Raw genomic sequence first — 72,089 nt, forward strand, 5'->3', positions numbered from 1 at the left:
TGTTGTCTAATTTACTTGACCGATTATTTTACATTTTAAAGAAACTTTGAAAGATGTTTAATGTCTTATTTTCTCTGCTTATCAGTTCCATCAAAATGTAAAATAATTGTCGAATCATTTTTCATTTTAATACCCTCATTTGTACAGAAAAAATACTTTTACATTTTAGTGAAACTTCTTATCCAGCTTAACGGCTTCTTTTATTTAACACTAGAACGACTGATATTTTTTTGACCGAGAAAGACTGAAGGGGCTAATGTGGCCCCTACCTATATTTGGGGTGAATTCTTTTAAAAATTCTTCCTGAGTGAGTCCACATGCCCAATGCACCTTCTTTCGTGACTAAATAAAAACTTAGTACGTAATTATTTTTAGTTTTTTTCCCTATACTGGCCAAAAGATTGAATTACTTTTTCTTTACAAGAGCAACGGCTACCATTAGGCTGGTAAGCAGTCGGTACTGTTTATATCATTTGCATATCCAACCGGCTGCATAAAGAGGAAGTTGTAAGTTAAATAAGAGTGAATGGCATTTTTTAAATCTACAACAATTAGAAAAAAGGAAAAAAATAATGCTTTTAATTCTAAAACAGCTTAGGGGCCACTGTGGGCCCTTCCGTCTTTCTAGATATAAGGATCAATTATTATGAGGCAAATGATAAAATGATGAAACCCGCATTCAAATCGAGTCATATAATTAAAAGTCAGATAGTTCCATTGAGTTCCGTTAGATATTATCCGAGTTATTAAACAACAAACTACACGAGGGGCCTCACAGGACCCTCCGTCTTTCTAGCGTTAATTGCCGTATTTGTGACGAGTTTTTACTTCACTGCTTTTTACTATGCATTTTCCGAACGAGTTCATTACATGGTAACGCTGACAATAACATCGAAAAATAAGCAGTTAGTATGCGACATTGAGTAAATACAGGATGGGCCAAATAAGACCTACTTGCTAATACATTTTTTTCTTTTGGAGGTTTAAATTGAATTCATGGAAATGTATAATGGAATCATACAGTACACAGCAAGGCATTAAAATCTATTGTGACGGCAAAATAAATCTATACATGTAGGTGTCAATTAATAACCTGACATGCAAACTTCTTGTCATGATTTTACTTAGCATGCTGACCCTAATGATGTGAGACGACTGGAGCTCAGTGTAACTGATCAGTTGTCTCACATCACTAGATGAGCATGTCAAGTAAAATCATGACGAATTTTGCATGTCAGGTTTGTAATTGCCAGTCACATGTACATTTTTTTGAGCAATCACGATTGCTTATTCTTCTCACTTGACTTTTTTTTAACGTCCTATTAATTTATTCTCCCCCCGCCTCCCTCTGCAGCACCGCTGTCGACCGGCCTCACGATGCTGCTCCTATAGCGAAAACCGTCTCCAGGTTGCGTCCATATCCTACACGCATACACACACATGCCTACACACACACTCACATAAACATACAGACACAAACACACACCTACACACACACACTCACACACATACCCACACACACACATGCCTGCACACACGCAAAAAAACACGTGATTGCGAAAAACATAATTTGAATTCAAGATTTCAAAATTCAAATTTTTTTTTTTTTTTTTTGCCGGAATTGTATTCTTGTTAAAGATCAATCCTTAGGACGCAGCAAAAATATCATCAACATTTTAATTCAAGATCAGCTCTTACAGCCTTTATGATTAGGAGTTTGGTCCGTCGTTTTAAGGAAAAAGGAAACATTCGCACTGAAGACGACGTAGAAGCTGTGCAGAGTGTTGCAGATGATGCATCATAATAACTGATCATTGACAAGAAGTCTATAATTTTGACACGTTGTTGTGCATGGTATGATTCCATTATAAATTTTTAGGTATTCAATTACAACCTGCTGAAAGAAAAAAAAATACATTAGAAAATAAAAAAGTTTTTTTTTTATTATTAAACTGGTAGGTCTTATTTGAGCCACCCTGAAGATCTCTTTAGATATAGTGTCCCAAATTCAGCAATTACCTCCCCCCACCAAAAAAGCATAAAATAGACATAATAATATATGGTCTTGCCATATAAATAGTATAACGCTAACCAAACATGGCCAGAAATACAAGATTTCTCATACGGAGTAGAATATCACAAAACCGAAAAATCGTTAGTTTTAACCAGTAAACAGCAAAAAAAAAAAAAAAAAAACATTATATCGGAAACGTATCGCCTGATTCCCTTTCTATTATTAAGGCAAACCTAGCCTGCAAGCATTGTGAAGTCTACGCAGACTCAAATCACAGCGTTACGACGTTACTAGGTTCGGTTTGCCCGAATTGGTGTTTTTTAACAATCGAGTTTTTTACAGTAAGAAATTAATACAGAAAAAGAAAGAGTTCATTTTTATCATGTTTATGATTAATTACTTTTTTATCATATTTATCATTTCTTTGATTAGTTGATTATTTTTTATAGCAACAACATTTTTATATCATCAACATAAAAAACATTGTTCTCATAGATTTCGAAAATACTGACGCATATCTTTTTGACTTCGAATTTCTGTACAATTAATTTAAGATTTTAAGCACACATAAAAACTTTTAACTATAAGTTGTGTATATCGGGACTACGATTGTACTTGACGGAAGTTTTAAATAAATCAAGACAATACATCTGAAAAATCTTTATTGCTTTTAAAGTTAACATTTATTTGATTAAATTTGCTACGAACAAATGTTTCCTTAAAATTAAATCTTTGTAACATTCTTTTAAACGTATAAAATGATTTAAACTTCTCCGTTTAAGTATTTACATTGTTTTAAACATTTTTCCCATTTTTATGGAGAATTTGAAACAGAATAATTTTGTTTAAAGGAATAAAATTAATTTTGTTATTATTACATTTAACTACTGGTCACATAAATCATTTTCCTTTCATTCTTTTGTATTTCCTATTTAAATAAAGGGCAATATTTTACTGTAGATGCTATTTACTAGCATTTTAAGGTTTGAAAGCATCGAAGTCTTGGGAATTGATAGTGAATATGCAAAGTATTCATCTCAGGTGATTTTGTTTCGTGTAGTTATGGTTGTAAAACTATTTTCATGTATTACAGTTATTTCGGTTTCCATGTTGGTTGTCTCGACATCACTTGACCTATTTCATAAAACTCTTCCTTCACACGAAAAAAAGAAGAAAAGATTGATGGATCAACTGTATCGATATGCATTTAAAAACAAACTAAAAAACACATACATTAAATAAATAACAAAACATCTACATACAGAAAAGTTTGTTACGAAACTTTTTTTTTCTGATGTCCTCCAATTTATCATTTAACAAGTAAACATTTGGCAAACATCCAAGTTTAATCCTATTATCTGCATTAAAAGAAAGGAAGACATTGGTGAAAAGTATGGAAAACAAAAGTGTTTTAATATAATGATAACGACATAGCAATTATCATTACGCTAACATTTTTTGCCATTAAACAACACATAAATATTTTTTATCGCTTTATTTCATACTTCCTTTTGTTATTTTGTGTCTCTTCGTCTTTAATGAAATAGTGGCATTCCTAATCTGTTTTTAATTCTTTTGCCTTTTGCGTGATATTCCTCTTAAGTAGACGTGTAATTTTAACTTAATAAAACGTCTTTTTTACGTCGTCAAGTAAATTATGGTTCTGATGAAGTTGCTAATTTTTTTTTTGTTTTTTAAATTGTGTCTAGCATCATATTAAATGACTATATTCATAATTTTATCTGAGGTTTTATTACAGGATGTGATCCATTTTGAAATAAACGTTCTAAGCCATTTTTTTAAATGATTGTGTAAGATCAGTAGTGGGTCAAGTTAAAGTCACTAGGTCGTTTTCATGCATTTTATTTTACTCTTAATTCTGTATTAACCTGCCGCAAAAAATCAACGTCACCGTAATTTAATATGTGACAGTTAATACATTATCAGCGAAGGTTCGTCTGGTATTGTCAGCAAAACCTTTTGCACAATTTCATTCTTATCTTGAAACAGAAGTTATCTTTAGTTTTTTGACTATATGTGCTGTAGATAGATTAATTATTACTTTCTTCTATATCTAATATATAGAAGAAAGTATTGGATTCGTGCAAATTTTCGAATTTCGAATTTTGACGGATTCGAACGTTTTGAGGTGTGCTGAGTCCATTTCGACTATTTTTGGAAAATGTCTGTCTGTCTGTGTGTGTGTGTGTGTGTGTGTGTATGTGTGTCACGTCTGTGTGTGACCAGTTTTTTGTGGCTGCTCTACAGCGAACTACCGCGTGAAATCGAACGAAATTTGGTACACATATGTGCCCCTATGTGAACTTGTGCCCATTGGTTTTTGGCGCGAATTCATCCAAGGGGGGTGGAGCAATGGGACGTTTTTTGAGTTACGCGTGATTGCTATTCCTCAGGAAGTAACTGGCGGAATCAAACAAAATTTGGTCCATATGTTGCCAGTAACAGGAACAGGTGCTGATTCAATTTTGGTGTCAATAACTCAAACGGGGGTTGAGCTATAGAACGTTTTTTGTCGTCAATTGTGACTGCTGTATCTCAAGAAATAATGAACGGAATGAAAGAAAAATTTATCGGCAAGTAGCCCTTATGGGTATAAAAGCTGATTTTATTTTGGTGTCAACAGCTAAAAAGGGGGTAGTGCAATCGCCCGTTCTTTTTTTCCATTGTGAGTGCCCTATCTCAAGAAGTAATGCTACGTTCTGGTTGAAATTTGGAATATATGTGAATCCATATGTAAACAGGCTTTGGTTCAACTTTGGCGCCAAGAGGTGCTGATTTATTTTTATTATCATTATTTTTTTAGCGAATAAAAATAGCTTTATTAATGCAACAATAAGAAAGATAAATCGTAATAGATTGTCGTCTGCGTATTTCTCGAGATTTTAATTGTATGGAAATGATCGGAAGTATTATCTCAATGATTTAAAATTTTTAACTGTTGCCAACTTATGTTTGTTAACAAATAAAATATTTGTAATTAATTCAAGCAAGGCTTTTAAAATAACTTTCAATTTTCGCTCTTTGCATTGCTTTTGCAATAATTCAGACATTGGGATGGTCGTCAAGTTTTTGCATGTGTAATTTTGTTTTTGTTGGGAATATTGCTTCCTCGTCAAGCATGGGGAGGGATCAGAAAAAGGAAAAATATAGAAGAAAGTTTCGTGATGGCCACAACATACTAGTTATATTTATAGTTTGGATGAAAAAGTTTTTGATTATGTTCCTTTTAAAGTAGGAGAAATAATAGTTAAAAAGAAAAGATGTTAAACAGCGTACACATTGCTTAAATAAATAAGCAATTTAATAAAGAAAATAACACTGTATAAGGAACTACTAATCCATGTACGTATTAATATTCTTGCGTACTTAATTGCAACAAAATAATAAAATGCTTAATAAAAATGAAGGAACATTTGTAGTTCTCTAGCAATGTTGAGATAACTGTAACTTATTGTCGTAAATGAAACTTTTGAAAGGAAATTATATTTAAAAATCTTCTGCTAAAATATTGATGTGGAGCTTTTTTTTTATTTTAAAAATTGTAAGGCATTAGAACTAATGCTTCAATGTATTTAAGAAAATATCTCGATCACTGTACTAAGCTCTCAACCGTCTCATATACATTATCAACTAATCCTGTTTAATAAATGGCCGAATTTTTATTGAAATCGATAACTTAACCTTAAGAACTGTGAATTTAAAATATGCTCATCTTGTAATATCTCTTTTAAATTGCTTTTTTCTTTCTTTTTGTGAAATATGATGCTTTTTAAGAGTGTGTTTGCTTGCATTACAACCTGAAAAAACCTAATATTTCAAAAATGCGAAGCAATACTCGTCTTTATAATATTAGATACATTTTTGCTGTTCAAATAAATTGCATTATACCTAACTTTAATTTAAAAAATTGAGACATTAAAGTTTTAATTAAAATTTTGGTACCTATTTTATTGCTTCTTTCCAATTATAGATTTCATAGAGAAAAAATGAAGCATTGTAAGAAATATCAGATTAATAATGAGTGTATGCTTTTTAAGTTTAAGCTTATCGACAAGATATACTAGACGAAGTTTATTAAATTCATGTCATTTGTACCATTGCTTCCCCCCATCCTATCTGAACAGCACTGTTTATCAGTGCTGTGGAGTCGGAGTCGGACTGATTTTGGGGTAAAGGAGTTGGAGTCGGAGTCGTTAGAAAGCATGCCGACTCCGACTCCGGGCTTCTTTTTTTTTTCCTTTTCACTGACTCTCCTTGTATTTTTTAAAAACTGACTACCAATTGGTTCGATTACATGTATAAAAAGATACTAATGAGAAAATAACTGCCATTATGGCAATCAGCCAGCTTGAGTACTTACCGAACTTTCTGTAGCCGTCCCCTATTTTGCTTGCTTTTTAACGTAACTAATAGCAATTGTCAGCAAACGGTTTTGTTGCCTAACATTTTCAAGTAATCACTTTCAAATAAAAATAGAAATATAGTGTTTTGTTCGATCTCGATTATAAAATAGTAAAAGAAACGTAACAAATTAGTAAGTCGAGGCCCGTAGCTAAGATTGAAACGTTAGGGTGATCGGCAAATTCAAAGAAGTTCTATTTCGAAAGCACGAATCCAAAAGATTCGATGAAATAATCTAATGTTGTTTTCTTTATTAAGACTATTTCTATAAGCTTGGTTCTCACTAAAAAGTATGGAACAAAATAAGTGTAAATGATTTCTTGATTACAACACTCAATAATTGCAGTTAATCTTAAAATCTTCTTATTAAGGTTAATTCTAAAGCAGCCAATAGAATTTAAATTAAAAATTTATCGAAGAAGAAATATAAGTATAGTAAAAGCTATTCGTACAAATTTGTATACCGCCGCATTTTGTGTAAAATTAGCTCCTGACGTATATGTGCCCTATTTTCGTTGAAATTTTATTGATAAAATATAATTTAAAACATATTCACGAAAATTTTCAGAATTAAAATGTTTATATTTTTTTATAAACTCTGAAATTAATTTTGGGTGTAATCTACCAGATGGGTGTCACCCGGGGCAAACCACCCCCTCTCAAGAACTTGAATTTAGAAAAAAAGCTTTTTTTCTCTCAAACTACAGTTTTCAAAAATTGAAAGCACACGATTTGATAAATATCTATTTGTTAAACATTAAAGGGGGGCAAATTACAGATAATCCTTTTCAAATTTTTTAAAGGGATTTTTAAGTCAGCTTACTTTTTAACTCGTAACTATTGGAAAATGTGATTTTTAAATTGAAATTCTAACGTTGTATGCGTCTTGGGTTTACAATAAAAAACAAAAAAATTTTATGAAGAGGAATTAATATTTCACTCTCTGCTTAGAGGTTTTCCCCCTTCCCCTGAAGGGGGGGGGGAGTTGAAAAAATACAATTAAAATTTTTTTAAAAAAATCCGGAGTCAGAGTCGGAGTCGGACGTTTCAAAATCCAGGGGTCGGAGTCGGCCATTTCCCTTCCGACTCCGCAGCCCTGCTGTTTATATCATATTTTCTTCGCTGGACATCAGTTTATATCATGTTTTCTTTCTTTTTTTTTTCTTTTTCCTTTTTTTTTTTTCGCGATGCTACATTGTTTATGTCATGATTTTTTCTCCACTGGACAGCACCGTTAAAAATAGTGCTTTTTTTATAGATATCATCACTTACATCATGCTTTTTATTTATTTATTAATTTATTCTTCCTATACGACTCTGTTTATATCATGTTTTCCCCCGCTGGACTACACCGGTGATATCAGTTTTATTTGCAGCAAGCAACAAACATACAGAAGTACTTAGCTTTTGTCGGATGTTTTTTCGTTCATAAGCTCATTATTTTTTGCATTGAAAAAGGCGTTCCTTATAACGCCGAAACGCGTGTCTGCAGTAATCCGTAATTTGTGCTTCTTGACGTTGTTATTTCTTACTTGACTTTTTAACAAATAGGTAATTTTTCTTATGCCAATGGATGTCAACAACTATGCAATTTCAAAAACTATCATTCAGCTACGCGTTGTGATATTATATTGCTAATCAAATTGCAGTTTTTCTGAAGCTTGCAGTATAGCTTTACTGAAAATTTATTCTCAAAGAAAAATTCAGCATGAATATTACGGAGTGGGGGGTGCATTAAGTAAACAATGAAACTTCCTTCTTAGAGACTCTAAGAAGCATCAATCCATTACTACTTATTTTGTTTACTATCTCTAATTAATAGATAATTAGATTTTTTTCTTCTTCATAGTTACAGAAATAAATCAAATCATTAAATTTTGAAGCACATTTTATTATTTTTAACTAAGTGTTTTAATTAAAGTTTACTGGTAAATGAAGATTTAAACGATGTATGTGAGCAATCAATGTGTATTTAATCTTCCTATAAATCATTAAAAATCTTTCTTTTGTTTACATTAAAATAGTTAGAATGTAGGCTGCATTTAACAAAAGTTTGTGATTCCTCTTTTTGATGATTAGGTTACACATTAACAATTAGTGATTGTATCTGAAGTACTTAAATCGTTGTGCATTTCACTTTTATAATTAGAGACTTGTTTAGAATTTCTGTTTCCTTGTAACCATTTTTAGATGAATTTTTTTATGTAATGTAAGAATTAGTTCGTCCGCAAATGGTAACTAATTCAAGCCAAATACAACAGTAAAAAGAAAAAATAAAGCAAGTTTTCTTTTTTTGTAGAGTAGTAATATTTTATATACTTTAACTATTCATTTAAATTTATTAGGGGGAGGGGGGCAGACAGACTGACGGACCGACAGATATTTTTTTCCATGCCAAGGGGGCCTTACTTTCCTATTTTTAATTTTTCTATAGTTACTTACCTATTTTTATTTTTGGCCTTTTTTTTGTTTTTTTGTGATATTTTAAAGATTCATTAAGCTTTCTTTCTTGCTCAGGGTTGCCAATTTTGTAGAAACTATTTGAGGAGCATCTGTGGTAATTTTGAGGAGCATTTTGAAATTTTGCGGAGTAGCTCGGTGTATGAATTTTGTATGAAAATCAATATAAAATAATTAAATCTGTATTCTAAAATTGTTTTTGAGCTTTGATAATCAATCTAAGCACTAGCATAAAAATAATTATTTTTAAATTAATGAAACAGCTTTAAACACTATTTCATGCTTTGAGTAAGCATCTTTAGGGCGATTCTCGAAAAAATGTCCCGTGCGTAACGCTAAGTTTATTTTTTCCAGTTAACGAAAGCCTTTAAAATAATGCTGTTGGGGAATAATGCATGCTTTAATATACTATCAAATCATAACAATTAATCAAATCTCTATTCTAAAATTGTTTTTCTGCTTTGATACTCAATCTAAGTACTAGCATAAAAATAATCTTTTTTAAATTAATGAAACAGCTTTCAACACTATTTCATGCTTTGAGTAAGCATCTTTAGGGCGATTCTCGAAAAAATGTCCTGTGCATAACGCTAGGTTTTTTATTTTTTCCAGTTAACGAAAGCCTTTAAAATAATGCTGTTGGGAAATAATGCATGCTTTAATATACTATCAAATCATAACAATTAATCAAATCTCTATTCTAAAATTGTTTTTGTGCTTTGATAATCAATCTAAGTACTAGCATAAAAATAATTATTTTTAAATTAATGAAACAACTTTAAACACTATTTCATGCTTTGAGTAAGCTTCTTTTGAGCGATTCTCGAAAAAATGTCCTGTGCGTAACGCTAGGCTTTTTATTTTTTCCAGTTAACGAAAGTCTTTAAAATAATGCTGTTGGGGAATAATGCGTGCTTTAATATACTACTCTCAAATCATAACAATTAATCAAATCTCTATTCTAAAATTGTTTTTGTGCTTTGATAATCAATCTGAGCACTAGCATAAAAATAATTATTTTTAAATTAATGGAACAGCTTTAAACACTATTTCATGCTTTGAGTAAGCATCTTTTGGGCGATTCTCGAAAAAATGTCCTGTGCATAACGCTAGGTTTTTTATTTTTTCCGGATGATCAAAGCTTTTAAAAAATAATGCTGTGGGGAAATAATGCATGCTTTAATATACTATCAAATCAGAACAATTAATCCTATATTTAATTAATAGTTACTTGAACAAAATAAAAAACTTAGCGTTACGCACGGGACATTTTTTTGAGAATCGCCCTTTAATTTCCCATATTTACATGCCTGTTACAATAAACTAGCGAAATATGATAAAAATAAATTTTATTTTATTAAAATCTTCGGTATGCCTAGTTAGAATTAAGAATAAACTGGAAATACGGAGCAAAATAACTAATTTGCGGAGCTGCGGAGTTTCGCTATTTTTGCGGAGCAGTTGGCAACCCTGCATGCTTTTTGCTTCTTTCTCTGACTTTTACTGGGAAAGCAGGCTAAAAAAGAATTCAATAAAATACCAAGACTCGTCATTTCGCAGTACATTTGTCCTAAAATGCCGCAATTCCCTTCCTCACAATCAATGTTGAAGAGTCAAAAAAAAAAAAAAAAAGATTGAATTCACATTTTTTTAAAAAGTTTTTCTTAGACTTTCTTTCTCTCTTTTTTCTTAGTCATTTTTTTCATGTTTAAAAAAAAAATCTATTAAAATAACTCAAATGTTCTAAAGTTAAATGAACATTTAACCTCATAACCAGGTTACATTTTTAGTCAAATGACATTTAAAAACATCAGTTTATTCTTTAGTTTGCTAATCCTTCTCGCACTCTTGAAAAAAATAAAAATTTTAATTTTAATAAAAACAAACAATATTTTAAATATTGATTGCTCATTGGACCCAATCGTCAAACGTTCCAGTAGTATTTAAATGTATTGAAGGTTTTTGTTCGCATCAAAAATAATTCTATAGCTCCGTAAAGTAGCAAATTCCATGGAATTAAACAAAAATCGAAGAAAACGTCAAAAGGTCTCCAAAATATGTAGCTAACGGAAGATTTCATTATTTTATCAGAAAGTCAGAAGATCAATGAAAAAGCAGAAAAAAAAAAGATGTCGCCACAGAAGAAATGTGAAGTATATAATTAAGCAAATTGCTAACAAAAGCAATCAAGGATTTCTTTACTTGATTAATTCTCATTAGACAATGAAATAATTTTGTTAGATAACATATTTGAATGCTTTTAATATTCTCTCGACGATTTAAAAAATGTTTCAAAATTCATTTGTTCAATAACATGAGCCATTTTTAAAAAGCTACATCGAGGAGAATCTATTTATTTCAAATGATAATTTAGATAATTTAAACCTCTTAATGAGCTAATTTTTCATTAAAATCTTCCATAACAGTGTACTTAAGATTCTCTTTAGAGATTCAATAGTTCTTGAGACTACTAATGTTATTAACAAGTTTTTTATTGTGTACTGGCGGATTCGTGCTCTCACTGTTGTATTGTTTTTTGTTCATTAAGTTCTTTGATAGTCTTCTTAAATTTCATGTTTCATTGTTTGGTTGGACCAGTTATATTTGCTTGTGTTATTTTGGGCTGTGTTAATCCAGAAGGCCTGTGAGTGTTAGACGCAGAATTATTTAGTAAGAATTTTTCAGCCATTGGTATAGAAAGGCTGTACTGCCGTGCGCAGGTAAAAGACTGTCTGACCACGGATTGTATGGAAAGACAAACATCCGTTTTACAGCCGGAAATGGACGAATCTATTATTTTTTTACTGATGTCAGCTTTTGCAGAAGCAGAGTCTCATTCAAATGAGCGGAATACGTGCATCACATTTTTACTTTTCCCCCTTACTCACATAGATTCGTCTTATCTGGACATTTGAAAACTCCATGCAATCCGTGGTTGGACAGTAATTACAAATTTTTCACTTTTTTTTTTTTTTTGACAATTCTTCATCCATTGTACATTATCTTCATTGAACAACAAGCTTGCTTCTTTGGTTTCCGCTGGAGAAAAAGAGAAAAACAAACAAAACAAAAAAAAAAGTCTAATTCCAACAGTCTCCTATTTTTAGGATTCAAAATCCAAAACGCGTTTCTTCAAATAGGGGGTAGGTCTCTCAAAGCGGGTAGGCCTTTGTATTCCTCCTCATGGTGTGTAAGCGACGATGCATACGTATGTCGTGTTTACATGAACACCACCGGAGTTTTAATCAGTCCCAGCGAAGCAACAGTGAAGCGGCATGGCGCAGCCAGGCTTAAAATGAAAGAAAAAAAAAAGATACATTTGAAAAAAAAAATTAAGTTTTGTGAATTGTGATTACTCGAAGATCAATTTATTTTTTGACTGTCATTAATATTAAGTTATTCTGACACCATTAACCTACAAACTACAATATTCATTTTGTTTGTTTCTTTTTTAAATTTAAGGTTATAATTATGAAATAAAAAAAGTGACTTCGGGCAAAGCGGGTATAGGATTTAATTATGCATTTAATTATGATTTCTTGACTTGTGTGCTGACTTCAATTTTCAATTTCAATGGGATAAGTATAGCTTTAAAAAGTTGTTTTTTATGATGGAGGTTATTTTAATCATTTATAACTTCATATTTGATTGACAAATGTACAAATTCACAATTAGTTAAGCTTATCCGCTTTGGACTTCCTCGTAGGGGAGAGCGGGGTTTCAAATGCTTGTAAAGTTTGATAATAAATAAATATTGGGTTTGAAACAATACAAAAATCTCTTTCTTATTTTGGGGTTCAAGAACCCTGCTAGGAAATAAAACCGAAATTGTTGCGATAAAAATCCAAAAACTACAATTTTTGAGCGTTCTTCGAAAACCTACCTGCTTTGGGCCACCCTCCCCTATTTCGAAAACTCATTTCTGTAGATACTGGCGTCTACCTGCCTACAGCAGTGTAAACTTCTGTAATTCACTACTGTAAAAAATAGTTTTCTAATAAATTTGAAAAAAAAAAAGTTTTTTTTTTCGTGGCGCTGCTTTAGAAAATAACAATGAATATAATACTCAATTTCAGCTCTGGCATGAATGAAATTTAATAAAAAATTTCAAGGCTGTCTTAAAACACATATCATAAAAATCCTCTTTTTCAAAATATTTGTAGAGATTAAAATATTTGAGAATTGTCTCCATACGCTGCATTTTGCAGCCAAATATAGTTCTAATCAATCTACTAAAGCAAAAATAGTCATACTATCCTTAACATTTTATCACACTAAACTAAGCACAAGTATCTATACACACATAACTTCATACACTTTAGCAGAACATTTTCTTCCGAAAAAAACTTTGAAATTAAAAAAAAGGAACATTTTCTCCCAACAGTGCTAAACAAGAACAAACAAATCATCCCTCCGCGAAAGTTTAACGACTGCAACCCAGTGAAGAATAAATGACTTTGCAAACGCAAGCATACAAACAACGCTTGTAGCGCAAGTTTAGAACAAACAGAAACTTGACTTGAATTTTTGTGCTGCTTTTAGAATTTAAAGATTTTCTTTTCTGAAATTCGCTTCGCTCCAGTACCCACATTTGAATTGCCTTTGCACACTGAATATTTATTAATATTTCGAGGGACAACTTTCGATCTAGGGAAAAAAAATAAATCGATAAGGAAATGAGTAAGTATGAGATCGACTTAAAAGGTCGTTTTTATCAAGCAGTACGTGGTTTTATTGGGCTAAGTATGGGATAAAATTTGCATGGGAGCTCACGGCAGCTCGACGCCTGCACTTCTTTTCAATTTTATGCGATGACAATTACGTTAAATGAATCAACCAACGTTTTGATGCACAAAAATTGCGAATTACTACAGACACGTGTTTCGGTGTTACAAGGAACACCTTTTTCAATGCAAAGAAGTGTTAGCTTTTGGATGAAAAGTCGTCAGAGGAAAGCTTTCCTCGGATGACTTTTCCTCCATCATTTGCGTTGAAAAAGGTATTCCTCGTGACACCGAAACACGCGTCGGCAGTAATTCGCAGTTTTTGTGCAGCAAAACGTTGGTTAACTGATTTATTTTATTTTTAAGCACAAAGATATTTATTCGTTATAACAATTACATATTGAAATATGTTCTGAAGACTATTAGGCTCCCGCATGCCTTTCTATTGAAATTGAGTCCTGATTGTATGTAGTATTACTGCCGTTGCACAAGCTAACTGCATAATATGCTGAATGGGTGGTTTAAGTTTGTTTTCTAAAGTTGAAACCTAGGGACCTATTCCAGAAAAGTTCGGTAATATTCCTTTTCGAATATCCGTCATAACTCCTCTGTCAAACCGTCTCCGTTGGCGACAATTCTATGCGGAGGTTCTAGGGAGGAGTCAATCCGAAGCGGAACGATTCCGTGCAGGCATCGGTGTAAACCTCTTAGTTAGTTTTTTTTTTTTTAAATTTGTAAATAGGAACACGGCTGTAGCAACAGCTTTCACACTCTTGAAAATTCCTACAAAAAGAAAGTTTACTCTTCCTTTTTCCAGAGGTTAGGGTGAACCAGTCACTGAAGGCACACACTCCAGTGAAGGAACACAGGATTTTGCTTCAAAATATAAGGTTTTTAAATTATTTTCTTACATGAATTGGCAAAAGTATCTTCTTACTATACAATTCACCTAAGGAAATGACTAGAAAAACGTGTTTATATACTATGCTACTACATCACGTTTCACTTCTATCCAAATAAAACCTTAGGCAGACCCATTAAGGTTTTTCATAAGTATTACAATAGTGGCACAGATTGGTTTCCAATAGCAACATTGAGTGAGGAGACGGTCCTTCCGGGCTGTGACACCGAAAATGGATTTAAGAAATTACACTCATGTTTGTGAAAACTGCATCACCAAGAAGGAATTGGGCAAATGAACTGAAATTCGCAGGAAATGTATAGCAGGATAAGATATGCAAATGATTTGAATTAGAGACGTCGCGCATGCATGGATCGAGTTACGCCCTCTGAACCGCTGCGTAGACTCTGTATATTAAGGGCTGCAAAGGTGTTTTGGAATTATTGTATGATTATCTGCCGATGGTAGATGTTTCTCTAGTATTCAATATGCCTCTTCCAAAACGCAGAACGTCATACGAACGAGTAACAGAGTTTGAATCGGGGCCGCATGATCTGTATGCGTGAGGATGAACTTACGTACAGAGAAATCAGTGCCCGCACGTGGCGTAATGCCTCAACTGTAATACGTAGTTGTAAAAGATGGACAAAGGACGATGAAATTAGCTGAAGGACTCGCGCCAGCCCACGCAACCGAACGACGCCACGAGATTATCGACACCTCACCCACCTAACTGTGATGGATCGTATAGCGTCCTCTCGGTCACACTAACTGCCTCCAAATTTCGTCGACGTCTCACAGTGGGGCAAGTGTACGGAGAGCTTGGACATTTCAGTAAAACCAATTTTTACTTAAAAATGTGATAATATTTTGTTATTTAAAATGTAAAGATAATCAAATACTAAGTCATTAGTGCAAAATAAAACATTTAATTAACATTTAAAAACTATTTTTAAAGGAATATGTAACAGTATTTTAGCCAATTTCCATTCCATCATCTTCAAGCAAATTCTTCACTTGTTGTGAGATTTCGTGGTGCAAACTGCAAATCTTTGGACGCAAATTTGAGATAAGAGGATCAGAATAGATTAATAAATTATTAAAAACGTCTCTATTGTTATCTATTCTGGACGTTTTCCTTGAATGCAATTTCCTATACGATCGAAAATACTTATGGTTTGCCTCTTGAGCGTCTTCGGAGAGTTGACCGATTGATACTATAGCATACTTAGCTATTTCGGGTCCGTGTATAAGTAATTTATGCACTGTAACGGGCATAAAATACCAACCATATAAATTTACATACATCTGAGCTGTCTCTTTCGTATATATTTCACATTTTTTGAATTTAATCGTGGATCCAGATGAAATAACTTGCAAAATCGTTGAAAATCGTTTTATCATGTCAAGATTTATTCCGGTTATGGAAGCTGATAATTCTGCATTCGCAAAGATCTTTCGTGACGTATTTCCGTCGTTGGATGTTCCATGGTCTTGTTTTACATAATCTACCATCAACCCCAGCTTAGATTTAAAGTCGTTTTGTATTCTTGCCTTTCTTTGTTGTAACAATTCTTTGTGGACAGGTGACTTCGCACTCCACTCCTTGAAGTCAAGCCTATAAGCAATGTGTATGAGGCATTCAAAACAACGTATCCAACAATGCAGAGGTGATAAACCAAAACGAAAATGGTCTTCTTTAATTTCTTTTTTGTTCACCACACTTAAATTATTCATTTCTTTAGGTAACGCGTCGCAAATATAACAACGCATCGAGGAAGTAGTTTCCGTTAAGTAGTTGCAAATTTTGCCATCCACCATAGTTAAATGCAATTCATAATTTATGGTAATAACATGATCTTGATCTACGAGTATGTATGGCTGAAGGGTATCTATTTGCGATTGCACTTTTTCTACGAAATTTGTCGCTGTTTCTTTCGTTTCCTTTGCAAATTCGAAACTTATTGGTCGACAAAATCTAGTAGAAGGCTTTTCATTGATCCAAACCACCATATCTTCATCTTTCTTGCTAATTTTAAGGGGGACTACACTAATAATAAATACCGTTGAGTCATCTATTTCAGTGCTAGAAGATTGTTGTACTGCAACTGGTTGGAAGCACCGTCACATCCCCATTTTAATATCATAGTGAGGTTCTGAAGGGAGCTTTTTCAATTTTATCAGATAACAATTTTATGAATCGGGAAGAAGTATGATCTAATAAATTTTGTAAACCTACGTTAACTCCGAAATCTGTATCTTTTTCATTATCAGGATAGCACTCTTTTTTAGTAATTTGAATTTTTTTATAACTCAGATAAATGTTCCTGTCCAAATCTTTTGCATTTTTTTCTGAGAGCATCATATTGAAACCTCGTAAGTTTAGCAGTTGCATACATGGCTAACATTTTTTCATTGTAGCCAGGAATATTATTAGGTTCAGAGAGATTTTCACAAAATTCTTTTATTATTTTAATATGCTCGGGATGGTTTTGGATAAAATTAAAAGTATATACTGCCTCGTCGTCAGACCTGAGCTTTTTGTTTAAGACAAAATTAAACATTTCGTCAGAACTGTTTCTTAAATGTTCAGTTTTTCTGCGTTTTTGTCGATCGGACAAATGTTTAAACGATTTCGAGCGTAATGGAGGAGAAATACCTGTTGATGAACAAGGCACAAGTTCATAAATGAATTCTTCCAAAAAATACAAATCCATATTCAGCCACTGTTCATTTTTCCTGAGAAATGGTTCCAAAGTTCTATTTGACGAAGACCACTTCGTTGATAAATAATTGCACCATTTTCTCAATTTATCTCTTAATGTCGTCTTTGTCGTATTTGTAATCTCAGAACCAAGAGTGTCAATCCATTTTTCTAGAGCCAGGTCGTAAACAGTAAAAGGAATAGAATTTGTCTTTAAAAAAAATAAAAAGGTCACGGTTGGTTTTGAAACTCATCTTTCACCAGCAAGTCTATGGGGTCAAGCACCGATATCATTCAAGTTTGCTTACCAAAGCGAGCGTACACTAGAATTCGTATACACTAGAGCCATTGTGGAATTACATTGTTAAGTACAAAACTTTAGACTGCACAAAAAACGTATTTATAGATCACCGAATAGCAATAATTGATAAGCGAAATCTTTAGAACATAAACAACAATTCTAACTAATGCCAAGACCTATTTAGAAAATATTATTAAATGAACCATGAGCAGACGATAGATTAAAAATTAAAGTTAAATTCACTTTTCATCACAATGTTCTATTTTTTTTCCGTTTATGGCTGTTTAATAACAGGCGATACTTTAAATTATTTTTTTAATGACTTTTTACAACTTAGCATACACGAAAAAAAAATCCGAAGCGTCACTGATTACTTTCGGATATTGGATAGCTGAACTCGGGGATTCTAAAGATGATACTTCAGAATAAAAGATGAAATTTTTAGGCATGATAATTCCTTCAGAATTTATTTTGGATAAATCTGCTGAAGTATTAAATGGATATTTAAATTAAAAAGTGTTTACTTTTGTTTATTAGACAACTTGCTGGACTAAAATCGAAAGTAAATAGCATTTAATGCTCTAAAAAGTAAATAGCTTGCTGTAAGTTCTCCTAATAGAGAATGTAATAAAAGAAATCAGATGTTTATTAAGGACAAACGTTTACTTTTTGAAGAAAAACATTTTTCTTGATATACATGTATAATATTTTGATCTTTTCAAAATATACCTGCTCCTTGTTTTCATTTTTACTCATTTTGTGATGTGTTTGTTATTGTGTACATACAATTTATGAGAAGTATTTTTGGGAGATTATTGTGTCTTTTTCGTCTGCTGTCACTTATAACTCAAAATAGTGCCAATTTTTGTAGTCCCCGAAATAAGCAAAAGAAACCATGCTTCTAAGCATCTCATATGATTTTGTCCCACAGTCGACAAATGACACAATGAAACTGATTCCTCGAAGTATTTAATTGAAATAATTTGCAATAAAAAGTAAACAAACTGAAAACTGTTAACATGTTTACTTGATTAAAGTGAAAAAACCAACGGAAATAATACGTTTCGTGCAGCGTTCATTTCGTATTCGTTTCGTCGTCCTCGTAGTAAAATATTTACTTATCTTTAATTTTCAATATCTTTTGAATAGGCAGGTTTAGGCAAAAACTGAAACCGGATTATGAAAGCTAAAATTCTCTACAATGCTTGGGATATAATAGTTTTGTTAGCGTTTGTTAGCGATTTTCGTAATTTAAAAATACATTCAAAATACTTTGAAAATTATCTCCAAAATTTTCGTATTTTCTAAGAAACGTTTTTGGGTGTTTTTCTTATTTATAAGAAGTGCATAAAGCCCAGCACAGCACACTATTAAATTTGAACAATTCTTAAACAAGTTATCTACTGTTTACTAAATTGTCTTCTAACGAAGTAGCTAGTTAATTCTTCGAATTCAAGGTATTATCTTCGGGTAATAATGTTAAAAACTAGTAAGATTAGTGGGAATATGTTCTTAGTTTATCAATACAACAGTAAAAATGCAAAACTAAATGGTTTAATTTTCCGCCCAATGTCCAAAATTAACATTAGGCTGCCACACTGTGCGTCTGCTGCGCCAGGACCCTGCATGCAAGGATTTCCCTATACAGGATTCCCTTTACCCACAACCATTGTCATTTACAGCTTCAATGGCCCTCCAACACATCCAATGACGTGCGAATTAGCATTACGTCGTCTACTCGGATGAGTCCAGATTTAATCTGCATTATGACGATGGACGTTCACGCTTCAGACGTTACACATGGGAGAGTCCCCTCCCAAAGTGTGTAATCCGACGTCATACCGGCAAATAATACCAGGCGCCATGGTCTGAAGCGCTATTGAATATCAAGGGCAATCCCATCTAGCCCGAATTAAGGGTAACCTCAATAGCGAGAACTACTTCAGGGGCGCTGAGACACCGAAGGAACTACCCTTTCTTCAGAGCATTCTTGGTGCATTGTTTCAGCAGAACAATGCGCGTCCACATGTCACACGCAACGTACAAGTGTTCTTCGGTGCACGACAGGTTATGCTATTTCCTTGGTCTATCCGCCCTCCAGATATGACGCCCATCAAGCATGTCTCGGATTGCGTTGGTCAGAGACTCGTCCGGCAGTTGGTAGGGCTGAACTTTAGCTTCAGATTGAAGCCATATGGTATGCTATTCCCAATCGTGACATTCAGAACCTCTATGATTCGATGCCAAAACGTGTACAGGCTCGCATAGCTGCGCAGGATTGTTACATTCGATATTAGTTTACGCAAGTTATTTTCATTTCATTGATCTGTAATTTTGATCGTTTATTTGTAGCACTATTAACGTAATCGTAACGTAACGTTTCTGTGTAATATGAGCAGTAAATTTCACCCCTTTCCACTGAGTCCTTCATATTGTTGCAAATTTCACAAACATGAGTGTATAAAAAATATGAATACTTTAATTCAGAAATTTCCTCCAATATTGCTTAATTTATATATTTAATCTATCAAATTTCAACAAAAATAGAGCACAATGTTTCACGGAGAGTGCGATTACACTCTCTGGGGCAAATTGTATTTAAAATGCATTTACATTTTATACTTGTCTTTCAATAAAAACTTTTGTTACACCACAAAAATAAAAATAAGTTGTTTCTGAAAGTTGTATAACTTCCAGTCTACGTAAACAGTTTTTTTTTTCTTTTGGCGGTGAAGGAGGGGTGAAACCACAAATTACTTTTTTGGGAGAAACTCTTGCAAGGAATGCCACTGAAATTCTCCCAGTGTCTTCTTAATAATTAATTATTACATAGTTTATTAATCAGTTAATTATTAATTATCAGTAATTTTTTAGTTTAATGTACGTTTCTCAGCTGGTGCTTGGTCGCAAGTGAGTTGTTCTCCCCCCGCCCCAGTCACCACATCCAGTTAAACCCTCACCAAGATAGTTACGGTGGTGACTGGAGGGGTTTAATAAAATAACAATATAGTTAATTACGAGTATCAATAAACATGTTTTTAATATGTCATATACAAAATGCTAGTTTTTACAAGGTACTAGAAATTTCTGACAATGCAGTATGTCCTTAACTTTTCATTCGCTGGTCAGTCTGCCGTACTTATTTTAAATATTGATTTTATTTATAATTTTAGTTTTTGTGAAAAAAATCCGAAAAACGTTCATGCATCCAAAAAGGTTATGTTTGCGGCGTTGTATCAATTTTTTTCTAGCTTCAAATAAACAAATAGAGTAAAACCTCCTAGTAGACACCCCTCTTATGCGGACAATCAATTCCCCGATTCCAAGTCCACTGGACCGGACTAACTCGATCCAGTGGGCACTCCTCTATTGCGGACAAAAATTTTTGTCCCGATAGTGTTCGCCTTAGAGGGTTTTTACTGTATATTTCCCCGTTGCTACTCCTCCTGGAGTTGAATACAATTTGCTTTCTGTAGAATTGGAACAGCAGTCTGAAATATTTTTTCAGTTCTTGCTTTCTCTGCCAACATACCTATGAGCGTCCAATCAGCTTCGTTAATGGACACTGATAAGATAGTAAAACTTGCATTTAGTAGGAAGAAAAACTGCCTAGAAAGATTAGTAAATGTAAAGAAGTGTCGTTACAAGGGAGATCCACTGTTCTAAAAAGGCCCATTTAGGGTAGTTGCTCTGAATATCAAGAAAAGAAATAATCAAACTTGCTATCCCTATAAGAATACAACAGACGTAGACGAATAGAACAGAGAATAGTATGCGAGTAGAAACTAAAGAGCTGCTTTTTAATTATTTAGACGAGAAATAGTTGCGCTGTGTATTGACTTTTGAGTGAATATTTAATGATTTAAATGGCAGATTGTCAAAACAAACGTGATAATAGTTGTTAAAAAATACACTTATTTGAAGGGAGACTAAACCGTCACGTGTAGGAAAAGTTGGAATGGACATTTTTTTCCTTATATTTTCATACATTTATAAAAATTATTTAATAAAATTACTTTATTTGTGTGGCTTGCTAAGCAAAATTTGTTAGTCAACTTATTTTTTAATTGCCCCATTTTTTAAAGCATTTTTCCTGTTATGCGCAGGACGCATTTTTGGACATCAGTTTTAAACTTCTCAAGTCTGGCAAAAACACTTTCGAATCTAGTGTTGTAATTTTTTTTAAGTATAAACTTTGCTTAGCAGAAAAGAGTTTTCGTAATTTCACGCTCTTTATATATATATATATATATATATATATATATATATATATTTTTTTTTTTTTTTTTTTTGATAAATCAAAACCAAGGAAATGTTATTTCATCGGTAAGCAATTACATTGCGTTTCGTACACGCACATCAGTTAAAGATTGTTTTCTACAAACCAATTCAAGTTTGTTTAAAGGCAATTGACCTGTAAAAGTATATATACATCTTCACTGTGGCATTCTGAAGTTAAAAACTGGTATTAGTACAACAAAAGAAATAGAGATTTTTAATAGCACTGTGTTCTGTAAGGGATGTTAGCCTACGGTTAACCTTTGACTGTCAATTCATACTTTTCTACCGTTTTGTCTTAAACCTTAAGGTGGTGAGTTATTGATCGACCTTACGGTGGACGATAGATACCATTTGTTCGGTTGATTTATGAGCAAACTGCCGCTAAGTAAAGAAAGGTGACTTAAAGTTGGAGTTATTTTGAACTAAAAATTTCAAAAGAAAAAGTACTGAACAAAAGTTAACAAATAACACTGGTAAACGAAGGTTTTGTTACATGAAACATTTATAGTGTTTCAAGGGTAGTTTTTGACGCTGATTTCAAATATCTACTTAGATCTTTCCCATCATTTACAGTTTTTGTGTAATCATAGGTTTTCAGTTATTTATTTTTCCCATGGTTTCCTATAACACGTAATGATAAAAACTAATACACTGGTAAACAAAGGCTTTGTTACATGAAATGTTTATGGTTTTTCTAGGTTAGTTTTTGACGTTGATGTCAAATATTTAATCATAATTTTTCCATCACCCACAGTTTTTGTTTAATCACAGGTTTTATGTGGTTTATTTTTCCCGGTGTTTTCCTATATTACGTAATGATAAAAACTCATCGTTAACAACTAAAATTTTGTCTTAAAAACAAGAAATGTGGAGATCGTCAGGTTTGCTGGTACTGCAGTGTTAACATAGTAGTCAGTCTTTATGGCACCCCATTTTTGTGGTATACGCTACCTGAATTGAATAATTTTCTGTGTTCTTAAATTTGAATGCAAACGAAAAGAATCCATAGATTTTACACTAAGGAACATGATTTAGTATACTGAAATAGTATTGACTCTGTAACGGATATGTTTGTATTTTAATATCAAAGAGATGAGACTTGGTGTTTACTCTTTGAAAATTAGTTTAAAAGCTATACTATTGCGTGATTGAAACACGTTGCCGTGGGTATCACTAGCATATTCAATCGAAATGTATGAAGCATATGGATGTTTGTAAGCCTTTTTCAGATAAAACTTAGTACAACACGTATCATGGGACAATTATTTCTTGCCTAAAATTAAATTAAACGAATTTTATTAACTGCTAAATTTTATCAATACAATGCTGTTTTCTCCTATGCGAATAATATAGCAATGGCAAGAAAAAAAAAAAAAAAAGACCGGACCTGTTATTCTACCGGCTTTTCATATTAAACTAGGTCTTTTTAAAAATTTTGTTAAGACTTAGTAACACTAGTGCTGAATTTGAATACTTAAAACCATAATTTCTACGTAATACTAAAGTAAAACTAAAAAATCGCATCTTTGGAGAGCCCCACATTCTCCAGGTGAATAAATTCTTGCTGATTAATGCTAGACAGTTAAGAGGTATGTTCCTGATGCGCCAAATACAGAAAGAAAAGAACAATAGCTAAGTTTTTTATGCTTATTTTAGTGTTAGTCATGCATATGAATTTGCGCATTTCTTTCCAACTTCTGTTCCGGTGTTACAAAAAATCTGTGGGTGATGGTGAAAACCTAAATTCGAATTCAGCGCATCATTTTACATTAAGATCAGGTATTCTTCTCCCTGTAACAGAAAAAAAGTTTTTTTTTTTTTTTTTTTTGTGGACTAGTGTAACTGTTGATTTTTTTTTCTTTCTGAACAACAGTTAAAGTGTTAATAACAAAATATTTTTTCAACTAATCGACGTAAGACATAAATATCAATCACAATTTTAACATAAAGGTTGTTAAATATCGTTCTCATCATTCATATTTGCTAGCCACCACAGTGCACCGACCACTAGATTTACACACATGAGCGTAGCCAAAGGGAGACGGGGAGGGACGGCGGCTCCTCCCTAGAAGAGAACTTCTGACGGAAACGCCCTCTCCAATGTCACGAAAGATAATGTTAAATTGTAATTTTAGGCCTTTAAATTCGAAAAATATCCGGGAGAGAGCCCCGTAACCGCTTTTTCTAACCAAAAGAAAGCATAAAATTGTTTAAAAGAGGATAACAGGACAATAATTTCAAGCAATTCCCGTACTGGGGGGAGGGAGTGGGGGGCAATTGTAAACCACTATTTTGTTACGTGTATGCTTGCCCCTCCCTAACGGGAATCCTGGCTACGCCTTTGTTTTCATGCAAGTGGCATAAACACCTCTGAAAATTCTACGAAAAGAAAAGAAGTACAGAAGTTAAAAGCTCCCATACAATTAAACGCTGTTTCTCTCCAAAAGACTTAATGCAGCCCAGACAACAAAAATTACCCACGGATGAGCTTTTGTATTAAATTGCAGACGATCAGTATGCTATCAAATAACAAGAAGTGAACTCAATCGAAATGTTTTTCTTCGTCACACTGGTAAAACAACACGAAAGAACTCAATGTGATTTACTGTGAGTGCAAATATATATCTTTACCAACAGACAAAGTAAAACATTTCTATAGAGGAATGGAAGTCTTCTGCAAGCAAGTGGTTGTTTTGAATTATGTATGTCCTTTGTGCTTTGGGAAGCGATCTTCCATTTTTCTTGACTTTTGTGGTGCACAGGATCTCTTTTATATCTGCCCGTCTAGGGTTGCAGAAAATAAAAGTATTATGTGCAGTTACATATTTTATTAACTGCCGCAAATATTGACTATAAGAAATATTTTCCTCATAAAATAGCTAAGAAATAGATTAAAGAATTTTTTTTAAAAAAATATATGCATAACAACAAAAGTTTTAATTTTTTTAATGAATTTTTTATGGGATACAAAACGCTTTCATACATTCTTATTTACTTACTCTTTTAAAATCAATATTTTTAGTGCATTAGTCTCGTTATTATGTTCCTTTTTTGCTTGAGTATCAATTTATTGTGTTTTAAAAAATCCATTTAATTCAATATTTTTTTGATAGCGATGCTAATTTATTATTTTTTTAATGTATTGGTTTTTGCTTCCTTTTAAGTATCATAGGATGTTAGGATCAAATTTATTCGTTTTCTTTATTTTATCATTGCAGTTGAGGTTAATTATATCTTTTCCACATTAGTGTATCATTTTAAAATACACTCCGATTATTTAAATTTTTTGCTAATATCATTTTATTACTTCTTTGTATTTTGTTTTAATGTCAGATGTTATTTGATAATCCTAATTGTATCTTATTTCGTTATTTTTTCAGGTAAGCTGTAATAATTTATTCTATAGATAAAATGAAATATGAAATTATTTTGCAATTGCTCTCTATTAAAGGTAAGTGCAATTAGATTTTGTTCAGATGCTAAACTTTTGTTTATATATAATGATTTGCTTGAGCCCAAGTGAAAATAAACTTACATTTCAGCACTTGAAACTCATAGATTTAAAATAAGTTTTAAAATAAAAAGAAGAAGGATGATAACATATAAAGAGAAAAAAGCAGAGAGATTCTTCAAAACATTTAATGACAATTCAACTATGGTCATTTTTAGATTGAGATTTTTAAAATTTTTATCTCTTGTAATTTTGATAACTGTTAAACCATAAAGTTAAAATTCATCTGGATTGGAAAACAAATCCGACATCAATGCCAAAGTTTCTGTTCAAAATATTAAATTTAGAAGTTGTTGAAGTTTAATTAATCACAATGCTTAGTGCTGAAATGAGATGTTTTCAGTTTCAAGAGAAATATTTTGTTCATAAATGGTAATTTTTTGTAAGCATTGGAAAGAGGAAACTATTTCTGGGTTTGATGCAAAAGTAAAATTAATTTTATTAAAAAGTAACAAATTATTGTTTTCTTAAAACTTTCGTGCGATTCTTGTTCTATACTAGCGCCAAAAGCCCTGCCGCTGGTTTTCAGTTCACGTCTCTGATTCTGCATAATTTAACTGACACACCCTCACGTTTCGTTTTGATTACTCATTGGCTGTTTCTTATTCTGTCATTAAAAATTAATTTTACTCAGAGTACTGTAATTTGCTGATTTTTCTTTGAGATAAAATGAAGCAGGAAGATTTTTGCTGCTGTTGTAAAGCAACAAGGAAGTTAGTAACCTTTTTTATGCGTATTGCTGCTACTTTGACAGCAACATGACCTTTCTTAAACCAAAGTTCAAACAAACTACGGTTTGGTTTTGAAATAATATTGCAATTAGTAATGAAATAGAAGTGATGATAATCACAAAGCATTACGCATTAAAATCCTTAACATCCGACTATTCACAGCCTAAGTCTCTCTTTCTGGGAAGTTTCTAGACAAATTGCCCATGCATTCAGTGCTCATGTAATAAATGATTTGTCATTTGCGTAATGCTCTTTACGACACTTCTGCATAATGATGCCATCAGCCATCCATTGAAGCAGACGACTTTTGCTTGTAAGTCTAATTAGCACCACGGTGGTTGTGACAGATTTTGCTGCTACCCGACATGACTACGACAAATGTGAGAAAAAGATCAATTGTAGCGTCGGCCGTCCATAGAAATCGACTTGGGTGTATGAATTATTGTCAAGAGCATGATTTATTCCATGCTGTCATTTTTGATTTGGCAGTGTTTTTTTTTTCGATGTAGTAGGAAGTTTTTGATTAAAAACCTTATCCTTTGAAAAAAAAAAAAAAAAAATTCGGTATCAAAATAGCAGCAATTATTTTGTCACTCTTTGAAATTTAGAATGTATAATTCGGATCAAACTTCGGTCAAAACCTTCATTTACAAAATAAAATAATTAACAAATGTTCAAAATTTCATTTAGTATCATATTATTTAAATTTGTATAATATGAGCAAAATATTGTACAAAAATGCATTAAAAACTAAGCAAAATAATATTTTGAACACGTTAAAGACTTAGCTCTTTAATATTATATCTATATTATTTTTCAAAGGTGTTTCTTTTTGTGACAACGTCATAACTTCATGATTAATGAAATTTCATAAGTGAAGCATCATTAAAAAAAAAAAAAAAGTAATCCGCAGCTTTGGGTGAAAAATAAGCAAAAATCTCACGTTGTGGAGAGTTTTCGAAAAAACCGATTTATTTTGTTTTTAATACGATTTGCTTTAATGTATATAATGCCCCAAATGCTTTGCACAAATCAGCTAGTACCTATTTTATTGGTTGATGGATATGTAAAGTTGGTTTCACTGATTGTTTTTTTTTTTTTCCTTAAACATTTGTAATGCGTATAAATTATACACAGGGACTTATTTTGGTTTTGCCGATTTTTAATCGCATTTTATTTGCAGAAAAAACACGTTTAGGGTTAGAAGGAATCTGTTTTTCAGTAAACTGTATGTATTACATGACTACAAGAAATCACTTTATGAATGCCAATTGAATGTGGGCTTCACAGTTCAAATCGGTCTCACTTGGATAATTATACATTTATTATTTACTTTGCGATGATAAAACGGTTCTTTGCACCCTCGAAACGAGACTACGTAATTATTTTAGCAGTATAATGTATAACTTTTCTGCTTATTTAATTATTAAAGAAAATTTCATTTTCTTTTCTTCTTAAGCTTGGTGGCCCTTGGTACAACGAAAGTTTTCCTTGTTTCCATTTTATAAATTAGAATCTTCGTTATAAATATCTTATTGAAATTTTTAGCTGTTCATGTTTTTCTTTTTCTTTTTTTTTTTGAGCAATCACGATTGCTTATTGTTCTCACCCGACTGTTTTGATGTGCTATCATTTTATTTTCCCGCCTGCACCCTCTGCAGCATCACCGTCGACCGGCTCCTCACGATGCTGCTCCTATAGCGAAAACCATCTCCAGGTTGCTTCCATATGCTACACACACGTGCATACATACACAACTACACACATACACAAACATACAAACACACATACAAACACATACACACACACATAACTACCCACACATTCATGCCTGCACACAGACACAAGCACATATGCCTACATACACATACCCCCCCCCCCAACGCACACAAACACTCATACACACAACTACCGACACTCATGCTAGCACACACAAACACACATGCCTACACACATATATACACATACCTCCCCCCCCACACACAAACACACACGCCTACATACACGCACACACTCGTGATTGCGAAAAACATAATTTGAATTCAAGATGACAAAATAATTTTTTAAAATTTATTACGTTTTGTCCATCTATCTCACTCAAGATTATCCCCCCCCCTCTCCAAACGATGTGCTTATTTTTGCTAAATATGCCACAAGAACGAAATAAAAATAAAATCTCTACCTCCATCTATGAGTAAGTACATGCATCACTCATAAAATCCTTAAGGCTGATTAACAACCAGTCGTCTTAATCATTTTTGCGCCCCGCTATTCTTCAAATGCATCCTTTTTAAACTGCAAACCATTTGCGGCATTGTGTAAAATTTTCCGCTGCTTTAAAGCTAAATGAGCCGTCCCTTCTCGCCGCCATCTTTGCTGATTCAGTGTCATTGTTTGTGTCACGTAATTTCCCTTTGTTTACCAGACTGCGCCATCATGTTTACAAGCGCCCCTTTTGTCTTCACGTGTCGTAAATTTTTCCATCTTATTGGTATGCTCGGACCTTACTTAGGAGGTTGTTAGAGTTTGGGTCCCCTGATGAGCTTTTTGAGCGTTTTGTTTTCGGATAAGCGCGTTTTTTCTTTTCCTTTTTTTCCTTTCTTTTTTGGGAATGGTTCAAAATGTTAGAGGTTGAAAAAATGCGTACACATTTTTATGCAGAATGCAGTAAAATTTGAAAAAAAAATGGCTTTTCTGGCGAAATTGCAAGTATCCTTATCTCTAAAAATCAATTGCTGTTCCTTTTTGTTTTCTTTCTTAATCTCATAAACAAGTTTATGCATTTTTAAGCGAAAATTAATTTGTGCGCAGTTTAATTAAATTACTATAAGTAAGTTTTATTTATGCTGTTTCATATTTTGGACGCTTTTGTACTTTACATGCAATATACTGACAATTTGGTTATGCATCCAAAGACTGCAGTTCCATTCCTGTTGTGGACTCATCAGTCTGAAATTCCAGACTGAGGAGTGAATAACAAGGATGAAACACCGTCTTTATTAATGGTGACGGGGGGACATTCAATATGCTCGTGGTCACAAAGTCATCCAAGTGAAATGATACCTCTGGGGGTTGCTGGACCAGAAATTCCTCGATTTTTGGTCTCGATCAAAAAATCTGACCTGTCTTCAGGGTCCTACCCAACTGGTTAAACTACAAGCAGTGGTAGATGCGGGGGCATTAAAACAACCTTTACTCTGCTAGACACTATGTAGAAATTTGGAGATTACTGATTGGCTACCACGTGAAAACGACATCCATCTCCTGTATAGCTAGTTTTGCACGTTCTAATTATTGCTTCATTTTGAAACAAGACATGTCTTCTAGACTTTATTCAAGGGGAGGGGGAGAATTAAAAACATTCAAACGTGAATACAGAACTTCCAACACTGTAAAAACGATTCAGAAACGTTCCTGGAAAATAATGGGCAGCTGATGTACCCAATTTCAGCGAGTAACATATCTCGCAAAAGCCAGGAATATTTTCCTCTAAAATTCAGTAACCTTCTTGAAATTATCCTGAAAAATCCTAATATATTCCGCTTAAAGCCGGTATAGTGTCTCTAGAACTTCAGAGTAAACTTAGGCAGGGATGATATAACAGCTCCATAAGCTGCATTACAATCACGGCCAAAGCTTTGCCAGAATTGCAAGTATCAAGCATCTCGTTTGCAATTCTTCGAAAGCTACGTAGTTCAAAGACTTATTCGCTCCCTTGGGGAACTTAATCAGTCAGGACGAGCCATAATTGCATTAAAGTTGATACATCTTATAAATACTCTCAGTTAGTTTTTAAACTGGAAGCTAAAAATATTTTTTTACAACGGAAAGAAGTCTGCATTCGAGTAACTTGTAGAAATTCAGGAAACCTTTTGACAATGATACTTGATACTTCCAGGAAAGGGATTTAAAACCGTTGAAATCCCAAAACGTTACACGGAAATACTCAGTAACGTTTCGGGATTTTTTTACAGTGAAAGCTCGAAATTTGTTCAATACGTTGGATGTGGAAAAAACATGGCACACACATTTGCGCCGATTGGCCAATCAGGAGCCCCTCAGGTACGGGGGACCCTGGAGGAAAAAGTGAAAAGTCATCGATTGTTCTAACCGGGATGTAGGTATATTGCATATAGTTCTGCCTCTGCCCTTTCTCTAGAACGCCAACTTACTGTGAAATATCTAAGCTTTTTACCTTCAATTTTGAGTTGAACCGCAGCATTGTTTGCGGTCTCACGCTGATGTGCTAAATTTATATTAGTTGTTGGTACTTTCAGCTTCAGTAAGATGACATCTGCCTCCAGCTCAGTTATTGGTTATTTCTGACTAATGAGTTCATAACAAGGACGAAACTGCAGCTTCTGGATGTCGTAACTGGACTGTCGGTATATTTGTATGCAGTTCTGCCTTAACTCTGGCTGAATACTAAATAACTATTCTGCCATGGGCTGGTAAACGGCAATATCTGCAGAAATATTTTTTACATTATTTATATTCTGCGATGTTTATTTCCTTTTTTTTTTTTAAAGAAACTTTTGTAATACTAAGAGGCTCCGTCCCCAGCTCGTTAACACTCACCGACACCCGAAGATTTCTTCGCAATCTTATTTGATTCGTAAATATTTTAATCGTCAATATGAAAGAATCGGAATAAAAACGCGTTGCGAGTTCCTTTTCGAACAAAAAGCACCCCTTTCTCGTGTTTTAAACTGAGTTGAACTAACTTGCAGAGCTATAGATGCTAAAGGGCTCCTGATCATTGCAAAACGGCAGTTTTGTACGCTTGAAAAGTCGCTTTCAAATTCGTAGTCTCTAGTTATATATTTTGCTCTTTAGCCAAGGGTTTGAATTGAGTTGAGCCGAGGATTTTCTGTTATAATAGGAACCTTATATATGCTGTTCTAATTAATTGAGAAAGTTGAAACAAGCTTTATTTGATGCAGAAAAATCTCTTTCGAAAGGTATAGAATGTTAAGGGGTGTGGGAAAGCTTTCCTCCCTTTAATAGGCAATTTACGTGAAATTTTAGCTTGAAAAATTAATTATAAAAGAAGTAATCTGAAATTTAAAATAAAAAACCTAGGTGCAAACCCCTGGGGCTCGAAGTAATTTTGTACCAAATTTCAAGGCTGGAGGTGCTATGGAGTCTCCTGGACGCAGTCCCGCCACAGACTTCCTTTCAATTTATTTGACTTTACTTTTTTTTTATAATAAAAGACTTTAGATAGAACAGTTGAAATGTTTTGAGGGAATGTGAATGTTGTTTTTCTCACCCTTGTTTTGGCGAAGAATATTATTTTATATTTTAAGTAAATATGTAATTAAAAGTATATATGTAATTAAGTATACAGGGTGTTCCGTTTTAACCTGCAAAAGACCTTTAATTTCGCAACTGTTGATCCTAGATGCATACTTCCAATTGCAAAAATGTTCAAAATCAGATGCGCAGTTCAGACATTGAAAGTTTGAAGCAAAAATAAAAATGAGTCAAAAAATAAAAAATAATAAATTTTTATACGGGCCCCAAGTCTTCTAACTCATATTTAGAGAAATATTCTCCATTGAAAAATAAGTCCAACACAAAAGATTTGAAATTAATACGACCTATATTCAGCGAGATATGAAGTGCAGCGTTTTGTTTCTCACACCACTTTTCACTCGCCGTCAATAATACCTTTTGGGGGAAAATATAGCAGTTAACAAGTGTTTAAAATTATAAGTGTGCATAGAGGGGTTTTTCAAATCGTTCGAGGTTTTATAGTGTGTTTTTGCGTATCACGACATAACGTTTGCGTTTTTGGTTAAAAAATATAAATACTTTGGGGTTTTTGATTTGACAACCTATCATTCTTCTGAAATTGCGATAAGTTTCAATCTCATCGTCTGTATGATCCCTTAAAACTTTAAACTGGAACATCTCCTTGAATTTTGGTCCCACAAATGTCAAGTTTTTTGTGTCAGTAATTTTAATAGAGATTATTTCTCTAAATATAAGTTAGGGGATCTGGGGCCCGTATAAAACGTTATTATTTTTATTTTTTGACTCATTTTTATTTTTGCTTTAAACTTTCAATACCTTAACCCTGCATCTGATTTTGAACATTTTTGCAACTGGAAGTATGCATCTAAGACTAACGGTTGCGAAAATAGAGGCCTTTGCAGGTTAAAACGGAACACCATGTATATGTAATTAACCGAAAAAAGGTGGTTGGATCAATGAGGCCGGAACAGACATATTGCCTAATAGTTGGAGATGATGATGTAATTAAGTCTTTTTATATAAAAAGTGAATAACTTAGTTGTATTTACTTGTGAGTGCAGAAATAAATTTGTTTTCAAATACCTAAATAGTGGAATGAAAGTAACACAAATATTAGTGCCTTAGCTTACTTAATGGTTTTTCAACATGTTTATGGCTTGTGCCCTGCGTTACTTCCTTCCCACAGCTAGATTTGCTGTTTTACATTGAAGGGTTTTTGTGCTAATGTTCTAAAGTAATAACTGAAAGACAAAATCAAGAAATGAACAAAATAAGAGAAAGAAAAGCCACTGAGAAAAATTTGTGTTCTTCATAGTAATAAACTGTTCCGTAATAAACTGAATAGCACTCTTTCCTATCTTTCATTGATAACATTTTGAATTTTCAACTTCATTTTTCTCATTTGAAAATTTGATTTAGCCATTTTCACAGCAAATGGATTTTCTTCCGCTTTCCCGAGAAAATTCTTCGCACGTTATTTAGAATTTTTCAATTTGAATACTTCAACTTTCATTACTTGATTTGTATTTGTTTCTTCAGCACACAGACCTTCTCCTAGAGTAAACGTTTGCACTTTCATTCAGTATTGCCTCCAGTGTTTCTAGTTTTTTTAATCTTAACCTCAATGCATTTTTCATGAGGTAGCGTCAGGCAATATTTTAGCTAATGCTGTAGCAACGAAAAATTTCCATGGCGTCGCTTGAAAACGTAAACAACTTTTTGTTTCCGGAGTGGAATTTATTCCTATTATGAGGTTTAAAAAATAAAATATAAAGTATTAAGATTTCTGAAATGACATGGGTGTTAAGGGCTATCCTTCAGCGTTTTTCAAAGTGTTTGTGTGTGTGTGTGTGTGTGTGTGTGTGTGTGTGTGTGTGGGTGGGTGGGTGGGTGGGTGGGTAGGTGGTTGTGTTTGCATATGTTAAGATACTTAACTAGTTTCTAAGGCCTCCCGATAAGTGATGGGCGAAAAATCAATTCACAGTGGACTATCTGACCACCCCCTAACGTGAACACATCCTGGTATTCTGAACACATTTTGATCGTCCCAGCGAATACATATACATTATCCAGTCTCCCTCTATAATGAACACCCGCATAATCTGACCACTCTTTCTCGATCCCATTAGCGTTCAGAATACAGATAATCTACTGTACATCAAAAACAATATCGTTTGCAGCTCGTTCTTGTACGTGGAAAATAATGCGCTTAACGGAGAATTAGGGAATTGAACCACTTGCGAATAGAAGTCAATGAGTGAATGTAGTCGTAACATCTAATTTCCTTGATATGTTTTAACGTCTTGAACGTTTAAAATTTCAACAGAGTTCGGTTAATTTCCAGTACAGTAGACTTCCAGTGTCTGAACACCCCGATAATGAACACATTTTAAGAATACATATACATTATCCAGTCTTCCTTTATAATGAACACCACCATAATCTGAACACTTTTTCTCGGTCCCATTAGCGTTCAGAATACACATAATCTACTATACATCAAAAACAATATCGTTTGCAGCTCGTTCTTGTACGTGGAAAATAATGCGCTTAACGGAGAATTAGGGAATTGAACCACTTGCGAACAGAAGTCAATGAGTGAATGTAGGCGTAACATCTAATTTCCTTGATATGTTTTAACGTCTTGAACGTTTAAAATTTCAACAGAGTTCGGTTAATTTCCAGTACAGTGGACTTCCTGTGTCTGAACACCCCGATAATGAACACATTTTAAGAATACATATGCATTATCCAGTCTTCCTTCATAATGAACGCCACCATAATCTGAACACTTTTTCTCGGTCCCTTGAGTGTTCAGAATACAGATAATCTACTATACATCAAAAATAATATCGTTTGCAACTCGTTATTGTACGTAGAAAATTATACGCTTAACAGAGAATTTGGGAATTGACCCACTTGCGACCAGAAGTCAATGAGTGAATGTAGTCGCAACATTTAATTTCCTTGATATGTTTTTACGTGTTAAACGTTTAACATTTCAGCAGAGCTCTGTGAAGCTCCAGTACAATGGAATCCTTTTATCTGACCACCCCGATATTCTGAACACATTTTACGAATACATACACCTTATCCTGTCTGCCTCTATAATGAACACCTCCATAATCTGAACACTTTTTTTCGGTCCCATGGGTGTTCAGAATACAAGAAATCTGCTGTAGCAGAAAATTTTAACAGTCTGTGCATTTAATTTAACACATGGTAGCTTTATTTGGAGCCACATTTTTTTTTAAGTCAATTCTTGTGGTCAATGTGTGGCTAGAAAAAAATATTGGCTTCAAAGCCACCGTCCCTCAGAGGAGCAGGACAGAAATATCACGTTAGTAGGGGTGCCAATTGTAGGCAAACTTACTTGGGATGAATTAGTTGGAATAGATATTCCCAAAGTGACTGCCACAGCGACTCAGGATGCAGCAAAGAAGGGTGAGGGGTGCCACGAAGAGTCCATGGTATCAGTACAGTGAAACCTTTGTAAGTTGAACACTACTTTAGTGGCCAACTTAAACAGGTGGTCAACTTACAGAGGTTGATTTATATGATAAGGGCTAACTTAGTGCCTGAAATAAGTGGTCAACATAGACAGGTGGTCAACTTACAAGGGTGGTCAACTTCACAGGTTTTACTGTATAATGTATATAAAAGAGATGGACTACGGTTCCGTGAGAAAACTCTAATTCTTCAAAGGGTGCTCTAATTCAAAAAAGTTTGGAAAGCTCTCAGATAGAATATCGCCCCCTCAGAGCAACATTAAGACATCTAATCCCAGAAATACCATTAAGGTATCCTACTGTTGCTATGATGCGACGACATAATGACTTGAAAGAAAATTTCTCTCCAAAGTGAAAATTTGCTTGATGTACAATGTGTTAAGATTTTGAAGTGAATAAGATATCATCGAAATACCGTAACGAAATGCAGAACAGATCCTGTGCGCATCGAAAGCTTGAATAATTCATGAAAGATAATGCGTAGAAAGATGTGAAAGTGAAATTGTCGAGATCGAATTGCTTTGAGCATGAAATTGGAATTGAATCTTGCATAGTAGGCAAAGCTCGAAAGAATATAGGGGATGAAATATTTCAAAAACATTGTCGAATGGTGATTATAGTTTGAGAAGATTAGTCCTTCGTCAAAAGAGGGATTTCATTTTCCGTCTGTTTCTAAATCCATTTTATCACAATGAGTAGATAGATTTATACACACGATATCCGCCTGTAGCTTTGTTGGATTTATTTTGGTTATGAACAAATTGCTGTGCTTTCGTGAATATCCATAGAGGAATGCATCGCTTTTGGATTAATTCTTTGCAAATAAGTTTCCGCGTTGATAAAGAAAAATAAAAATGTATAAAACGAGCTGATGTGTGCATCACATGACTTCCTTTTACTCCAAAATTTAATGTCATTTTCTAATTATCGGCAGTTTTAATATGAATCAATAGTTTACTCTCTATATATCACCAGCAGTGGCCAAATTGAAACCAGATTTTTAAAAAAAATCGCCAAATTGGCGACAAAAGGACTGGCCATATATCGCCAAGTGTCCACCAAATTATAACACCACTTGAGTTTACATCGAAATTAACAATGATTTCCCCCCAAAAAGGGGCAAAAGACCCCCTTTGGAGTATCCGAATGCAACCAAAAAGAAGGAGGCACAACTAGACCCCACTAGGAGTCTACGTGCCGAATTTCAACTTCCTAAGTCATTCCGCTCTTGAGTTATGTGACATACACATATACGCACATAGACGTACATACAGACGTCACGAGAAAACTCGTTGTAATTAACTCGGGGATCGTCGAAATGGATATTTCGGGTGTCTGTACGTTTCTAGGCACTTATCTGCGTGTGATCGGGTTGAAAAAAGAACTCAACATTCATTTGGAGGGGAGCAAAATGGAAATTAAGGCCGATTTTTGGGTGAAATTTTTTTCGCGAATACAATACTTCCTTTTTTGTAAAAGGAAGTAAAAAGAAAATGGTTTAGAACAAAATGGTTCTCTACCAGTGATACAGTTGCCTTTTGTGTGACGCGGAAATCTGTAAGGGTTACGTGGTTGAATACCAAAAAGTACATAAAATTGTATTCATGATGCCTGAGTTTAATTGTGACGAAAGTTTGAGCAATATCGTGTGAGCTTACATTGGAACAAAAGATTGCAAATTCTTTGCTAATTAACGTCTGGACTACAGTGCTGGAAAAAAACATACGGCCAAGAAAAAGAACATGAGATATAGTAAAGTTAAATAATGCATTTTGTTTTGGAAAGATGGCATCTGTAAACAGTGATCGTATTGAGCAAAACTAATGGAAAAGTAGATTGAAAGAACAATTATTATTACCAGAACAACATGCATTGGAACATCAAGAAGATGTCGGAAAAAATATAAAACCACATTAGCCTAATGACAAAAATTGAATTAATAGTCAGTGAAGTTGCTTTTTTTCTCCATGACCTTAATCAATCTTGAAATCATTAACCCAAAATACCTTTTTTAAACGTCTTTTGGAACATTATCTTAATAATTTTGTATGACTTTCTTCTGCTTTTCTTTATCTTGTAACATTTTATGTTCTCGTTTGTATCGCACACTAAATCTGTCCCATAAGTTCTCTTTTGGATTGATGTAAAGCCTTTTAGCAGATCATTTAAAAAAGTTCTTCATTGGCCTGAAACCATGTCTTTGTGTAGCTTGAGGTATGAGCATAGGCGTTGTCTTATGAAAATAAGTAGTCTCCGTATCAGATAAGGGGTGAATCTGTCATTATATTAAGGACCATACTATCTAAATGATCATGGGATGCGTTTTTGATTTTACAAAAATTATGGAAGCGACTCCTCCAACAGTTAAGCATGTACCCACAAAATAGAACTTTTTCCTTCAAACCGAAGCTTTGAACAGAACCTCTTTTCTTGACGTATATTGTATCAATAGCGTTAAAAACCGTCTGGCCCGTCAATGTTCTTTTTTTTTTCTTTCGCGCTCCGCATTTTACCGTTTGTCACCAAATGCTGCGTAATTATTTGCAAGTTGTAAATGGCACCGGTGATTATTTATCGACAATGGGTGTATGCACTTCATTTTCGCATACTGTAGATAGGGATGTGCTGATATTACTCATCATATTGTTCTACTTGAACACAGAGCTTCCAGATCTTTGCTGATGAAGACAGATTTGAAGTGGTAATTTTATTTATAATGAGTCACTTTTGTTGAGGGGTTACCGAGCTTGCCCTCACAGTTGATCGTTTTTGGAAGTAATTGCAGGTTGTTTAAGAAACTTATTGATAACAGTGTTTGACCTTTTTATTTTATCAACAATAATGGTGCCAACTTATCCCACAACGATAACAAGCTAGAAGAAAGTTAACCAGGAGAAGGTTTCTATAACATCACTAAAAATAATTTAAAATTTAACCTTTTTTAAACTGCCATTTCAAAAAACTTCCGGAAGGGAGTTTCGAGCTCTAGTCCTTTTCTTAACATAAAAAAGGGCCTACACTTGCATTTTAGGACTTAATTCTGAAAAATTCCCGGTGCAGGGTTCCAAAGGGGTAGAAAGGAGCGATCGCCCCCCATCACCCCTTCCTTAAATCCGTCTTTTCAGTCCATGTTCTCTTTCGAAAAATGATTTACCGGAACACATTTTTTAAAAAGCTCGCAGTGACAGATGCTCTAAGCTAGAATAAGAGTTTCGACTCCACTCCAAGCAACATAGCCTCAGTCATATGCAAATATTAAACCTTTTGTAAAATATTTACACGGTGGCCTTACAAGTTTGCAATAACCGTCTTGCTGCAGAGCACAAATAAATAAAAAAAAACATGCAGCATTATATTTTACTACTATTTATTTGATAACGGGCAATTGTGTTGCCTCAATCTTGTATAATTAAAAACTGAGGCGTATGTACCTATGTATGCAACTATGTATGTAACTTGCATGTAACTATGCATGTCCAAGATACTTCTCCCGAACGTCAATAAACTGACCATCGAGCCAGGTATCGATAGATTCCTAATTTTCCCGTCTTTATGTTTGGCTATTTAACATAATCCTCTGATAATAATTAGCGGAAATATCAATTAAAAACTACTAAATATGACACTTAGATTTTGACGTAAAATCTCTATTTTTCGAAGGCTTTCCGCCATTCAAATTATTATTCTGTGCTTCATCTCAACTTTCCATAATAATGCTTTTATAAAAATTTATAGAGTGAAAAAAATCATTGAGACGAAAAATCTGTTGCCATTTTTTGTCTCGAATATGACCAAATAAAATTCAAGGTTTTGTTTTAAAGGCTTATCCTGTAATCGGGGGACTTAAAATGTTTACTTTTTGGTTATTGTCCCAAAATCTGCCGCAAAATTTTACTGTTTTTTTTTAAGCCTGATTATTTAACACGCGTCACTAGACATAACTATTATTTTTGAGGTGCACCGTGCAAAGCCGGGTGGTGCATCTAGTATAACATATAATAAGTACGCTAAACACTTTTCTTTATCAATATACACTATTTTGGTGACGCGATTGTTATTGCCCTTAAATTTTTGTACAGGATTGTAACATTGAAAATGCATAAAATGTAACAATTATTGCTGTAAGTACCTTATGGAGTTTAAAACAACTTGCCCGAAAAGTGTTCTCGAGCTTAAATTACCTAAAGAGCAAGTATAGAAACAAATTGAATGTCGAGAATCATTTACATTTTGCATTTGACTAAGTTGTATCCAAATATTCATGAACCTCGTAAACCAATCCAAGCAGAGCTCTCCCACCAATTATTTCATTTTACTTTTAAAATTTATTCCTGATTAAGCAGAGTTTTGTTAAATAGCCCATTGATGCAGAATTTCTTATTTTCAACTAAAATTACCTATTTGTAATTAAACTTAAGCAGAATAATAGTTAAAATTCAACTAATCTAACCTATTTTTGTATAACTAAAGTGTTTCCATCCAGGGTACACATGGTTATTGATATGAAAAAACAGGTACTCGTGTAGGAAAAGGTGGAAGACCTCTGGTACACAGATCTATGAGAATTGGTGGACGCATAATCACATTATATTTGGGGCTGAGAAAATACTATAATTCACTGTAATAGAAGATGAATAAACAGATATTGCTAAGATTGGTAGATATTTCTCTTAGGAAGACCTGTCAACAAGCAAAATCTTATCATTTGTATAAAATTAACAAAACTTACTGAGAAAGTAAGTAGTTTTAATTAAAAATCTAAATGCTGTCTAGACAAATTCCTGATTTATGTTTTTACGTTTTGTTTGTAGTTCCCTTAAAACCACACTAAAATAAAACAAAATAAAATAAAACTAATTGTTTTACTTTCGCACAAAATCAATTCTTCCCGCCATATTCTTGTTTTTCTTCCATTCCTTTTTCTTCCAATAGAATCTCATAACTTAATCTCCAGGCAAACCAAGTGAATAAGCCTAACCTCGATATCTCACCATTCGAAATCAATCAATCGATTTCCCGCGGAATCTTTTGTGATGCAGAGGATTTCTTTGCGAAATGTTTCGAATGGAATTCCGCACTTTACAAAAGAAGCGTAAAGATAATCTCTACAGGAGGGTAAGAGGAGATGAGTTTCAACGTGTTTGGAATGCTACTTACTTGCGTGTGGTTATTGTTCGGGAGGCAATATATCTGCTGCTGAAGCTAAATTAGTGCTATAAATAGGACAACGGGGGAAAAAATAATGGTGACAAGAAAAAAAAAACCTCGGAAAGAATATAGTTCCTCAGAAGTGTTAGGTGAAATGTAGTGCTAAATTAATTTTAGCTAACAGTTTAAAGGTAATCTCAGATTTAATGAGAGAACATCTGCCTCCAGTAGTCCAATGTTGACTCTTCCTGACGGATGAATCTATAATAAGGACAAAACTTCAATCTATGGATGTCATGACCGGGCTTTGGGTATATTGCATGTAGTTCTGCCTTAATCCTGGCTTAAGGGCGGTAGCTTACTGCTTAGATGCATTAGTGTCGATGAGAGGACATCTGCCTCCAGTAGTCCAATGTTGACTCTTCCTGAGGGATGAATCTATAATAAGGACAAAACTTCAATCTATGGATGTCATGACCGGGCTTTGGGTATATTGCATGTAGTTCTGCCTTAATCCTGGCTTAAGGGCGGTCGCTTACTGCTTAGATGCATTAGTGTCGATGAGAGGACATCTGCCTCCAGTAGTCCGTTGTTGACTCTTCCTGACGAATGAATCTATAACAAGGACAAAACTTCAGTCTCTGGTTGTCATGACCATGCTGGGGAATACTGCATGTAATGCCTTAGCTTTGGCAAAAGGGCAATAACTTACTGCTTAGATGCTTTAATGTTTGTGCTAAAGTCCATCTAACGATTCTTGGCATTCGCCTTTGGGCTAGTCTACTTAAAAACCGAATTAAAACAAGAGAAACTAAGGTTGCTAAAATCAAAAATGCCAAGCAAGTTTTCTTCGTGGTACATCGATGCTTGTTTATAATTTTGCTAGCAGCGTGTATGCAAAAAAAAGAGCTTTTTGTAGTTTGTCGATCGCAAACAATAGTGAGGTGGACTATATGAGATTATTTCCAATGAGGTAGTTTCCTTCAGTAAAAAATACTACTTTTAGTGACTAAAATTGATAGAATAAGCAAAAAAAAAAAAAAATCCAGATAAAAGTTTTATTTTCCTAACAGTTATTTTTTAGTGAATTTTTTGAAATACCCGATTTAGAAAATAACGCTTGGTTATTTTTGATGTCACAAATGATGTACTTTGGCCCGCTACTCCATTGATCGGATAAATGTTTACGCTTTGCTGTCCTGATAATTTGCGCTGTGCGCTAATGACTGGCATCAGTGAATGTCATTTCATCACTTGTGATGTCATGTGCAGAAACGTAAAAAATGAATCTCATCTGCGCACCAATTAGAAGACTTTTTTAAAAATATTAAACTTTGCCAAATTATATAAAACTGGTTAAATCCTACGTTTTTAAGAATGCTTTTTCAGAAAAAAAATACTTTTAAAATTTCGGAAACGTCCCAATTGGTAACATTTCTTTTGTATGAAGAAACATTTGTTTTATGCGTAACAAAAGAGCTTTCACCGCAATGTGTTTACAGTTGCATTCGACCTGTGATAATAATGAGAAATATAATTGTTTGGCATATAATTTAAAAAATAATACAGATAATATTTCCTAAACTATTCTTGCATGAGATAAGCTTATTATAGTAGCCCAAACAAAAACAATTTAATATAAGTATTGGTGGCTATTTGAATGAAACAAAATTCGCTACTCCAATAAACTATAGGGGGCGTTGCAGCCACTGTGTAATGGCGGATGAAAAAGGTAAAACAAACAAATGCCGTAACTTAAAACTTTTTTTGAAGCTTAGTGAACGACAGTAATTTTTTTATCGTATTTGTAGGAAGCTTTCTTTTATTTTCTTCTAAAATCACATTACACCACAAACTATCTAAAGCCTGTAGTTTACCCCAAAGAAAACACGTGGAATGGAATGTTTTACCTTTTTGGTTGCGAATAACATATTAAACTATCACACTTCACAAAATGCCAATATTATTAAATCCCCTGGAACAGCTGCACAAAACTAGTTAACGTGGCTATCAAAATGGAGCCTGGGCAACATTGAGCGACGGCAATTTTAAATTCACTTAATTACAAGATCATTAGGCGCTAACTTGAAAGTAAAAGAGGCCTGTTAAGCAGTTTTGTTAGCATGAACTTTTACGCCCTGGGGGAAAATAAGCTTTTTGAGAATTGCTCTATCAGCTTAAAAGGATTTCAGAGTTATAATTACTGTAATAGGATTTTGGAAATGCTGGTTCGTAATCTTATTGGAAATGAAGAAATGATTGGTGGATAAAATATTCCTTATTAACTGCTGAATCCATGCTTTAAGTTTGTAAGATAGATTTAGATTTTTTTCTTTTATCAGCAGAACTTAAAATTTGACAAAAAACCATACTGGTAAAAAAATAAACTTTTTGCTAGCTTATTATACCTAATCTGCAAATATTTTTTCAATTAGTTTTTTTTTTTTTTAAATATCCATTGTGAATATGATTTACGTTGTACGGAGGGTAGGGGGAAGCGAGACACTACGCTACATTATCAGGTCCCATTGCGTGCCTATCACTACACGTGGTTTAATCGGTTGCAGGGGTGCCCCACCCCCAAGTTCAATGGCGCAAATTCCCCCCCCCCCAAATGTTTCCAATCCTCGTTTACTTGTTTATTTTTTGTTTTCTATCTCTCTTTATTTTATTTATTTTTTTAATATGTTTTATTTATTTATTTTCTAAAAATACGTTTTATTTATTTGTTTGTTTATTTTTAATTATTGTTATCATTATTATTATTTTATTGGGAACGTTCTGTGCTACGCCAATGACACATACACACAAATGAATATATGAAATAAAATACAAACAGAATAAAATAAAATAAATTGATTAAATTAAAAATAAATCAATAATTTTAAATAATTAAACAACAAATTTATCACCCCCCCCAAAAAAATTTAATGACGCAACTTGCGTCACAATCCCCCCCCCCCTGTGGGCACTCCTGATCGTTTGGATAGGGTCCTGAAGACACCTCTGTTTTTTAATCCAGACCAGGAGCCGCGCAAAACCTGATTCAGCACCTCCGGAAGTATTGCTTTCGAATGGGAACTTGAAGGGCTTTGCGACAAGGACAGATTTACCATTACCAGTCACCATTAGCTAACATGGGAAACCTTCGACCCGTTGGCAGCGAATTCGTGACCTTCAAGTTACATGTTCCACGTCGAATGTCACCATTGCCGTGTACAGCGAATCAAAAGTGTCGGACAGTTTTAAGAGTTTATGACATGCTATGAATCATGCGCAGTAGATAAATGCCTGGTTAATATCAGTCAGTATCAGCTTTTGGTCGTCCCTCCAGGTGGTTGCACTCGCTCATGTATTTATTTTACGCAAACCTGAAACTTTTTACCACAGTATGCCGAAATTCCGTATGTATTACCTGTATAACGTCTATTTGTGAAATTCCTTTCTCTTCCTGCAATCGTATGTACCAAAGAGGCGCCTGACTCGTTTTTTGTGGCAAAACAATATTGATTTCAACCCATCTTCACTAATTCAGTGTATATTTTGCTCCCTTAGGTGAGTGTTGGCAACACAACTCTCACTACCCCTCTATTGTTTTTTTGTGCCCAATTAAAGAATTTTTCTGATTAGTAGGCTTAAAAGAAAATTATTTTTTAGTTTAAAAACATATAGGGGAGAGTGTTGTACCTTGGAACAATGCGAATTTCTGAGAATCTATTTTTAGCAGTCATGTTTTTGTAATCTCCAGTAGTAACCTTCACCACTAAATGGTGCCATAGTAAAAATCAGCATCAAATGACTATAATTGACGATTTTGTGAGAGAAAGGAAATTTCATGACTCAAAAGTAAATATTTTCTTCATTTAAATTTCATTTTCTGTCTTTGTATTTGTAAATTTAATCAACTGATTTTTATTTTGTTAAAAAAGCGAAGTACTTTAAACATTTTGCTTATGATAAAATAATGATAGCTCATCTAGATTGACTATCATTTTGGTTTTTCTTAAACCACGAATTATACCTTAGGACAGTCAAGCATTTCGTACCTTAAGACACGTTCCAAGGTACAACATATGCTTGGTTCTTAAAAATTAAGATATGTTTAGCAACGTGGAATAATATTCTAATCTTATGTAGTCTTTTAAGCTCATTTAATGTTAGATAATAATTCACAATTCATAACTTATTAATTATCAATGATTTAATGCACTACCATAAAAAAAATATTCTTTGTTTTCTGTTGCAAAATTGGTTCAAGTATATGGCTGTTTTCTGAAACATGAAGATTTTCCCATAGTACAACAGGATGTTATACCTTGGACAGCTTGGAACATTTACTTTAAATGACTGGCAATATTTTATTTTCAAACTGTCTGAATTAAAAAAAATATATATATTGCCATGAAGTATGTTGGGTTAGTTTAATGTGACTTTTAGATTTTAAATCTGATTCAAATAATTGATGTTAAAAATTAAAATATGAAAAGCGTCCCAAGGTACAAGCTCTCCCCTACATATGGTAACCTAGACGCGCTAGGGAATCAAGTGTTGTCCTCATCAGTTTCTTCATTGCAGCTTATATGAGACTTTTCTCTACCTTTATCGACTTTACCACGAATATTAAGATCAATATTAAATGAAAACTGGCAAATAAATGGGAGTCTAGACTAGCTGATCTTCATTTATAGCTGCTTAATCCAACCTTCAGACCCGAATTCTCCTTTTATTGCTCTGTCATTAGTTTCAATGAATAGGGTATTAAGGGATTTTCATTTGTTCCCATCTTTTTTTCATCTTGAGCATCAGAAAAAGAATGACTCGTTAAGACTGAATAAAAATGTATTTCCAATAACATCATTCATAATGTTTTTCTCATTGAAAAAAAGAATCAAAGACTAAAACTATCCCTCTAATGATCATAAATTATTCTGCAACTGAGCGAAATAAATGCTGGGTTTTTTTACTATTTATTCTTGAAATTTTCACCAGGGGAAAAAAATTTTATTTAAGGGTGTCCGTAAAGGATGTTACTCTTTTCCCCCCAGCGTGTTTGACCCACATCATCTTTATTACTAAGTGTCACACATAACCACCTTCTTGCGTTTGTCACATTTCATTTCTTATAAATCGTTTACGTATTGTTGTGAAAAATGATTTTATTTAAACCAAAATGCCACACTTCTTGATACCGGCTCCCTCTTTCTTGTCACAAACTTTCACAATTTCACGAACACCCTCCCCTTAAAGCTTGACATCATTTTTAGTCGACCCTCTGTAGTAGATTTCTGACTTTAGCAAATAAATAAATTTATTTTATTTACTAATAATAAAGCTGAAAGTCTGGATCTCTGGATTTCTCGATCTCTGTTACGCGCATAGCGCCTAGACCGTTCGGCAAATTTTCATGAAATTTGCCACAGAATTAGTTCGTAGCATAGGGGGGAGCACCTCGAAGTGTTTCTTTCGAAAATTCAATTTTGTTCTTTTTCTATTCCAATTTTTAAGCTCATTTTACCGAGCGAATTACCACAACATGGACGAGCAAATTATCATAACTTGGACTAGCAAATTAACATATTGGTGAGAAATTCATCATCTATTATTTGTAAATATGCATGCGAACCCAATGATCTTTTAATTTTCTACTACTGGCAAAGCCGTGCAGGTACCGTTAGTTGAGAAATAAATGCATTTAGCATGTCCAAGTCGATCTTGATGCATTTATTTTAACACTAATAATCACCGAAAATCGTTAAAATTAAGCCATTTCCTTTTAACACTCGTTAGATATTACTACTTGTACAATTTGTAGTAGTGGCAGGTTTTGTACTTTTGACAAAAAACTAGATTTGCGTTTAATCATTTTGTTTGGCAACATGTTTTAGTTTTTGATGTCAAAAAATACAGATAAAATGGCTATAGAATGGAAATAAAGCACATTGAAGCGATAATGTATTTACCAAATGAAATTTTATTCTTACATTTATGGTAAATATCTATCGCCGAATAGGCATCATCTCAAATTCGGCAAACCTCGTTAATTTAATCTAACCAATGAAAATAGTCATCACAGTAACTTCCACGTTGTTAGGGAAATAATTGATTTAGAGTTACACTTGTAGCGGTTATAGAAAGCTCTATATTTTAATCAAGATACATGCATTTCTTTTTAACTCATAATATAATACCTTACCGGCTAATATGGGTCAAATGGAACCATGTTCCAGTTAAACATATAGTCATCAAGTAGAGAATTATTATAATTGTCATTATTAGTATCATCATATTATTGTTATCGTTATTATCATTATCTTTATCATTGTCATCATCATCATTAATGTTATTATTCTTAGTATTATCATTATCATCATTGTCATCGTCATCATTAATGTTATTATTATTAGTATTATTATTATCAAGATTGTTATTATTACTAGAAAATCACCCGTCAAGTTCTGACGGGTTAAAATTGTTTCTACATTTGAACGCCTGTTTAGTGATATTTTAATAGTGGAAAGTTTAACCCTAACTCCAGAGATAGTGGAAAGTATAACCCTAAACTGTAGTAGATAGCGTTCGTTGTTGACTACTTATTCGATTCTTCATTCTCCTAAAATGACAGTCTTATGAGTAAAACAGTTAAGTTACCGGATCTAGTTCAGCCCTGTCAAAATAAAGCACTTCCCAAACATTACCAAAAAATATTATCAAGTTATCATGATAAACCCGTGGCGCGAGTTTCATTGTTGGTGACGTCGTCAGCGTTATTCGATCAGTAAATTGGCTATTATATAAAGGAGGATTATTATTATTATTTTTTTTTCAAATATTTTTTTGTATTTTCACTTGCGACTTGATATCTAAAAAAAAAAAAAACCTTATCTATAAACAAATACGAGTTTTTCTATAGCCCTTATGAGCTTTTACTTTTAGTTCTGCGCCGTTTAAAATAAATTAAGGTATTACCTGCGAGTGAGATTTTTAAGAATAAAAACCATTTATTACCCATACTAAAATACCTAATATTAAGTTTCAGAAACCTTCATTATTCGAAGATAGGCGGTGAGCAATATACTAAACTTTAAAACTTTATACATCATAAAATCTACCATACGAGGAATTTTAAATTTTTTATATTTCTTTAAATTTATCATTGTACTAAACTGAAACTCTTGTTATATTATAACTAATGTATATACTCGTATGCTACATGGTAAATGTACTTTAAATTTATAATTATTCAAAGAATATGGTTAAGGTTAAAAATAATCTACCTTTTCATAAGTTCCTCATGCATTCTAAATTATGTTATATATGCGTACTATTAACTATTAATGTGTTTATCTGAATCATTGTGTTGGGGAAACTAATGACTCAGAAAACAACATTTTATGCATTATTCTTTATAATTTTTTTTTGTTTTAGACTCCGTATTGCAACCATAGCAAGTTAAAAACAGCATATTTAAATGGAAAACATACCCTAATTTTTTTTAGTTCCCAAAGGAGTTTCAAGATTTTTCCTCTCTGCGTTTTTCGTCCCCCCCCCCCATTTGTGAAATGAGCAGTCTTATGCTCAGATAGGACAGAGAGATCCGTAACCTTTATCGTTACGGACGTAGTTTTTGCTTATGAGCGGAAGGTATTAAAACTTCCAGAAATGGCGTTAGAGAAAAAATAACAAACAAGGTTGAAACACTGTCTTTTATTTAACTTTTAATTACCAAAATGCTATTCATTTTTATTTTTTACCAAGTCCACTCTGAAGATAAACAATTTTTGGCCTTTTTTTTGTTTTGTTTTTAAAGCAACTAGCGTACAGAGTACGATAACCCTTTTGCTCGTGTTTTAGAATTCAATGTAGGGACGCTGCGTCCGTTCTGCAATCGGCTGACCACCTAAAGCCCTCTGATTTCCTAGGAGCGAAATCGCCGATTTTCGGCGTCACTCCTCGCCGTGACGCTGAAATCAAAGTTGAGTGATTCCGGCGTGGCCATTCACGAGGTCGATTTAGATCGGGCGCGCATGCTCAGAAGAATCAAATTTTCCTCTCGACTAGGAGTGACGCCGAAGATCGGCGATTTCGCTCCTAGGAAACCAGGGCTTAACCGGAACAATCGGCCGTACACCCTAGAACCCTTGGTCAGGGCCGGGATGGGATGGATACAAGACATATTCACAGAAAAAGAAATGGTGATTAGGATGCAGTAGTAAAAGTAAAGATTTTATAGCGGATATCCACCACACTTATCATTAATACTATTTAAAGCGTGTAACTTATCTATTTTTATTTCTTATCAATCTCAAATGACGGAAATTCGTAATCTGTAAATTTTGTATTTAGATGAAATTTTGCTGTTTCAGTTTTTATATGTAGGGGTTTTTTTCTGAAAAAACGTAATTTTACACAAAAAAGAAACTTTTTAAAATGTAAATCCTGCTTGAGTTAAGCCCTCAAAAAAAAAAAAAAAAAAAAAAGACTAAAATCAAACCATATACGATTTGTAACTATGACAACGAAAATTTAGCTCTCTAAATTAATATTACAAACAAACGTCGCTATGGTAAACTGAAAAATAAGAGCAACATCAACTTTCGTCAATTGAGGATAATAAGCAATTCGCGATTGGTGCTTTCAATAAAAAATAATGGCAGGGAAAATTTAGATTCTAATACAATTTTTTCCCCAACTTTAACGTATTTTGTTTCATTATATGTCTTAAGAAAAAATATATATTTTTTTAAACACAATCTATTCTTTTAGTTTATTTTAGCTTCCTAGACAAGCTTTCTTTCAATTTTCCTTGATTTTACTGTACTTAAACTACATAACTTACTTAAATATACTGTATTCCTATAAGTGTTGAACTTTTTATTTTTTTACTTATATTTGTGTCTAAGCTATGTATTAACTCAATTTGCACCGGATTGAGTTAAAATGTAATTTGTTTGCAGTTACCAGGGACCCCTTAATAGAATTCGGAAACTGACGGCAAATTCAATTTCATTAGAAATGCTGGAAATTTAAATATGCAACTATTTACGTATATTTTAACAACTTACTTTAACTTGACACCAAAGAAATATTTTATTGAACAGCCATTAAAAACAGTAGCGCTAAGTATATGTTCTCTTAAAATTTCTCCATTTAATTAAAGAACCCACACTTTGCCAGCACATAACAATTATTCCGTCAAATATTTGTTTGGAATTACCAGAGACTCCTAATGGAATTCAGAAACTGGTGGCAGGTTCGATTTCATTAAAAATGCAGGAAATTTAAAGCCATTATCGGGTAAAAAAATAGCACAAGCAATTAGGGACTCCTGTGTATCTTGAAGTTGTAATTTCCTCAGTCCAATTAAGGGTATTAACTTCACGTTTCGCTATTAAGAGATTAACATTTTAAACAAATGGCCGCTGTTTTAGACTTAACTGTTAACTGCGCTAAAGGTAAATAATATCGGAAGCACTTAAAATATTGTTCTTAAGAAATTTACGTGCACCATCATTGTATCTCTAAAGTGAAGTAGGTTTTTTTTTTTTTTTAAATTTCTTTTATTTCAAGGTGTGCAATATTCTAAATTGTTAACATAAAACTACCATCAACCAAATTTAAGTTATCCTTTACTTCTAAAAATTCTAAATCTTTGCTAAAGTTATTTTTTGTTTTATATTTTAACCCATTATTTTTGAGACTAGAAAATCGCCCGTCAAGATATGCCGGGTGAAAATAGCTTCTACTTTTGAACGAAGCAATTGCCTGTTCGGTGATATTTTGATAGTTGAAATTTTAACCCTATCGTCAGTGGATTAAACCCTAAACTCCAGTATATAGCGTTCATTGTTCAATAAATGTTGTAACTCATAATATAATACCGTACCGACTAATATGGCTCAAATGGAACCATGTTCCGGCTAAACTTATAATCACCAAGAAGAGAATATCATTATTCTCATTATTTTTATTTTCATCATCATCATTATTACTGTTATCATTATTATTATCATTATCTTTATTATCATTGTCATCATCATTTATGTTATTATCATGATTTTTATTATTATTATTGAATCACCCGTCAAGGTATGACGGGTGAAAATTGCTTCTACAATTGAACGCCTGTTTGGTGACATTTTGATAGTGGAAAGTTTAACCCTAAACTCTAGTAGATGGCGTTCATTGTTGACTACTTATTCGTTTCTTCATTCCCCTGAAATGACACCGTCTTACCAGTAAAACAGTTAAGTTACCAGATCCAGTTCAATCTTGTCACAATAAAGCCTTTCCCTGCATTTTAAACATTACAAAAACATATTATCAAATGACGAATAAATACCTTTGTGCTGAAGATTCAAAAAATCAGTAATCCAACATCATTAAGCACAAAAATTGCAAAAAAATTGCAGACACGTGTTTCGGTGTTACAAGGAACACCTTTTTCAATGCAAAGAGGTGTGAGCTTCTGGATGAAAAGTCATCCGAGATGACGTTTCCTGGATTTAATATAAAAAATACCTATGGGAATTTACGACTATGGCTTTTTATAAATTTTTTTTATACAGAAGTTTTACGTATAAACTGAGTTTTGCGATGTCATTTCGTTTCGTTAGAGAAGATTTCGATAATTGGAAATTTGGCGATCTTTATCCATTGGCGTCAGTTTTTTTGGCACCAATTACATTATTTTGTAAAATAAGTTCAAATATTACACTATTTTATAAAATAAGTTCAAATATTACACTATTTTGTAAAATAAGTTCAAATATTACACTATTTTGTAAAGTAAGTTCAAATTGGTAATCTGAACAATTAATGTAAGAAATAAATAATTGTCAGTCATTAATAAAAACGTTTAGTTGCACCATTTTTCTCCACATTCCACAAAATAAGGACCATGAAAAAATACAATACCACTTGCAGTTAAGAACTCTAAGTACATCTCAGATAGCTAGACGTAGCGGAGGTTATTATAGAAGTAGCTTAATACACATATCGAAACAAAAGGGAAGTACTACTTCGATGTTCTTAAGTAGATCCTTTAGGAGTTAGATCGTAATTGTTCTATTTGCTGTTTTGTTTTTTCATTTCCATCAAACACGGTACTTCTTTCTTAATTCTTTTACCGAAATAATTGTTATAAATCGCAGAAATGGAATGTTGTCGATAATTATCGAATAAAGTCATTCTTTATCGATGTAAATTGTAAGACTTTTTTTTCCATTGCCAATTTTATACTCAATAAAAACAAAAACACATTTTCCAATATGAATTAATCGATTCGTGTTAATCCGGTTTTTCAACTGGCTGGTGATTCCATTGTGACAGACCAACTACTGTCTGACCACGGATTATGTGGAACGGCAAACATCCGGTTTATAGGCGGAAATGGACGCATCTATTAATGTTTAGGGATGTCGGCATTTGCAGATGTACAGTGGCTCCCAAAAGTGTTCGTATACTTTGAAATTTTTTAGTAAAACCAAAATAACGCGAAACTGAATTCGAATATGAAATCCAATATTTTTTCACGTCATTCCTATGTCATTCTGAATAAAACCCTGTACTTTTTCGTAATATTGACGAATCTTCCTTTTGAAATGGGTCAAAACACGAAGAGACAGAGAAATAATGCATCGTACACTCACATATTTTCGAATAAATTCATGAATAAAATTATCATATGTTGTTTTTTTTATTATTTTTGCATTGTGTTGACCCTTAAAATTTATTTCGCTTTAATTTTTTGTTTATTTATTCCTTAATATTATACTTACCACTTTAAAATGGCTGGTATTCGTAAAAAACCACAATCACCATTCGAAAATTGAATTTTTCTTTCACAGTAGCGGTAAATTGGTTTGAAATGTCTCAAAATTAGTTAATTTATTCCATTCTATAGTAAAGTGCTTGATAAAATGTTTTAAAGAAAAGAATAGGATCGAAAACAAGGTTTGAAAAGGTCAACCGGCAAAGTTGACAAAGCGTGATCGAAGATTTACAGTTTAAAAATTTATAAAAAATACACATTTGCGTGCTGCAAAAGTTTCTGCGGAGTTCAATGAAAATTGTTACATTTAATTTTCACCAAAAAATTTTCGCCAAGTTTTCTGATTAGCTGGATTAAATGGGACCTCTTCTCGCAGAAGTTTTCTTGGCCGTGCGAAAAACAGAAAGCTTACGCTTTTCGTCGCAAAGTTTTGGAATTACTTCTTACTTACATATAAAAATAAATTCAACATTTTTGATTAAATTGTTGTATAATTGTAAGTACAAGAAAGAATTAGGAACTTAACCTTAAGAACTTAGTTGAACCAGTTAATCAGAACGGTGAAGGTGTTCTTGTGTGAGGGTGCATATCAGCATCAGGACTTGGGTAGTTTGGAATTTTTTGACCAAATAATGAATCATTCTGTTCATTAAAATATTTTAAAAACCAATTTTAATCTCTTAGCCTAAAATTTGGTTATCGGAAACAACTTTGTTTTTTTTTTTTGTCAAGGTAACGATAACACGCACACGGTTTTCAACGTCTGCGTTTAGTGCCTCAAAAATTGTCCTTACGTTTAGAAAAGACCCCATCAATCTCCAGATTTGAACTTAATGTAACATATTTAGAGAACGCTAGATTACGAAAATACGGCTTTGAAATGAAAATAGAGCTAGAAACAGTAAGACTCGAAGTGTGGTTGAACACTTACTCAGAAATTACGGGAAAAAAAGAATGAAATCTATTCCCAGACCTTTAAAAGGTGTTGTTGATACTGAATGATGTTCTACTAAATAATAACTTAATAAAAAGTTAGATTATTCATTAATATAAAGGCCCTTTTTAAAGTTTACGAAGACTTGTGAGATAAAATTTCCGGCACTTTTTGGTTTTTGATTTAAAAAAAATTAAGTTTTGATGTTTCTTAAAACAATTTCATGTAGTTTTGTGAAAATTGATCATAGATTTTGTATTTAAATACCTATTCCGAAATATTAATTTTAACCAATGGACAGGGTCCTATTTCATTGAAAGTCGTAGGTATACGAACACTTTTGGGAGCCACTGTATGTTAGCCTCTAAATTCAGCCGAGTTTCAGTCAAATGAGCGGAACACTCATTTTAAATTTTAACTTTTTCCCCTCATTCAGATAGACTCGTCTTAACTTTAGGTTTGTCAATTCCATGCAATCCGTAGTTAGAGAGCATCACAGAAAGGAAAATGGCTTTGCTGCGTTAAAACAGTTTTGAGTAGTCATTCAAATTGTGGTTATACATTCCTATGAGGGCAGAAATGAAGTAAAGGTAGTTTTTTCTAAAAACTATTTAATATCTTTAAGCATAAGTAAAAAAATTTCATCCAAACGGACAAACGCAAAATACCATTGTTTAGACAGACTTTTATATTTATGTCTAGGACATATAAAATAACTGATAATTATGAAAGCAACATATTTGATACAAAAGAGGTTTTGAAGAAATTTTCTCAAAAAATTTGCTTAGATAGTAAATGTAACGAAGAAGGAATTTTCATACCATTATTTGGATCTATAACAGACAAATAGCGCATTGACTGACCCATCTGATATATAAAAATATTTCAAATCACAAGTCACTATGGATAAATGAAACGGACATAGGGAATATGCTATGAACCAACAATGCTTAACCTACGGCACGGGGGGGGGGGACTTCATGCGGTCCACAAAGTTTTTTGATCTAGTAGGAAAAAATTAACATCAGCTTCGAGTTGCCGTGGTACGACATTTTTTTTTTTCAATAATCACTAATAAAATGCATCTGCAATCACGTCACGCTGTTACCTATATTCAAGACTAGCGGTATCCGCACGGCTTTGCCCGTAGTATTCACAATTAATGGATGATGAATTTCTCACCAATTTGCTACGTTAATTTGCTCGCCCCTGATATGGTAGTTAGCTTGTCCACGTTATGGTAATTTGCTCGTAAATTTTATAATAATAATGTTCTTAAAATTGGAATAGAGAAAGAAGAAAATCAAATTTTCGAAAAATTGCTTCAAGGCGCACACCCTAATGCTACAAAGTAATTTTTTTTCCTAATTTCATAAAAATTGGCTGAACGGTTTTGGCGCTATGCTCGTCACAGAGATCTGGACAGATATCCGGACAGATATCCCGACGGAGATCCAGACAAAGATCCAGATACCCAGACAAACTTTGAGTTTTATTATTAGCAAAGATATCTTTTTAGTTGAAATTCATATTTCACTTACAAATTAATTAGTATCAGAACAAAAACTAGCTATTTTTTTATTGAGGATTAGTTACATAAAGGTTTTACTTAACCTTTAACTGCTCAGGTGGGCTTCTTACATCCCAGAAGAATTGGACTTGTGTAATCAAACGTTTCGTAGTATTTTCATGTATGGGCTTCATAAGTGTATGTATGTCACTTAACATACTATTTCAGGTGCATTTATATAATAAATATTACAGAACTCTTTGGAAAACTTCTTACTTTAGTTTTTTAATTTTTGTGTTGTTCAAAGAAGTATAATGACGTGGGGACATACACGCAACCTCATGATTTGCGTTGCAAAAAATTACCTTACCAGTTAAGGGTTAATTTTCAGTGAACGTAATACCTTCTTTCAAATTTTGCATTTAAATGTCGCTAAAATTTCAAAATGTGTTAATCCAATAACTCATTCACGAGATAATTTTCATTTTAAAACTTTTACTATCGCTTTTTAATCCCTTTAACTGCTTATAATTGCATACTTAATGTTTACACCACATCGATATTTAACATTAAAGTATCAAGAATAATATTAAATCTCTAGATAGTTCTAAGCTTCGAAAATCTTTAGAGCAAGTTTTAACTGTTTATACCCGAGTGTGGCTCTAGGTTATTTTAAATAATATAATATTTAATATGGGGATAATTTATTACATATTTTAGAGATGTTAATAGACTGCATTTCTGGCTTTTTGGGATTAAATATAAAATATACCAGTAGCAACTTGTTGAAGTAAGAAATGATGTGGGCTAATTTCATGACATGATTCGAGACAAAAAAGATCGTAAGGATCTGCTATATAGGGAAAATATTTCATAAAAGAGCCCTTAAATACACTAGTCACATTTGTAGTACTAAAGTGACCTACATAAGTGGGAAGTAAGAAGCAAAGGGATTTACGTAAGTGGACTTTTTTAAGTTTCGAGAAAAACGCATTTGAAGTTCAGATCATAGGTAAACTTTTATTGACCCCCCCCCCTAAATCATGCTGTATAGCAGAGCCTACCAGGACTACTAGTACAATCCTTTACACCAACGCAGAGGAGAGGTTATCCTACTATTTGTACTGGTTATCTCTAAATTTCAAGTTTTGCCATTGACATCGCTTTTGCTTTTCACCGTCTTAGATGTTCTTACTGAAACATATAAAAATCAACACTACTGTTTAGAACCTTAAGATTCAAAGGTCAGGGTATTGAGGATTTTACATTACTCCTGCATTGATAATGAAGAATATATGTTCGACATGAGAGTCTTTGGGTTATTTGCTTATCAGTATATTACGAATGCAAATCAAACTACGTGTAAAACTTTTTTCAAAATTTTTATCCTTAATACTTTGTTTTTAAACCAAACAACCGACCATTTTCAGCCTTGACGTTTGGCTTAACATACTAACATGTTGGATAGCCTTAAGACCCATGGCTTTACGTGGGATCCGGACAACTATGTCGATAAATAATCTCTATGCCTCAGCTAGTATCGAATTTGAGATTTAGACCCCATCGGTCGAACCTTGAAAATTTTCTCAAGCCGTTAGGCGGTTAACCTGCTCGCTGGTTTTCCTACATAAGAGGATATTTGTTAAGAATATTATAGTGTCAGCATGAGAAAGGACATTCCAAGTTGGAATGGGAACGAACACACGGACATTTTTTTCCGCTCGTGCTCATACATTTCGTTAAACTTAATAACTTAAAAAAGTTATGAACAAATTATAGTTGAAATACACTGCCAACTCAGTCATTTCCAGCCGAGGACTGCAGTTTCGTTCTTATTAGCACTCATCAGCCCGGCATAGGAAAGCGACTGAGATGGAGATGGAAAACCTCATAAGGAAGCCAAGAGTGCCAAACAAACTGGTAGCTAATATAGAATTAGCACAGACGAGACGAGTGACCGAAGCAATGGTTCAGTTAGCTCGAAACTGCAGTCTTCGGCTGGAAATGACTGAGCTGGCGGTGTATTTCATGTATTTCTGCCTTAGCCCTGACTAATGGGCGGTAATTTACTGAATATAAATTATGGTTGTTTAAGAAATCAGAAACGTATAAGTGATTTCTTTAGTTAAATATATATATATATCCTATTTCCTTTTAAATGTAATATTTTTGAGTGAAATATATGACCTGTTAAGTGCGGTACAAAATGGCGGTTCTTTCGCGGAATGGTTCATTAACGAGATCCATGTTGAGATCAAGGGAAGATCCATTTTCTAGTTTAGAAGAGGGTCATTATTGAAATATGGTCCTCTCAAATCAGAAGGGGGTTATTAGCTGGGTACAAATGTGTAGCTGGGAACTGATGAATAATGTAACACTCAAAATAGCAGTTGTAGGCTATCTTTGGTCAAGTATCATATCCACCCCTCCCCCCGGTCCATGCTTGATTGAGTTAAAATTAACTAACTAGAAAAGTAACCATGTGAAGCAAATACGGAAACGATAAGTTGCAAACAGCATCGTTGCATTGATTTTATGCAGGTCATGTAATTTTTTTGTGAATGCACATGACCTGCTTCAAACAGGATTTAAAACTGGTTCAATTACTTGTTTTCAAAAATCTAATTTTATATCATTAATGGGATTAGAATTCCCCAAGAACATTTAAGGTAAACGCAAATTTACAAACATAGAAACACCTCAAATAAAAAACAAGTAAGTGACGTGATATTTGGTCATTTATATTGACCAGTAATTCCCACTAGAAAAGGTATCACAACTTGCTAAACATGTAGATAATATTTTGATAAGCTAAATATTTACTGTAATACATAAAAAACGTTATACAAATGTACAAAATTAAAGTTACATACATTCGTAAGTATCTGAAGGTATCAAAAGAAATGATTACAAATTGTTTCTATATTTATTGGTTTGTTAACGAGGTCTGAACTAGCAAACACAGCAGTTTATTACACAATCAAATAATGTCTTCTATCACAGGTGGTAGATTTCTACCTGTCACGTAATGGAACGACAATGGCAATAAATTTTCACAACTTCGTGACAGGAAATCATAAATAAAAATGAAACAAAAGCTTTATTTCCCCCTAACGTAATAAAACCGTAACATTATAAGTCAGTATGCGACCATAAATTTTTTGATGTGATTTTACGTTTCAGCGCCGCATTTTAACTAAGATTTAAATGCGGATGCTTCAGAAGATAAATCATTGTTTTATATATTGGTTACCTGCTCAGAAGTAAAGTTGCGAGAGATTTGGGGCTTCAAATGTCTATATGGCTCCATTTATACTTAAAAATATCAATGGGAGTACCGCTATGTTATCTGACAAGCGTAATCGTTGTGAATTGTAATAAAAAATAGATTTATGATGACGTAGATAAACTTTATAAGCAATTGGTAATGATTTTATTGTGAGAGATTTCTACTGTTTTCAACCATGTAATAATATTAATCGCACCCTGCAGTAAAAGTGACTATTTTCAAAATGTTCATGTCAATTCCTGAAGAGTAAAACTGTTTGAAGTAAAGAATTCTATGGAAAGTGTTGCACCTCAGTGGATTCCAAGTCATTGTGACATTTTTGGATATAAGCAGGCTGATCGACTTGCTAAGGCTGGATTTCTCATAACCCAATCAGATTCTCTTCTTTCTGCCTCTGCGTATCATTAAACGAATTGTTTTTAATAAACTAAAAAATAACATGATTTCTTTATACAGCGACACAGTTGCGGATAGAAAATGGAATTTCCTGCTTTATTAAAATAACATAATCCCCAATTCGTTGCTTTGGTCTGTTAGACTGGCTTGTTTTCGTGTAATCACTATACATGACTATTTGCAAAAGCATCATCATAAAAGCAGAGTGAAGGATTCGTCCTGTTGTATCAGGATGAGATGGACGGTGATCATTTTAAGAACTTGCTCATTATTTTAAAGTTTAACAATAACTGTAAGAAAACTTAATTTTATTTACCTTTTCATACTTCTTCACCTCAATGGGCTGCCCGTCGATTAATGACTGACATACCATAGACAGGCGTAGGATTTAAAAAAAAAAAAAATTAATTTTGACATCTTGAATTCAAATTATGTTTTTCGAAATCACGAGTGTGTGTATGTAGGCGTGTGTGTTTGTGTGGGGGGTATGTGTATGTGTGTAGGGGGTATGTATCTGTGTGCGCTGGCATAAGTGTGTGGGTAGTGGTGTGTATGAATGTGTGTGGGAGGTATGTTTTTGTGTTTGTGTTTGTGTGTGTATGTGTGCGTGTGCGTAGTTGTGTGTGTAGGACATGGATGCAATCTGGAGACGACTTTCGCTATAGGAGCAGCATCGTGAGGAGCCGGTCGACGGTGATGCTGCGGAGGGTGGCGGAGGGAAAATAAAATGATAGCACGCCAAAAACAGTCAAATAAAAGCAATAAGCAATCGTGATTGCTCAAAAAAAAATTAAAATTTTTAAAAACGTACCAAATTATTGATTTAAATTATAAATGTAATGTTCTCTCTTGCCACAATACTCGCAAAATTAGTTGACATAACTGGTGCCTGATGTCATACAAGCGGTATAATGAATGAAATACTGTTTTCATTAATGGAAATAACTTAAAGAAAGAAGGGGTTAATGGAAAGAGATTTTCTTCCTTATCAGGTTGATGTAGGTATAAATCCATGATTCAAACTCAGCTTAGAGCCATAAGAGCAGCGAAATTGCACGCGCGTCTTGTGGGTAATATGCCACCTCCAAACGTTACATAATATTTAAAGCCCCCCCCCCACCCCCAACATAAATTACACGCTAAAGTTATGTAAAATAAACACGAAAGTGTATTTACATCAAAACACAATGTTACCTAGTCGTTAGTCACCCATAATTTAGTTTTAAAAATGTGTGTTACTCAGTTTCAAGTGTTGTTACTCAGTTTGTTTCTATTAACACCAACTGACCCTTATTAATTTTTATTCACATCAAGGAAAATTCGAACAGTACTTCCATATAGTTATTTCCCTAGTTATGCGTTGCTTCCTTCATTATATGCAAATGTTAAACTTTATCATTTCATTCAAAATATGCTCATGTTTTCTTTTTAACAATATTCGCTAAAATTCGGCATAAGAAAGACAAGAAAAAAAAAAAAAAAAGGTATTCCTGTAAATAAATGTGATTTAATGTTATCGAAGCTCTCCTTTGTTACTCGCAAGTTTTCAAATGCTTTTATGGTGCAAAGTTATATTTGTGAGTAACTATATATAATGTAATTGCAAAGAAACTTCTCTCCCGGCTAATTAAAAAAGAAAATATTTGCATTTTATACACTTATGCAATTATTTACCCACCTTTAAGTACGGTACACTATTATAAAAGGATGAAGATTAACTAGTAATGTAAATGTTTACTTAGGCGGCGCTGTAATAAAAATTAATCTGCTTTATTCCTCTTTGGATATAAAGTCTGCAGTATATAGCGTTCGTGTTTAGTTTAAAAATTGCCTGTGAAACAGTGCTTAACTTTGTTAATTAAAAATGTTTAAAATACATGATTTAAGAAGAATTATAAAAGGGTTTTTCCTCCTATGATTTATGCTGATAAACCTGTTAAAGGAGATTATGTACTTAAAAGCAGATTTTAAAATTTGATTCAAATATTGGCCTTTGAAAAAACTGTTTTTAAGTCCTAAATATCTTTGTGAGCATATTAATTATTTAAGCAATATTATTTAATAACGCATAAAATATGTTGCAGTTACAAGATATAATTTCTGAAAATTTTGATGAGGTAATTATGAAAAGGAAATATTAAAAAAGAAAGTATTTTGTTTGAAAACTTGTTTATAAAAACATACAATTTGAAAACTGGGTCATAGCCATATGTTTCGGTGTGACAAAGAACACCTTTTTAACGCAAAAATACTCAGCTAGTAGAAGAAAGAACGTTTGACAAAATATACGTGCAAATCGAAAGCCAGATGATTAAACCAAGAATCTAGGATGCACCGATAAGCAAATTGACCAATTACCGATTAATTGGCCGAATAATTATAATCATAATGAGCTTTAATACTACAACTTCGCCGCCAACTTTCTTAAAATTTCAGTTTCGACTTTTCAGAATTATGTAATAGGCATTGCACTTATTAAAATGTTAGTGGTACCAGCACGGCTTTGCCCGTAATAGAAAATTAAAAGGTCTTTTGGTTCGCCTGTATATTTACAAATATTGTATGGTGAATTTTCTCGCCAATTGGCCTGTGCCCATGTTACGGTTCCACGTTATGATAATTTCGTAATTTACTCGCCCTTCTTATGATAATTTTGCTCCGGAAAATGTTCTTAAAATTGGAATAGAAAAATAACCATATCGAATGTTCAAAAAATCTCTTCGAGGTGCACACCCCCATGCTACAAACTAACTTTGTGCTAAATTTCATGAAAATCGGCCAAACGGTCTAGGCGTTATTCGCGTCACAGAGATCCTGACAGACAGAGATCCGGACAGAGATACTTTCAGCTTTATTATTAGTAAAGATAAATAAGATATTTGCTTGAACAATAGTAACTTTTTTGTGTCATTTATTTTATTTTCGATAGCTAAAGAAACGCGTGACTTTATAATCAAGCAAACAACAAATATGTAATAGAATCAATCATCAACCCATTGAAAAACTTCAGTGCGAAGAAGCAAACCATTTGAAGTATTATTACTGCAAAGAAATTGATGTAACAAAATGTATTAATTTTTCAGCACTTAAAGCACCACGTCAATACGATCAAGCAAACAACAAATTAGTTGATATAATCAATCATCAATAAATTGAAAAATTGTAATGCAAAGGATCAAGCGGTTTAACTTATTTTTATAATTGTGGAAATAAATTTGCGAAATATATGTTAAAACTTTGTTTACTTCATGTAATCCAAATATTTATGGTACTAAATTACATGGTAATTGCTTTTTTGGCAAGCACACATATTTGTGATACATTTAGATATTCAATGGCATTTTTTCAAACCCAGCCCGTCTGCAAGAAGTTATAAATTAATCTTTGGAACCTTTTTTTTCAGTTTTCAGCAATAGCTCTACAACGTAGAAAAAAAAAATCATTGGCTAGAGTGTGCAAACACATCAAGAAAAGTAAATCAGAGCTTAAAATGTAAAAAATTAAAATATAACGAAGAAAATGCAAATATATAAAATGTGATAAGATACAATGTTAAAAGGTAAAATAAAAAAAAAATGAAGTGTTAAAATGCAAAATTAAAAATTTAAATGGGAAAAAGTAAGATTGGAAATTAGAAAAATATAAAATGTAAATAGGTAAAATGTAAAAATTGAATAATCTTTACTAATAATAAAGCTGAAAGTCTCTCTGTCCGGAGGATGTCTGGATGTCTGTAGGATGTCTGTGACGTGCATAGCGCCTAGACCGTTCGGCCGATTTTCATGAAATTTAGCACAAAGTTAGTTTGTAGCATGGGGGTGTGCACCTCGAAGCGATTTTTCGAAAATTCGATGTGGTTCTTTTTCTATTCCAATTTTAAGATTAAAATTATCATAACATGGACGAGTAAATTAAAAAATTATCATCACGGGAACCGTAACATGGGCACAAGTCAATTGGCGAGATACGAAATTATCATAACGTGGAACTGTAACATGTTTACAAGCCAATTGGCGAGAAAATTCACCATACATTATTTGTAAATATGCAGGCGAACCAAAAAAACCTTTTAATTTTTCTATTACGGGCAAAGCCGTGCGGGTACCACTAGTAAGTAATAAAATAATAGTTTAAAAAACTAAAAAAATACGCTTTAGGAGCAAAATGAACTAAAAAGTTAAAAATAATCTATGGATTACAAGTATATAAAGTAATTGACCAGACACTTAATTTTACTGTAATAAAAAAAAGCGGGGGGGGGGAGGTTCTTATCCGTTGTGTAAAATTTCTTTCACTTGTTGTCCATGCAAAAAAGGAAACAGGCAGTCCCCCTCGCTTTCTTTTTATTATAGTAAAATTGTTTGGTGAATTACTTTATATACTTGTCATCCAAAGTTTATTTTTAACTTTTTAGTTCATTTTGCTGCTAAAGCGGGGTTTTTTAGTTTTTTAAACTATGATTTTATTTCAAATAAGATTTAGATACTAAATATTGCTAACACTTGTAACTCTTAAATGAAATCTTTTTGCGTGTGTTCTATTTTTATAATGGAATGTATCTTAGTATTCTATTGCATTATTTGCATCAGGCGTTTTGAATGCTTTCTGGTCAATTCATGTGCAAACATACACTCCGCAGCTCTGATTTGTACGATGTAAGTGTTTCTAATAAGCCACTGGATATTTGCCCAAAGGAAAGTTGGACCCACAAAAATACAAGTTAAGCTAATAAAAGCGTCTTAATTAGAATAAACTAGTAACTTATCGTTAATAAATTAATTTGATTATAGAATATTGCATTGTCATGGGGTCTGAGATTGCATTCCAAATTTTAAAAGAATCCGATTACAAAAAGTGGGCGAAAAGTGAATTGCAAGATTATAAATTTAATTTCTGTGTAGAAGGGGTTAGAACGTACGCCCAACGATTCCCGGAGGTTGACGCCAGCGAAGACCCGCGCCTTAGACCTCTCGGCCGCAAACGCTCATAAAGTGGTGAATGTACTAACAGTAATAAGCCACTAGCTCTTAGTCCAAAGGAGAGTTACTCACAAACATACAAGTGAAGCTAATAAAAGTGTGAAAAACAAGAAATACGTTGATGAGGTAAATCAGTCTGCAGCCCTTGTAGTTTGTCTCTCTCTCTCCTTCCGGTATCTGTTATACTTATTTCCAGATTTTTGAACCTGAACGATACGGAAGCCGCTAATGCGCAAATTAGATAATTTAAGCATAATATGTTAATATGCGAATAACCCTTGTTTCTGCTTTTTATCGGAGCAAATAAATTATTCTGCAGCTCACTACACATCAACGGCTTTCCAACTTTATCGGTAACACTTATAGAAACGAGCTGATGTGTGCATCACATTACTTCCTTCTACTCCAATTTAATGGCATTTTCCCATTATTGGCAATTTTAATGTGATTCCATCGTTTGCTCTTTAAATATCACCAACAGTGGCCAATATTGAAACCAGATTAAAAAAAAAAAAAAAAAAAAAAAAAAAAAAAAAACCCGCCAAATTTGTTGCCAAGTTGGCGACAAAACTTGGTGATCAAAAGCTTGGCGATATATTGCCAAGTGTTTGCGCAAATTATAACACCACTTGAGTTTGCATTGAAATTAACATTGATTTGCCCACAAAAAGGTGTAAAAGATCCCCTTTGCAACATCCGAATGCAACCAAAAAGGGGAGTGCACAACTAGACCCCACTAGGAGTCTTACGTACCAAATTTCAACTTTCTAGGACATATCGTTCTTGAGTTATGCGACATACATACGCACATACATACGTACATACGGACGTTACAAGAAAAGTCGTTGTAATTAACTCGGGGAATGTCAAAATGGATATTTCGGATATCTATGTGTTCTACGGCACTTATCCGCGTGTGGTCGGGTTGAAAAAAAAAAAAAAAACTCAACATTAATTCTGGGGTAAGCAAAATGGAAATTATAAGGCCGAATTTTTAGTGAAAATTTTTTCGCGAATACAATACTTCCTTTTTTGTAAAAGGAAGTAAAAAGTAAGCGCGATCAGTTCCGAGTGAACTTCTTGATAATCTGAATAAACTGTCTAAAACTGTATTCTCTGCTTCTTAAAAAATCAGAGCAAATAAGAACCAAAATAATCTCTAAGATAAAATAATCTTGAATAATACTTTTAAAAAATCCTCGTTAAATTAAATTGCAAAAGAAACATTTATTTTGAAAGCATCCATATAAGGAAGGCATTTTTTATTAATCTTTTAATAAAAGCGAAAGCTTAAAATGATTAAAAGTCGAAATTTCCCTGAAGTCACGTCTGCGTAGATTTACAACAGATATTACTTTACTAAAAGACAAAAAATGAGGGTTGTCATTTTGATGCTAATGCTATTTGAAAACAAGAAGAAAAAAAGATATAATATTCACAAGAACAGATTTTTTTTTTTCCTTTTGAAATTTAGTGAGTATATTATATATAGCTCGAGTATTATCTTATTTTTTTCTTTTGGAATTTTTCAAGTCAACAAACGACTATCAATTATTTTGTTGTCGATTTTTTAGAAAAAATCTATTTGCATTTTTTAAGGGGGGAAAAACGGTAGAACTCAAAAATTTAGCCTTTCTGCTAAATAACTTTAGGGATAAAATAAAAAAAAAAGTAATGTATTTTTTTCAACAAATATCTGATATGTATGTATTATTGCGTTTTGATTTGAAAACTCGATTCCAAAATTAACGTAAATTATTTCTAACCCTTTACTTGTAAGGTAATGTCTTATACACCCCAAAAGTAGGACTTCTGCATTAAAATGTTTTGTGATGGTTTCATGTATGTTTTTATAATCTACATGTATGCCACTTACGGTACCGTTTTCACTGTATTTATGTGAATAAACAAAGAAAAATCATCGGAAATTTTCTCATCTTAGTACGCTAAATTTTGAGGAGTGCACGGGAGATAAAATACTGGGGTTACCTACACGCCACCTCACCTCCTACGTCTTAAAATTATACTAATAATAATCATAATAATATTGCAATAATATAATAATATTATTAATAATATAGTAATAATATTAATAATATAATATTATTATTAATAAGATAAAAAATAATAGAATTAATAAGATAATAATTTTTTATTTCTATTATATAGTATAATAATTACATTATTAATATTATTAATACTACTAATAAAAAATATCATTATTATTATGTAGGATTAATTATAATTATATAATAATAATAACATAATAATAATAATAATAGTAATATTAATAAATTAATAATTATTATTACTATAATCATTTATTATATTAATAATATTATTGATACTAATAAAAAAATTGTCATTATTATTATGTGGGATTAATTATCATTACATAATAAAAAAATAATAGTAATATTAATAAAATAATAATAATTATAATCATATAGTATTGCACAAGTATTACTAATATTAACAAAATAGTAATTATAATTATTATTACTATTATTATACAATATAATAATAATAATATCTTACCTCCTCCACGTGGTGCACCCTGGGCAACGGTTTAACCGGAAAAATGGTCTACAACTTTGGCAGGCACTCTATGCGATATCCATATGGTCGACGAAGACGCGGCGGAGTAAGGCTAAATGTGTTACAGTGGAATGCGGGTGGCATGTCTCAGCCGAAAAGAAGTGAATTATTAACGAATTTGAATACTCATGATATTGATGTCTTTATCATAAATGAAGCAAACCTTACTATGGAAAAATTGACATACTATGTTTTCCTTGGATACACTATGTATTTATTGCCAAAATTTCTCCAGATTGCTAGTGGAATACTTGTGGGTGTGAAAGGTATTCTAACATCTGAGTTCAAAATAGTAAAAGAAATGGGAACAACTAATGACAAATGTGAAATAATAGGTCTAGAAGTATGGAAGATGGACTTTCTTTTTAGGATTTTTGGTTGTTGCAACCCTCCCAATAATAAACCAGATTTTACAACATTACATATTTCGGAAGGGACTATTTTCCTTGGCGATTTTAATGCACACTCGAGTTTATGGGGATATAAGGATGTAAATACAGCGGGTACAGAAGTTGAAGACCTTTTGAATACAAGCGTATTGGAACTTATTTTAAAAGCTGACGACCCACACACATTTTTGCACTATAACGCCACTGGAACATCACCAGATCTCCTGATGGTCTCTGCAGATCTCGCCCAAGAAACTACAAGAAAAGTCATTGATGACCCTGGTTCAGGACATAGAATGGTTGTGGCAAACATCGATATTGCTAAGTTTAACCAAACGCCTCCAAAGGATGTATCCAAGATGTCTTGGAATTTCAAGAAGGCTAAATGGAGGGAATTTAAAGAATCTTTAGAAGAATCGCTGAAGATGGAGAATTTTGACTTTTCAAACAGCATTGACATAACTTGTCATACAATTAATAAGGTTATTATTGCGTGCTCTAAAGAGTGGATACCAAGAGGTAGAGTAAAACGCTATAGAAGCTTTTGGAATGAAAATCTCGAGCAGGAAAAACAGCTGAGAAACAGCCTTAGAAAAGAAGCTGAGATAACTGGTAGTCCTGTAGCTGTCAGAGCATGGAGGAAACAAGCAGCAATTTTGAAGAGAGCTATTATTAACGCTAAGCGTGAAACCTTCACTAAGTTTATTAGTGAAATTAATTACCAATCTGACAGCCGTAAAACTTATAAACTCCTTGCGAATATACAAGGTAAAAAATCATCTCCACGTAGGACTTTTTTACAGGTCAATAACAGAACTTTGCGTTCTGATAAAGATATAGCAAATGCATTTGTACAGTTTTTGTCACAAAATCAAAAGAAAAGTCCTTTTGCAAGAAGAAATTCGAAGGTCCTGAAGAGAGAAATTAAGGCAAGAACAAAATTTCAACCCCAGTTAGGTTTTTCCACAGATATTTTCGTGAATCCATTCTCCATGTCTGAACTACGTCTTTCGATTGCCTCTTTGAAGAATTGGAATACATCCAGAATTTTTAAGGCACCTTGGCCCTAACGCATTGCAGACAATTTTAAAAATATTTAATGAATCTTGGAGAGCAGGTATAGTACCTTCACAGTGGAGAAAAGCATTGATTATTCCAATTTTAAAAAAGGACAAGGATCCAAATGATTTGAAAAACTACCGCCCGATTTCCCTCACTAGTGTACTCGGTAAGACGATGGAGAGAATGGTTTTTAATGGACTTAATTGGTACCTTGAAAGTAAGGGATTACTTGCTGATGAACAAGCAGGTTTTAGAGTACATAGATCTACAAACCAGCAGGTGGCTCTATTGAGTCAAGATGTAAAAGATGCTCTAGATCGAAGCAACTATTTAACTGCAGTTTTTGTCGATTTTAGATCTGCATATGATTTGGTTTGGAAGGAAAAACTATTTCTTAAGTTAAAAAATTTGAACGTCCATTCGAATATGTTTAATTGGTTATTCACTTTTATCAACCATCGTTTGTGTAGGGTAAGATGTGGAACTGACTTTTCAAAATACAAATTACTTCATACTGGATTGCCCCAGGGAGCAATTTTGAGTTGTATTTTGTTCAACATTTACATCAATGATTTGATCCAGTCGATTAAATCTATTCCAGGTATTAAATGCCTTCTTTTTGCTGATGATTTGATCATATGGACTGAAACTAAAAAACGCAATGGAGTCAAGAACATTGAGGAGACACTTAATAGAGCTATGGGGGCATTGTCCAGTTGATGTGATAATAATAACATGTTTTTAAATGCTTCAAAGTCAGCTGTTCAGACGTTTTCGCTTGCACATAAGAAAATAAAACCCGAAATAAAATTTAAACAGGATATTCTATCCCATACTGATGAATATAATTATTTGGGAGTAACTTTTGAGAGCAAGCTTAATTGGAAATCCCACGTTGAGAAGACTGTTGAAAAGATATGCAGACGTTTAAACGTATTGAAACGCCTGGCGGGCTGCAAATGGGGCTGTTGTCGTAATACGCTTGAAATTACCTATAAGACGTTTGTTCTCCCATTAATGAGCTATTGCTGTGAGGTACTGAGCATTGCATCAAAACATGTCCTGAACAGAGTTGAAACTATACATAACCAAGCACTCGGCCTAATAACAGGAGCCGTGAAATCAACACCACTGGATGCATTGTTTTTATATACTAATTTCATATCAATAAAATCATACATAGAGGAGAAAACTCTACTTTTATTTGAAAAAATGCAAAGAATACCATTTAGAAACGAATGGAAACCGGAGTTGCACCCGAGATCTCTCAAAACGCAAAAGGGGTTTGTGCAATTTGCGCTTGAGACAAAACGAACGTATGACATCAATTCTAACCTACAGTCGCTCCCTTTACCAACAAACCCATGCGAATATGAACCAGTGAATTATGATTTAAATTTGATACAGCCTGTTTTAAAGAGTGAGACTGACCAAGTAGTTCTTAGGGCCATTGCTTTGGAGACGATTTACACTAAATACCCCGAAAGTGAATGGATATATATATATACCGATGGGTCAAGAGTAGCAGACCATATAAATGCAGGTGCAGGCGTCTACAGTGAGCACTTTTCTTTTTCTATTCCTGTTGGTAAATATGCCTCTGCATTCGACGGAGAAGTAAAAGCTATACACCTGGCTCTAGATCAGTTGAATACCGTGATTTTAAACTTAAGGGATGTGTTGTCCTATCGGATTCTCAAGCGGCTATTGAGGCGATAGCATCGATAAAGAGCTGCAAATCGCAGGAAATTTCTGAATGTCGCAGTTTCATTAACGATCTGGTGCAGCAGAATATAAAAGTGGTGTTGCAGTGGATCCCTGCACACTGTGGGATTAGAGGAAACGAGCTAGCTGATGCTCTGGCTAAGAGGGGGTCTGCTATTGTTCAACTACCAAATGAGCCAGTCTCATTCAATGCAATTAAGTTATATATAAGGAAAAAATCAAGAGTTTTTTTTTTTTTTTTTTTGGCAAGACCTAAAAGCTAGAAGCAACCACAAAGTTTGGTTTACAAACCGTGAGTTTGTCCCTTCAGCACCAAGAGCAGAGTCAGTAGCTTTGTTTCGACTTTTAACTGGCCATGACTGTTTACCAAAACATCTTCACCGCTTAAGGATTGTCAAGAGTCCCAATTGTCTCCTTTGCAATTCAAACGAAGAAATGGACATTCGTCACCTGCACACTTGCACCCAGCTTTCCAGACGTAGCCTGTGTGACCGTTATTGGGAAGTAAGAGAGCGTATCGGCAGCTAAATATTTCACTCTATTGTTTCTGTATTGTTCCTTGTTCTGTGTATTGTGTTTGTTTTTTTCCATTTTGTTCTTTGTAACTTTTTCTTGCTGCCAGCCATTGGAAAAAAAAATATTAATAAAATAATAATTATCATTATTACTATTTTTTTATATAATAATAGTAATAACAGTAATAACCTTACTACTTACGAGTTGAATTTAATTTTGTATTCACGTTTTCGTCAAACAAAATGTGCCTCTATTGTCACAATTTAAAAGTTTTCTTTAATGGTATTAAGTTTAAGAAAGACAGAAAGGAAGAGGAACTATATCCTAATGCGACTTTAGCGTCGTCGTCCTTAGAACATTAACGCTGCATGGAAACATGTCAAATCATAACCAGTCTTAAATTTCTAAATTATGATTTCAGGGAATTACTTGGGAGGGGAAATTCATTAGTTCAAAAGCCCGGGCAAAGCATTAGAGATAACATCATTAGGTGTTAAAGTCAAAAGCATAAGCTGTGTTAAAGAATTCCTTGGGCTAAAGACTTATTTTCCCTGAGGGAAAATAAGCTTTTAATTGAATATAGCTCTATCAGCTTAAAAGGTTTCCAAAGTTATAATTAACTGCAAATGCAATTATGAGTAAATGCATGCAATGAACTGAATGTTTTTGCAATTTATAAGAACTTGGGATAAATTGGTTTTGTTCTTTGTTTTTTAGAGCCACTTGATGATAAACCCATTTAGGAGTTAATTAGTGGTTTCTAGGCAAAAGCATAATTTATTCAAGCAAAATCAAAGTATGTGTTTGGAAAATTCCCTCTCATAATATGTATAAACTTCAAGAAATTAAACATAAGCTTTATAATAAGATTGTGGGAAGTATAATGCATTTTACAAAGTTCGTCAGATTATAAATGTTTACGTTAAATTCCTTTACCACTTATGATTTACTGTAAACAGTACAAAAAATCACTGATAGGTGGCGCTAACTAGTGAACACACTTTTCAAATTACTGCACTACTATACCTGAGCTTGCTGAAAGTTTATCTTTACTAATAATAAAGCTGAAAGTCTCTCTGTCCGGAGGATGTCTGTAGGATGTCTCTCTGGATGTCTGTGACGCGCATAGCGCCTAGACCGTTCGGCCGATTTTCATGAAATTTGGCACAAAGTTAATTTGTAGCATGAGGGTGTGCACCTCGAAGCGATTTTTCGAAAAATCGATGTGGTTCTTTTTCTATTACAATTTTTAGAACAAAAATATTATAAGATGGACGAGTAATTTACGAAATTATCATAACGTGGAACCCGTAACATGAGCACAAGCCAATTGGCGAGATACGAAATTATCATAACGTGGAACGGTAACATTGGTATAAGCCAATTGGCGAGAAAATTCCCCATACATTATTTGTTATACAGGCAAACCAAAAGATATTTTAATTTTTCTGTTACGGGCAAAGCCGTGAGGGTACCACTAGTCCGACATCAAGCAGCATAACGACCTTCACGAAACAACTTTTACATAGTATACCATAACATATCACACTCAAGGATGTCTCATACTATTTACAGTTTAACCAGTTGGATATGAGCCCTGAAGACAGCTCTGTTTTTTGATCCAGACCAGAAGCCGATTAATCCCTGGTCCAGCAACCCGAGAGGTATAGGATCTTTTACCGGCTAGTATCGAACCCGGGATCCTTCGGTAACGAGTTGGACGCTCATGTGGTTTAACCGGTTAAATTGCCCCTAAAAGACAGTTCTTGGTTTTTTTCCCCCCGAGAAGTCACGAATTGCTAACATTCCTTTGACCATTGAATATTTATTTGACCTTTGAATGACGTTCCTATGATTTTATTTTTCCCTCGCCTTCCTCCACAGCACCACCGTCGACCGGCCCCTCCCTATGCTGCTCCTTTAGCGAGCATTGTCTCCATGTGGTGTCCATACACGCATATACACACCCACACGCTTATACACACGAACGCCTACACTCACGCGCGTACATACGCACACACGCCTACATACGCACACACACCTACATACACGCGCACGTACACACACACCACTACATGCATACATACTCCTACACACACGCAAATACACATGCGCACACACGCATACATACACACACACGCCTATACACACGAACACCTACACACACGCGCGCGTACACACACACACACCACTACATACACAACGTGCACACACATGCATACATACACATACACACACGCGCACACACTCATGCATATACACACACGCCTACACACACTGCGTACATACGCACACACGCCTACATACACACACACGAGTGCCTACACACACGCACGCGTACACACACACCACTACATGCACATACACACACACGGATATAAACATGTGTACACATGCATGCATACATACACACACACACATGCGCCTACACGAACACACACACGGATATAAACATGTGTACACATGCATGCATACATACACACACACACATGCGCCTACACGAACACACACACGCATAAATACACACACGCTCGTGATTCCGAAAAACAGAATTTGAATTCAAGATGCCCAAAATTCAAATTTTCCGTTTTTTAAATTTTATTTTTAATTTGGACTGAAGCCAAGAAATCTCTAACCCAGAACCCACAGAGGTGAGAGTCTGATTTAGAATGGGAACTTGGATGATTTTGTGACCATCACAGATTTGACATGAAGGTGTCGAAGACCTAAGTCGGAATGAAGGGGTCCAAACGTGTCAAAAAAAACTATGTGTTTAGTTCACGTCCCTTCAGCCACGAGTCATCCCCTTACCGATCGGGCTACCTCCAACGTCAAACAGCATTATTCGTAATTTTTATGGAAATAGTTATTTATTGCTAAAATTTATTGTTTGAACAATGGTAGCAACTATGTTGAAGAATAATTAAAGACAACGTGAATAAAATTAAACGTTGAC

Source organism: Uloborus diversus, chromosome 9 (genome assembly GCF_026930045.1).
Source record: "Uloborus diversus isolate 005 chromosome 9, Udiv.v.3.1, whole genome shotgun sequence".
In the NCBI taxonomy this organism is placed as follows: Eukaryota; Metazoa; Arthropoda; class Arachnida; order Araneae; family Uloboridae; genus Uloborus; species Uloborus diversus.